The following is a 50,908-nucleotide window of genomic DNA, read 5'->3' on the forward strand; positions in this document are numbered from 1 at the left end:
CCCCACGGAGGCGTTGGCCACCCACCCCGCGGGGCCTCAGGACCCCAGGCAGGGATCCCGGCCTGCACCCGCCGGGCCCGCCCGCCTCCTGGCCCAGAAGCAGCAGCTGTCGGGGGCCCAGGCTGTCCGTGATGTCACCCCGGGCCCCACGGTCCCCCCTGCCAGCCTGGCCAGCCCCGCAGCGACGTGGGCAGTTTCAGGCCCCCCGGGCGTGGTGGTGCACGTGCAGCAAGCACCCCTGGTCCCAGGTCCAGGGGTTCCCCGAGGCTGCAGGAGCCAGCGGGGGGCGGTGGCGTGGGCCTGGGCTGGGCTGCACCCGAGCTCCCGCCCGCCAGCCTCTCCCAGTGACCAGTGAGAGGCTGTGGCGGGGCCGGGAAGCGGGTATGGGCGCCCAAAGGAAGCCCGGCGCCCGGGCCAGCGCGGCGGGCTCTGGGGAAGCCTCCCGAGAGCCAGGCAGGCGTGTGGGGGGCCTCTGCTTCTCCCTCAGGGTAACACTTTGGGGTCCAGGGTTCTGACGCCCCACCCCCCTCATTAGAGACATGGGCTGGCTCTGGGGGGCCAGGCAAGGCGGGTGCACAGCACTGAGCTTGGGCAGGAAGCTCGCGCCATGCCCTCCGTGGCACAAGGTCACGGCTGGGGGAGGGGCGCCAAGGCACAACGGGGACAGAGCGGAAGAGAGAAAATATGCCAAGCGGTCTCTTTTTAAATCAGGCATTTATAAACAAGAGCGCATACATTAATTACATAAAAATAGTTTTCGGATAGTAGAGTAAGTCATCATATCGTCATTAGCAGCAGCAGAGGAGGGATGGGGACGCGATGCGGACGCTCCTGGCGGATACAAAGGTAGAGCTGTGTTTTTTTTTTTTCCTTAATCGAAAAAAAAGGTCGTTCGTGACTCCTGACTTGAAGCAAGAACATGCTTCCTCGGGCGCCCGTGAACGGGGCTGGGCAGGCTGGGCGCCCGAGGGGCAGGGTCTCCCCAGCCCCTTCCGGTGGAGGAGCATGTTCCGTGAAAACCACCCAGAAAACAAGACAACTACCAGGTAAGAAAGGGTTTCCGGAACCCCCCTGTACACGTATGATACAGAGTGTAACGGGAGTATTTACAGGCGAGGTCTGTCGCCAGCCAGTTCTGAACGGAAGCGGAGTCTCGGGTGTGAGTTAGCTGCTCCATGATGTGTTATTGCTGTTGTATTTCCCTTCGTGAAGTCTCTTCCAGCACAAAAAAATGAGTAACTCAACTAAATACACAGTCGTCCGACAACAAGTGCCACACACGGGGAGTCAACAGCCCACAAGACAGATCCCTCCTCGGCCTTGGAAAGGCCGGGAGCCGCGGGTGCGCCCAGGGCAGAGGTGGCGGACACCCGACACCCGCGCCCGCCCGCCGGCCTCGCTCAGGGAGCTGCCAGGGAAGGTCAAGCTGCTGGTGACGGGAGCCCACCGTCCGCCTCGCGTCCTGTGGCTCCGCGGCCCCGGGCCTCGCACACCCCCCCAGCCCCAGGAGACGCGCCTCGGCCGCCTGTCCAGCTCCTCCCGCAGAGGTGCCGGAGGGGTGGAACGGGCCGCGCCCTGGAGCACCACCTAGAAAGTTCACCCCCCCCCGGAGCCTGGCAGCTCGGGGGCCACGGAGCGCCCAGGCTGGGCAGCGCGTCGCACAGAAGCACACCGACACACGTGAAGCTTTGCTCCAACTAAGCCATTTAGTTTCCCTTGAAAAATGACCGAAAATAACACAACTCTGGAAAAACAAGGCCGACATGGCGTTCTGACAGTCGCCTAGCAACCAAGCCTTTACACGATGCGGCGATAATGCCCACCGAGGGGTGTCCGTGTGGCAGAGGCTGCCATCCCATGCATACAGAGTTACTGACTGCGAAAGAACACAAAGCAAGAAGAAAAACAAAACCCAAACACACGCTGCGTATACACGGTGTCCCTTTTGCATTGCACTTCAGAAGGGGGCCCAGCGGCACCCGGGCCCCCCAGTAAACCAAGGGCGATACCCCACAGGGGACGTCAGCACCCATATCTCCGCCCTGGGCCGGCCTGCCCGCACAGAGGCTGCGGCGCGGGAACGGAGGCCGGCGGGAGTCCCGGGACGGTCTTCCTCGCGCATGTCGCCACCGCCGCCACCGCCGCGTCCGGGCAGGCAGCGCCTCTGGTCTACCGGGAAATCGTGGTCGAGCCTGGGTGTAGGAAACCTTCTACAACTTGCATAAACAGTCGAGAGTAAACGAGATTATTTGGAATAAATGCAAGGAACTTATTTTGATAGTGGCAGAGTCGATTGCTACTGAAGACACATCTGGGGGTAAGAGACGAGTCGGGCTGGCTGCACAAGATGCTGGAAGGCACAGAACTACCCCCCGAGTCCAGCTTTCGCGTCCCGCGATCCCTTGTCCGACAGCACCAGAGGGCTGCCGAGCGCCGGAGCGCCGCGGCGGCCGGCTCTAGCAACAGCGGCTTCAGCGTTCGGAAAGTGAGAACCTCAGTCAGCCAGGGGATAAAAACGGGAGGGAAGATGTGTGACAAAGTGCAGTTCTAAATATACGTTTAAATGAACAAACAAACAAAAAGAAAAAGAAAAAGTGAAATAATGCTGTTTTGTTCCAATGCTGCAGCCTCAGTCCCAGGAGGGAGCGACGTCTGCCCAGGGGAGGGGGGGCTGCCCGGCCGGGCGGTGCAGCCGGTCCGCTGTCCCCTCCCAGTGGGCGGCGCCCCGGCGGCGCCCGGGAACACCTGCCGAGGGGACTGGGACTGGGACGGGGACGGGGAGGGGGACGGGGACGGGGACGGGGCGGCGGGCGTAAGGCGGCAGTGTCAGCTCAGGGCGCCCTCTCCTCGCTCTTCCGGGCGGCAGCACGGGAGACCCGGGTCCTTGTCGCTGAAAAAATATAGACTCTGGAGAAAAGCCCTTCCTGTCCTCATGCAGCCGCCGGCGCAGGGGAGCTGTGATGGCTTCGCCGGGCGGGCAGCTGCCGCCCCGGCCCCTCAGTGGGTCCTCAAATGGCGTCACGTGTTGGTGGGGCTTTTAAAAGTTAGTCATTAAAAAACGTGTCGATTTCTTTTCTGAATATCAAGTCTTCTTACTGGTTTAAATAGCTTATAACAAAAGTGTAAATGTTAGAACGTTCCAGCAGGCAGAGGCCGGCTGCAGCCACCGAGCTGGCCTTGTTTCCGGCCACAGGTGGGGACCCAGCTTGCTCGCTTGAACTTGGCCAGTAGAAAATTTTGCAGTGGATTCCAAAAGTATGTGGTTCCAAACACTCGCTTGGTTGTAGGCACAGTAAGACGTTGTGCTATATGGGCTGGGAACGGGGCGCCCCGCCCCGCGCAGAGCCCCCAGCGGCCCGGCCCCGCCGCGAACCCAGGGACAGCAGGCGGCGGGTCGCTAGGGCTCCAGCTCCGTGGCACTCTCGCTGCCGCCGCCCCCGGCCTCGGGGCGGGGCCGCGGCCACAGCTGCTCCTGCAGCTCCTTGACCACCTTCTCCAGGTGTTCCCGCGCCTCGCGCTCCCGCAGCAGGTCGGCGCGCAGCTGCTCACGGTCGGCCTCCGCGTGTTGCAGCTTCACCTGCAGGTCCTCGATCTGAAAGACACCCTGAGCGTCAGCAGCCCCGTCGCCCGGGCTGGGGAGGGCCTCTCGGGCGGGGTGTCTGTCCAGACCAGCTCCTGCCACCAGCTGGGCACGAGGAGCCCGAGGGGCGAGGCGGGGCTCCCCCGGCCCAGGCCCAGCTCCTGGAGCCTCAGTGAGGCCGAGGGAGGGACCGCCGAGCCCACCGCCCCGGGGCCCCGCGTGCCGGCCAGTCGGATGGCCGCGCAGGCTGTTCCGGGACCCCCGGCCCCAGCTCAGCCCCTCTGCCCACCCGCGTACCTGGGCCGAGTACTTGGCGCGCAGGCGGCCGGCCTCGCAGCCCTTGTCGCACACCCGCACCTGCCGCGCCTGCTCCAGCTCCCGCTTCAGGCGCAGCCGGGCCTCGTTGGCCTCTTTCATCTTCTTCTCATTCTCCGCGCGCAGGCGCTCGATCTCCTTCCGCAGGTTGCGCTTCGCCTCCGTGGCCTCACGCAGCTTCTCCTTCTTGGCCACGCGCAGGAACTCCAGCTCCTGGGGCGAGGCTGGCGTCACGGCCCGTCCGACCCTGCGGGCCCCCAGCTCCGCCCGCCTGCCCGCCACGCCACACCCCTTCCAGGGTGCCCGCTGCAACTCAAGCCACACGCTCCGCCCGCCCTCCCGCCTCCTGGGATGCGTCAGGGCACCCGCGACGCCAGAGGCGCCCCATTGCTGGGACTCCCCCGGCTCCACAGCCTCCGGGCCCATCCCCACAGGGCCCCGCCTCCTCTCTGCGAGCCACGGCCCCATGCTCCCGCCAGCACCCGCTCTGGGCCCAGGGTCTGACGGGGAGGCCGCAGCCCTCGGAAAGGGCCAAGGGGCCTCCAATGCACCCCCTTCCCTGCGCCAAGCTCCCTGGGACTTCCTTTCAGCCAGGGGTTCTCTCGGCTCCGGCGGCAGGCGCGCCGAGCCCCATGGAAACAGCCCCCTGTGAGTGCCTTCTCCAGCTGGTTATCAGTGACTCACCCCTGCAAACGTGCTTATAAATATGCATGTGGGAAGTCACACCTCCAACCAGAACCAGGACGGAGGGAGGGGGCGCCTCCTGAGCCTGAAGCCTGGAGCACAGTGGGGGGGGCGGGGGGGGCGGCAGCGTCTGGAACCCCGGGGCTCTCGGGACCGCGGGGCTGTGTTGTGCTAGCAGCCCACGTGTGAAGCCTTCCCGAGCTGCCAGACGCCGCAGAGGTGTGAATTCAGCAAAGCTGGTGTGAAGGCCCCGCCCGCCCCCAGGCGCTGGGAGCTCTCGGCTGCCGCTCGCTCTGCTGCTCGCTCGTCAGAGAAGCAGCGAGCGAGCGAGGGAAGGCGGACGCCGAGCCGGGAGCCTGGCCGCGCTCAGGGCCCCCCGAGGACCTGGCTGCCCGCGCGGCGCGAGCGGGTGCAGGTGGGCGCAGGCCACATCAGGCCTCCAGCCCCTCTGCCAGGGGAGCGTGTGCGGGCCGGCGGGCGAGTGCCCAGCGCCCCTGCTTCCCGAGCCGGGCTCCGGGGCCGCACGTCACGCCCACACCCCCGCTGCTGGGGCCCGGCGCCAACCCCTGGAGCACAGAGCCGCTTCCTGTGGACAACAGGCCCGCTGGCCTGTGCGCGGCACAGTGGAGTGCGAACCGCCTCGGGCTCCTCGCAGACGCCTGCCCTCGTCCACAGCCCCAGAGGCACAGCCAGCCCGGCCCGCCGGGCGCTCACCTGGTGGAGGCTGCGCTTGGCCTGCAGGGCGGCGCTCAGCTTCTCCTCCTGCTTCACGCGCATCTTCACCACCTCGTGCAGGAACTTCTCTTTGGCCTCCTTGGTGTCCAGGCCGCCCTCCAGGGCTTGACGCAGGTGCTCCAGCTCCGCCTCCAGCCCCCCACTCGGGGCATCGGCGGGGGCCGCGGTGTCAGGGGCCGCAGACGGGGCCGGCGGGGCGTGCACACCTGGGGAGCTCAGGTCCTTGGCAGAGCTGGATGAGGTAAAGGACGGAGAGGAGAGCGAGGACAGGGAGGAGGTGACTGTGGAAACAGAAACAGGTGCAGGTCACAGGTGAGCACGCGCCACAGCCCCCGCCAGGAAGGGCCAGCCGGCGGCGGCTCACACGTACACTCCTCTCTGCTCTCCACCTCCACCTCGGCCTCCGAGTCCTTGTCGTCCTCCGGGGCAGCCGTAGGCGCTGGCGTCTCTGTGGCCCCAGGCGTGTCCGCGGTGAGCTTCCGCTTCCGCGGCTGGACGCAGGTGGCGAGGGGCTCGGGGGCCCGGGACACGATGGTGGCGCATGGAGGGCTGCTCACGACCTTCTGCTGGGCAGGCGGGGCCAGGGCCACGTTGGGGGCCACGCCGGTCTCGAAGCTCTTGTAGGAGTAAAAGCTGCGGGGGCAGATGGTCACTGGGACTGCAGGTGCGACCGACACCGACACCGACCCCCCCACCCCGGGGCCCAGACCACAAGTGCGCAGGACAAGAAGCGGGAAGCTGACGCACGGCCGCCCCGAGTGGGCCGCGGCCGGATCCTAACGCTCGGAAAGTTCTGGATGAGCTCACCCTGACGCCCCTTGAAACCAACACTCGCCGTGCCAGGCAGCTGGGGCCGGGCCTGAAGCCTGGAAACTGCCCTCACACCCTGCAGAGACACCCCACCGGCGACTCCAACAGGGGTGGTCCCTGCCCCGCAGCCCAGGGCAGCTCAGCGGGCAGTCGGGTGCCAGAGCGTGCGGGAGAGGCGGTTATGCACAGGCCACGCGAGCAGGCGGGGTGCACCTGGCGCCTCGCTGTGCAGCACCCGGAGGGGAGCCCCGAGGCCAGAGGCGCCGACACCCGAACTGCGTCCACCCTGGGCGGCAGGGCCACGTCCGCCCTGCCGTCCCTGGGCCCATGGGGACCACTGGCTGCTGAGCAGGGGGCCCTTACCTGTCTCGGATCAGGGCTGGGAGGTGTGGGGAGAGCTCTTTGTCACTCGTAGAAACCGCAGGGGACCAGGGTCGGAAGGCGGAGAGGCGCTGGCGCGGGTGAACACAGCCCAGGCTCTGAGGGGCAGGGGGAGCCGGGGTCAGAGGCCAGGGAAGGGTGCTGGCAGCCCCGCCCCTCGCCCCCACCAGGCCTCACCCTCGTCCGCCCCCACACCTTGCTGGAGGAGCTGGCCAGGGTCCGCAGCCAGCCTGACTGCTTGTCCTTCTCCGAAGACGTGGGGTGCTGGGAGGGAGGGTCGTCTGTTTTTCGTATGGAGACTGGGGGCTCGGAGGAGACCTGTGAGTGACACAAACGGTCCCACTGGCACCTCGGGCGACACCCACACCCTGGGCAGGGTCTGCCGGCCGCCGGAGCCCAGTGTGCAGGGGGCGCGTCCAGGGCTGCTCCGCCCCAGCCCGTGTGCGGGACTGGCCGGCGGCCACAGCCCCGCCCCGCAACACAGAGCTCCCAGGAGGGCACCGAGGACCCAGCGGGCCCTCGGCAGGACGGGCCCTCACCGCAGGCCCAAGAACGCACGGGGCCTGCGAGCCGGACAGTCGGCAGGAGCCAGGGCCCTTTCCGGGTCTCTGCAGAGCAGCCTGCCTGGGGCAGGTCCCTGGCCAGGTTGGGCCTCTGTCAGGCAGCCCAAAACCTTCCAGGGGTCTCGCACAGCGTCCCCAGAGGGCTGGGTTTCCCCCAAAAAACTAATTTCAAAATCTGCTTCTGGGCCTGGGGCCACTGCACCGTGGGGGGTGGCAATGAATGGCCCACGGCGACAACCCCTCCAAAGCAACATTCCCAACACACAGGACACCGTCTGCAACCAGTGAGCTGAGCGCGTCGGCAGGGGGTCCAAGAGGCCCTCAAGGGAGGGCCGCCTCCCAGCCAGGACTCCCGGGGGCGCGGGGTCTCTCCCCAGGTCTTCAGAGACGGAAGGTGCCCCCCAGCCGTGGCCTGAGGGGCCCAGCCCTGTCGAGCGGCTCCTGTGAGCACCCAGCGTGGCCGTGCGAGGGTCCACACCACAGGCCACTTAGGGTGAAAGGCTGCCGGGACAACGCCCGGTCATGCTGCCAGGCCTGGCCCCGGGGCAGACAGCGGAGGTGGGCACCCTCCCACCTCCAGGGACTCGGACTCCTCAGGGGAGACTGTGCCAGAGACCTGGCCTCCCTGGGGTGGGAGGCCAGGGGTCAGGCAAGGCACCCTGCTCACCTGTGGTCGTCACTATGAAACGAGTGACAGGCCAGGCCAGACCCCGACAAGAGGCCCCCAGGTCGAGGGAAGGCCCCATCCAGACCAGGGGGACAGCCAGCGCTCATGGGCATGCGTGTGCCCGCCTGCACGGGCCCACCGCCCACCGGGGCCGCCGTGAGCCCTGCTGCCCCTCGAGGGCAAGCGGGGGGTGGGGTGGGGGTGGGGACGCCAGAGGCCCCCACCCCCATTTCACCCCAGGATGCCTGCAGCCCTCAGCCCCGGGGGCACAGTGGTGCTGGCCACACGGGCCTCGCTCCTGGGGCAGGAGCAGCCGCCGGCGGTCACGCCTGCCCGCCCAGCACCGGGAGGCGTCTCGGGGGCGAACCCGCAGCCAGCCCTGGACGGCGGGCGCGGGCCCAGACAGCCGTTCCGGGAGGACGGGCCCGCCTGCTGCTGTTTGTCAGGGGAGGCCGGGCCCTCGGCCTGCAGCCCGCGCCGACTGCCACCTGAGCACAGCCGGGCGGGGTCAGTTCCGGGGCAAGGGTGGGGCTTCCTGTCGGAGCCGGCAGACGGGCAGGAAACGCAGGGTTCTCACCGAGAGCAAAGCCGCAGGCGCCGATTCCGAGAAACCTCAGGGAGGCCTCTGCGGGTGCCAGACGCTTGGGCTGCAGGGCGGGCCACACCCACCTGAGAGGCCCAGGCGCCCGCCCGCCCCAGTCCTCTGCCCTCGGCCGGGCGCGCGGGACCCAGTCTCGGGGCGAAGCCCACGTGCGGACGCCGAGCAGCCAGGCCCGCCCCAGAGACAGGGCCGCGGTCGCCGTCGCCTGGCCGCCCCGGTGCTGTGGCGGGAGGTGGGCCCAGGGGCCGGCCCTGGCGGCAGAAACCGAGCAGCCCTGCTGCAGCCACCACGGGACGAGCGTCGGGGTGGCCGGGGCGCCAGGCGCCCGCTGACCACGCCCCCACAGCCGAAACAACACTTGGGTCCCTGAGCTCCCTGACGAGGGGCCGACACAGAGCCTCCCTGGGGGGCGGCCGCGCCGTGCGCCCCGTCGGGAGGCAGCCATGCCAGCCTCGCAGGGCTCGGCCGGGCCGGAGAGCCCGCCCGCACCGGCCTGGCAGCAGCGCCACTGCGACCACCCCGCTTCCCCCGTGGCCGCAAGGCGGGTCCTGCCGGGACGCCCCGAGCCGCCTCTCCGAGACCCCCGCGACCTCGGGGCCCGCTGCCGCGGCGGGCGCAGGAGCTGTGACGCTGGCCAAACTGCTGAGGTGACACTGAAGCACGAGGAACAGAAGACCAGACAGGACCGGCGGGCGGGGGCAGCCCACCCAGGCGAAGCCCCGGCAAAGCACAGCGCCCGGCCGGCCGGTGGAGGGACCGCCCGTCCCACGGGCGGGAGGCCGTGCCTGCAGGCCAGGCTGTCGGGTGGGGCCCGCGCGCAGAAGGCAGTGAGGGCAGCCGCGCCGCACGCGCGTGCACACGCACAACTGAAAAAAGCCGAGAGACCTGAGCAGGCGCCCCTGCCGAGCGCCGCGTGGGCAGCGCACACCAGCTGGGGAGCGGGGGCCACACCACAGGGAGCCCCCTGCTGGGGGTGCCACGACCACAGGCACAGGAAGCAGCGGGCGCTGGGGGGACAGAGGGGCCCGCGCACGGCCGGCGGGGACGCGACGTGGTGCAGCCACTGCGGCGACCCAGCGGCCCGGATCCCGCTCCTGGTCAACACCCAAAAGAACAGAACAGAGAGGGACTAGAGCCCTTGGGGGGCTCTCGGTGCCGCCCTGGGGGACCTGTTACTTGTGACAACTGCACTGGGAGCCACCGTCACCCACAGAGAGAACTGCAGGGTGCGCAAGGGGCCTCGGCGCGCTCACTGGGATGGGTGGCACGGGTTTGGTGCCCGCGGGGAGGGCGAGGGCCTGCCTACACAGCGGGCGGGGGGGGGGTCCACTGCGCCGGGGCCGCCAAGGACAGTGTGCGAGGCACCCGAGGGAAACAGTCCTCACGTGACCCAGCAACGCCACGCCAGCGCCAGCGCAGGGACTCGATGCTGGAAACCACTCATCCACACCGGCGCCTGTGGGAGCATCCCCAGCAACCGAGGAGGGTGCCGTCCAATGCCCATGGGCGGCAGCTGTCCACGCATGCGGACACCCGGACACTTGCTGCTGCGGGAGAGACCTGGCAGCGCTGCTCCGTGGGAGCCAACACGAGGCCACGGCGTGAGGCCCTCGTCACAGGAAAGGCCCAGGACAGTGGGTCCAGGCGGCCAGAGTGACAGGGCAGCGGGCTCCTTCGGGCGGATGAGGACATCCTCTGGGGACGGCCAGGAAGGTGGCCGCACCGTGAGCACCCCCGGCCTGTGCGAGGTCACGGAAGGGCCGAGTTTCATGGCATGTAAATTATCTCAATAAAGATGTTGTGGAAAAAACCTACTTAGAAAAAGTGAAATGAATTGTTGGTTGGAAACCAAACCGCCGAGGTCAGTGGTTTCCCCGACTCCCCGTCGGCCCGGCGGAGGCCGGAGTTGCCGCCCGCGAGCGGCCATGCGGGCCCCTGACACCAGCACCCAGACGTCATGCGGCTGCCTGGGGCGTCAGGTCTCCCAGCAAAACCACCAGGGGAAGACGGCCGCCCGGTCGGAGGGCGGTCTGTGAGGCCAGGCCCGCAGGGCGCAAGGCCCGCCCCGGTCCAAGCTGCAGCACGGGCTCCGTGGAGGGCGCGCCCGCTGTCCCCGAGCCAGGAGGCCGGCCGGCAGGGGGGCCTGGGCACCGGGAGCGCAGCTGGTCCCGGGAGACCCGGGCACGTGCGCCCCAGGAGGTGCTCCCTGCCCTTTGGGGACAGGCCCCCGGCGTTGGCCGTGTTCCAGATGGCGGGGCTGCATCCCCTCGGACAGCAGCATGGCCCGGCCCAGCGTGTGGGGGGCGGGCGGCATGGGCGGGGCTCAGGGGAAGGCCCCGCCCACTGTCGGAGCCCCCCCTCCCCCCACCAGCTGAAAGGCCGCAGGGCCTCTCCAGCCTGGACGCAGAGGCTGCGCAGGAGTCAGGGCGCTTGGAAGGCGTGGCTCTGCTGCCGCCTGTGGACCCCCGGCGCCTCGCGAAGCGCCCAGCAGACAGCAGGCCACCCCAGCCCCGGAGCCGGCAGGCGAGGAGACGCCCGACACCCCGGCGTGAGCGCATCGGAGCGCGAGGGGCGCTGCTGACTCCACAGGCGTCGCGTTGGGGGAAGGGGAAGGGGCCCTCCCAGGACTCGCACCGCGACGAGTCTGCTTCCCAGCTCGGAGACAAAAGTCAAGGGCCGCTTGCTCTCTTCCCAGCGTCCGTCCAACGTGGAGTCGGGCTGAGGCAATGCCTCCAGGCGGGAAGTCACCACGGACTGGGAGGGAAGGTCCCATCAAGCGCTTGGGCCACCCAGACCCCTGGAGAGCAAGGCACAGTTGCGCCTTTCCACACCAACCTACTGAGACTTCCGGGAGCCATGTGAGTTTCAAGCCCGCGCGTAGGACAGGGCTGCGTGGGCGCAGCCGCGACCCTGCGGGGAGAGCCCTGGCCAGGGCCAGGGGCGCTGGGGGGAGGCCGGGCCTCGGTGCAGAGGGGCCTGTCACCGCCCTGTCCCTCAGTGGCCCGCAGAAAAGGAGCCAGCGCATGGCACAGAGGGCAGCGCGGGCTCTTCGGGGAAAGGGCCAGCCGGACGGCACCCAGGCCTCGCCGTTCCCTCGGCCCCGGGGCCCCGACCCGCTGGTCCCGTCACCGGGCCTGGAGGCTGGGAGCCCCGAAGAGCGGGTGAGGGGCACCTGCCGCACCTGCCCCCCAGGCCCCTGAGCAGGGAGACCGGACCCCTCACCGCACACTCCAGCCACAAGGTGGGGGGACGACAGGGCATCTCCAGGACGCGGAGCTGAGCTCTGGAGCGAACACCCCGGCCCCCGGGGGCCACCCACCCAGGGGAGCCCGTGCCCACAGTGCGCAGGGACCACCGAGGCTGGCGCGGCGGCGTGTGGGCAGACAGCCACAGGGGCACGCCGACCTGGACGCCACGCCAAGCGGGCGGGTGCCTGAGCAGGGGGAGAGCGCGCGCAGCGCCGGGCCGGTCCTGGCGGGATGGGGAACAGGAGCGGGCGCTGCAGACCAGAAGCAGCTCTTGGGAAGGTGCAGGCCAGGAGCGGAGGAGGGGGCTCCGGGAGGCAGCCTGGAAGCCCCGTTGAGCCCCGAGGTGCGCACGGTGCCAGGCTGTGAATCCCCAGCTTCAGCGCCCGACGTGTTAAAATCCTACAAACACAGCGCCCGCGAGGAAGCACCTTGGGGTCCAGAGAAGAAAGGAAGCTGCCGGGGCAGCAATGGCCCAGGACACGGCTCCACCAGGGCCACGCAGCCGCACCCCCCGCCCAGCCCCCAGGCCAGGCTTGCACACCTGGGACAGAGGCCACGGGCACGCGTGGCCCCCGCGAGGACAGGCAGGGCCGGCACGTCTGTGGCAGGGACACATCACTCGTCACCTCTGTCCCCTTGGCCGGGGTCTCCAGCTGAGGGACGCTGCCCAGGACCCGAGTGAGTCCCGTGAGGCGCTGTCCTCTCAGGGAGCATGGACGCCCTGTGACTGCGTCGCTGGAGGTGAGCGCCGCCCTCCCGCCGGGACCCCGCTCTGCGCCGGTCAGGGCCCCACCCCCACCCCGCGGGCCCGGGGAGCACACAGCCATTCCCACCAGGCCATCAGCGCCGCCCACGCGACGACTGGCGTCTCGTGTCCCGTCAGCTGACGTTAACCTGCTCCCTGGTTGGTGTGGGCCCAGAGGAAGTGGGCGCTGAATTTGGAAAACCACCCCAAGCTCCACGACAGAGCAGCAGCAGCAGCAAGCTGAAAGGGCCACTGGGTCTGCGTCTCGCTGCTCCTTCCCTCCACGGAGGGACAGCAGGGGCCGCGCCCCCATGGCGCCCGGGGGCCTCCGTGCCGCTCGCCACCCCGCCGGGCAGGGCCCCCGGGCGAGGCGGCCGCAGGAGCCAAGGCCGGAAGCGGGTTTCCGTGAAGGCGGCTGGCGTGGGTCCTGACCGCAGGGGCCCGCGCGCCCCTCTGCCACCGCCCGTCCTGACAGCGGCCCCCCAGCCCACAAACCTTCACTTTCAGAACCAGGGGGCCAGGTGGCTGAAGGGGAGGGGCTATCGTTCTTTCTCCTTCAGTCACTGGAAAGTCACTGCTAAAGGGACTTTAAAAACAACCCGCAGCCCCAAGCACAGTAAGGCCGGTCTGGAAACCCAGTGTTTGTTTCGGGGGCTGGTGAGCAGGAGGGTCTCCCCGCCAGCACCCACCCAGCCAGCGTGGGGCGGGCACTCACCCGAGACCAGCCGCGACCCCACCCAGACCGGATGGGAAGCTGCAGAAAGAGGAAACTGGGGACGCAGGCCGGACGCTGCGGCCGAGTCCCCGGGCGGCTGGAGACGAAGAACTGGCCTTAGCCAAGGAGAGGGCTTTGCAGCCGGGGGACCCGCACCCGGCACCGCCGCACCCTCCCCACCCACGGCCCCCGAAGGGCAACTCCTGCCACACGCAGAGCCCACCAGGCCCCAGGCACAGGCGCTGCCTCACATGAGGGCCCCACAACCACGGGGCACGCGTGCCGGCCAGACCTCAGTGAGTTTTCCTGTGGATGCTGACACCCGAGCGGGCCCCTGGCTGCTGGGCACAGCCGAAACACGCAGCACTCAGTCGGGTCCCACCCCGCTGCCCGGCCCGGCCCGGCCCTCCTCACGCCCCACACCTGCGGCCAGGAGGCAGGGCTCCCGTGACACCGCGCCTGCCAGCCCTACCCGCCTCCGCTGCCTCCCACGTGGACGGCGGCCCTCTGAGGGCTCCATGCCAGGGACCATGCAGACCTGTCTCCTCACTGGTGGTGTGCGCCTGGCCTGGCCTGGCCTGGCCTGGCCTGGCCCCGGGACCGGGGACCCCGCGGCCGCTCTCTCAAGCCCACGGGCACCTCGCCGCCACCCCCCTCACCTGGCCCTGTGCCCAGGACAGAGGCCGCGTCCGTGACTCACAACAACACCTGCCACGCTTGGGCACACAAAGATCTCCGGGCGTGTGTCCATGCAAGTACACGTGTGTGCGGCATGTGCACACATGTGAGGACACACACCATGTGCGCCGTCTACCAGAAGCGAGAGGCCCGGGGAAACGCCAGCGAGGGCTGCTCTGGCCACTGTGTCAGGCGCGGGCGCGGGCCGGGCAGGGCCTGAGAAGGACCCAGGGAGCCCGCGGGCTGCCCCCGCCCCGCAGGCCCAGCCAGGCCCTCAGAGCTACGGGTGTGGAAAAAAATTCTTTTGGCCCAAAGTCCAGCCAGGCGGGCAGGCTGGGCTCGCAGGTGGTCCTGGGACAGGTCCTCAGTGGAAGAGTCTTCCTGCTTCCCCGCCGTGCGGTCACATGGGCTCTGGGCACGGGGCAGGTGCTGCTGAACCGCGGCTGCGCCCCACGCAGGCTGAACTGGCCGCAGTCAAAGCCCCCGGAACCCCGCGGCTCCTGCCTCCTTCGTGTGCCTCCCAACTCCGAGCCAGGCGCCGCCTGGGGGTCCCAGAGCTGAGGGCCTCCCAGGCCTAGGCCAAGAGCAGGCACGGAGGCCTGGGGAGGGCTGGCTGCACAAGCTCGGTTCGCGCCCCGAGGACGCCTGGCCCAGCACAGGGCCGTACCCCTGGCCACACCCCCCCCCCCCGGCCCTGTCTCCCCACCGCTTGCTCCTGCTGGCGAGCCTGAGCCTGCCGAGGCGCCGCGCTGAGGAAGGCTCCCTCGTCCCCCACTTCCCGGCACAAAGGCTGTGTGCGCCCGCCATGAATTATGCATCGCAGCTCAGTTATGATAAGATGTGGGGGCGTGGGGAGCCCAGCAGGGGGAGGAGCCTGGTAGCCAGGTCCCAGGGTGACGGAGGGGCGCCCCCTCCCCCGCCGTGGGAGGGTGGCCGTGCCCACGGAGCCCAGGGTCTGGGTGCCGGCAGGAGACAGACCCCCACGCAGCGGGCCTGGGCGGCGGGTTTTTGAGGGGTCAAGGGACGGAGACCTCCAAGCCCGAAACAGAGTCACAAACCCCACCCCTAGATCCGCCCCTCAGCCAAGCTACCCCGGGCGCCGCCCGGCAAATGTACCCCTGACCCAACGACAGCCGGACCCCAGGCCGGACAGGCCGGGTCTCCAGCCTTCAGTTTGTCGACTCACAGACATGGCCCCGCCACAGAAATGCCATCGGGAAGAGCCACACCAAGGGCCCGGGGTCAGCAAAGGGACCATGGGCACCAGAGTCCCCGGCCCCGCCGCACGCACCCCGGGACACACGCACGGAGAACAGCGCACCGCGGCACCCCGCCGCCGATCCCCCGTGCCAATGCTGACCTCGCAGGCGGTCCACCTGGCAACGCCACACAAGGGGCTCCAGAGAAGGCAGTGGCGGGGGAGGGGAGCTGAGGCACCTGCTCTACAACCAGGCTGTGCAGCGTGGCCTGCAGCCTGCACCGCGGCCCCCTCGCGGGGACCCCTGCGGACAGAAGGCAGGCCCAGGCCGGGACGCCGCCGCCAGCTCTGGGCGCCACGCTCTAGACACACATACCCCCGAGGGGCACCCACCTGGCAGAGGGCCCGCAGCCCCCCGGACCCCGGCCCCTGCAGCCCCTCCAGGCACCGGGGGCGGGGCCTCCCTCCGTGCAGGGCCTTGGAGCCTGCGCGCCCGGGGCCGGGCTCTGGTGGGGCTGCCCCGGGATCCTTGGTCACTCCACCTCTGAGAAACGGTGCTTGACGAGGAAGTCCAGGGGGACAGTACGGGGCTCCCAGGGGGCCGGGGTGGCCCGAGGCCGAGGGGGCGCCCCCAGCCCTTCCCGCTCCTCGGCCAGTGTGTGTGGCTGGGGCAGCAATCACTACGTGAACGGAAAACAGCTGCGTGAGCAACGTACAGACGCGTGTTCTGGGCACCAACGCCCGTGCAGTTCCGGGGACCTGGGCCCAACTGGACGCGCTCCCCTCGCACGTAAGAAGGGCGCCTCACGGTGCGCACAGCGACGCTCGCAGCACCCGTTAAATTGTCAGGGTTTTTTACCCGGAACTACCTTAAGGAGCCGTAAAAAACCCTGCCAAGAGACAGCGGAGGGAGGGAAGGGCCACACTCAGCGGGGGCAGGGACAAGGGCCAGCGGCCGCAGACGCCGCTCCCCGCACAGCCCATGGTCCTGTGGGAGGCCCTGCCGCCACCGGCCGGGCTGGGCCCACCAAGGCCAAGGGCGCTGGCCACACGGAGCCCCCACAGTCCCTTCGAGCGTCACCAGGGGGCTGCCCGACCGGGCGCTTCGCTGCGGGCGTGGGAACGTGGGAAGCGCTTTCTCACGTGTGTAAGAACAAAGGTTTCCAAAGGAAGTTCGAAGCCCGCTTGCGAACAGCACCCCAAGGCGGCCCAGGTGGGGGCCGCCCAGGGGACAGCGTGCACCCCAGCCAGCCCGGGGTGCAGGCCGGCCTGGCGCCAGCGCCACACGGCACAGCCAGGCCTTCATGAGCACGCCTGCGCATGGCCCCAGGCCAGGGCGCCGCCACCCCACCTGCCCCCAAACTCAAGAACATCCTCATAGGCCCAAACACGAGGAAAATAAAACTGCACGTTAGTGGAAGCCAAAATGTTTTCTGTGTGCTCAATTCAAACGGCAAAATAAGGTGTTTCTTCTTCTTGTCACCAGGAAGGTGCCGTCTGGGGTCGCGTTGGTACGGAAGAGCAGGTGTCCTGGCCCTCAGCTCCCCTTGGCACCAGCCCGGACGAGGACGGCCCCCGCGGAACCCCGGGTGGGCACAGCCTGAGGGGGGAGGCACGGGAGGGGAGGGGAGGGGAGGGGAGGGGGAAGCGTGACCCGGGGCGAGTCCCCAGCCGCAGCGACCCCAGGGCGCAGGAGCCCTGCTCAGCACTGTGGCCTGGGCGCCGCCCGAGGGCATGCCCTCGGCCGGGGAGCTGCCACACTGAGGCGTGGTTCCCCCTGCGGAGGCCCCCTGGAGGCAAAGCCCCCGGAACTGGTGGCCGAAAGGTGGCGACCGTGCTCAGCAGGGAGCCCCGGCCACCGCCCCTCACCTCTGCAGAGGCCACCACACCCACGCCTGCCCGTGACGGAGAGAAAGCAGGGCGCGCAGGGAGCCCAGGGCCCGGCAGGGAGGCCGGGCGGGGCGGGCACGGGGGCGGGATCACGGGCGGCGTGTGTGGAATGGACGCCAGGCCCAGACCTGCCGAGGCCTCTGCCCTGCTGAGTGCGACAACCCCCCACCTCCTGCGCAGGGGCCACAGAGGCCCCAGGGGACGGCCCTGCTCGCGGTGGCTGCCCAGAGGTGCCCCCGGGCTGGTCGACGGGGGCGCGTCCCGCTCTGGCGGAGGCCCGGCCGGCCGTCCAGGCCGCTCCAGCGCAAGACAGGCACTTTCACCCGCTTCCCAGCCAGGAAGTGGGAACCAGCGGCCAGCCCCTCCCACACGCGGGCTGCTTGGCTTCCTGGCGCCTCCGCCTCCCCCCGCCCCCAGAAGGGCAGACGCCCTGGTTGTTTGCTCTCCATAGAAACCGACACAACACTGAGGGAGCGCGCGCCAGCGGCAGGCGGCTCCGAGCTCCAGGAGGACGGGACCGGCCAGGCCTCCCCGCTCTGTCCCGGGGGCTGGGCTGGAAGGCAGCTCCCAGGGCCCGGAGGACGGGACTGTGTTCCGCTCGTGGGATCCAGAGGCAGAGCCTGGAGCCACCGGCGGGTCGCCAGCTCCCACCAGGGGAGGCCGGGCTGCCACAGTGGTTCCGGAACATTCCCCAGTAGAACTGAGGGGACACGCTCCACAAAATGTCTGTCGCTTTCGAGCACTGACGAAGCGACAAACGGGACTGATAAACACCTGTCCCGTGGGAGGGCGTCACTGCCGGTGGGGCAGGGCGGGACAAAGGGCCTGCCGGCCGACCTGCGCCTGGAGAGGTGCCAGCTGGCCCTCAGGGGCCACGAGGAGAGCCAGGGCTGAGCGTGCGATGGGGCCGTGTGGGGCGGGGGCACGAGCCCCGCCGCTTCGGACCACACCTGACCTCCAGTGGGAGGCGGGGCCGCAGCCCTGCCACCCGGAGCAGCTGGCGCAGGGCTCTCAGAGTCGCGGACCCCGCAGCCCCGCCTCCCCCGGAACCCCGTCGTCGGAACACGCGCTGACCCGGGCTCCTCGCGATGGCTCAGAGCCCCGGCCCCAGCCCTGGCCCCAGCCCCTGCCAACAGCCGCATGGCCGACCCCTGGCCCGGGGTCTGGGCCCGCTCTGCTCCCCGGGACGAGGTCACGGCAGGGACCGGCCCCTGCCGCCCCTCCCCACCACGGCTTCTCCCCCAGCCCCAACCCTGACCCTTGCTCTGAGACCGAGGTTCAAACGGCCTAATTGGGACGGGTCTCCTGTTTTGTTTTTTCAAGGCCTAAAGGGCAACCCATCTCCTCCGTGGCTCTTCAACCTGGGCTTACGTTTGTTAGAGGAGCACATGTGGGGCGCCAGGAACAGCACGGCCTCCCCAGGACACTGGGTGAAGCCACCAAGCAAAGAAGCCACCAGCAGGGCGAGGCTGAAGACGGAATGCTGCGCGGCGGCCTCCCCGGGACGGGGCCGAGGCGCGCCCTTGTGGGGTGCTTCCGGAACGGCTGGGGGGAGCCCACCGAGTTGGCCTGACAGGCCCCTGCCGCCGGCGGCTCTGAGGGCAGAAGGGCGCTGGTGAACTGGCCGGCGACCCGCCCTCCAAGGACACTCACGATGGGCCAGAATGGGGGAGCAAAGCCCTTCTGCCCGCAGCCCGGGCCGCACGGGCTGGCCTTGGCGGGGGACAGCTTTTCGCAGGCCTGCCCCTCCCCCAGCCCCCTCCCCTTGCAGCTGGAGCTGTCCTTAGAGGGAAGGAGGCATTTCCTGTGTCCCCTCCCCCTAATTTCCCGGCATTCTTGGCAGGCCTGGAGAAGAGGCAGCAAGAACAGGGAGGGGGCGGCCCCAACCCCCTCCCCGAGCCCCGCCCCCCGCGGCAGGCACACAGGCCTGGACGTGGGGGAAGGGCGTGCGCGGTGCCCAGAGCAGGTCCACGGGGGACGGGCTCCCCCGGGTGCCCCTCCCGGCCCACGGGGCCCACAGAGGCGCAGCAGGAAGGGGCCGCGGCCCGGCAGGCGGGGGGCGGGGGGCACGCTCCCGCTGCGCGCACCCCAGGACCGGCTTCAGGGCCGGGGCTGAGAGGCACGGCAGCCCACCCGGGGGGGCCCCTCCAGGACGCAGAGGTGCCAGGTAGGCAGGAGTGTGTCTGTCCAGTCACTGGCCACCGGCCCTGCGCAGGCATGACAGACACGGGTCCTCCCAGACCCCAGGCTGCGGCCGCCGCTCAGGAACAGAGCGTGAGGTGGAGGCTGACCCCTCCCGCACCTCCCAGGGGCTGGGAACGCCCAGGCCCTCACCTGGTTCTGAACAGCCTGCCAGGACACCGGCCGCGTGGCAACGTCCCAGGGGGCCAGGCCACAAGCGCCTGGGCTGCGTCACCTGCGGGGCACACACCCACGCAGCTCTGGGGCGCAGCGAAACCTGAGGGGTCCCATGGGGGCGTCCATCTGGGGCTGGAGGGGCTCCGGGTATCTCAGGGACCTGCCCTCAGCCCCGGGGCACGCGCCGGTCAGCACTGTGGGGCTGGAGGCGGGGACAGCAGCAGTGGCCGCTGTCTCCCAGCCCCGGAGCCTAGGCTCCGTGGGGCACAAGCACGGTGGCCCCCAGCAGCTCCCGCGAGGCAGGGGCCGCCTCGGACCCCAGGGCTGGGGGACGTCCAGCCACAGCCACAGGCAGGCCCACTCGGATGGCCCTGGGCACAGCGGGGCCCCGCTCCGAGGCCGGGGCTGAGTCCACAGACACCCTGGGCTCTGCGGGGCCCGCTCCCCACTGAGACCCAGGCCCCATCTGAGGCACAGGCGACGGACAGGACAGACAGGGCCCTCCCGTGCAACTCGGGCGCTGTGCACCCACCAAAACCCGCCAGCCCAGCCGAGACCCCAGGGCCTCGCTGGACCAGGAGGGACGTGCGGGCAGGGGCCGGGCAGGGGCCGGGCAGGCGAGGAGGCCCCAGGCCCCAGGGCCCACTGCGAGGCGGCCTGCACCCCTCCCGGCAAGGACAGCGGCGGCCCCGTGGGCCGGGCGAGCACGGGGTGGCCAGGCCTGCATCAGACACACCGCCGCCCGCCCCGGCACGCAGATGCACCGTGTGACGCCCCCACCCCGTGAGCCGCAACGGCACGTGGGCGTGAACACTTGGCTCGAGCAGCCACTGTGGCCCATCAGGCAGGGGAGCACGAGCCCCCCGGGAGCAGCAAGGACAGCGCCGATGTCTGCCTGCTGGGGGCCACCGCCCAAGGCTGAGGCCGCGGGGTGGGTGGCCGTGTGCGTGTGCGCACGTTATTGTCACGCGTCACCAAGTCACATCCTTGCTGGAAGCCAGCATGAGGCGAGCACGCAGCTGAGGACAGGGACGCACCGGCACGCGAGGACTGAGACACAGCGAAAAGTCACACGTGCCCAGAAGTTTCGCCTTTTACAGGCCTCGCGTCCCCTCCCTTTTAAACAAAACGCGCTTCACCAGGCAGACCGAGACCTCCCTCCAAGCCCCCGACTGGGCGCGACGGCGGCGCCGGGCCCTGGGGTGGGGGTCCTCGCCGGCCCCTGCGGGGCCCCAGCAGCGGTCCCGGTGGGGAGCAGCAGAGCGTGACGGGCTCGGACACCCCCGGGCGCTGTCATGGGCGCGGCGGCGGACACGGGGCCCGGGGCTCCCCCACGCGGCAGAGCGAGAGAGGAGACCCCGAGGCCGGGGTCCGGGCGAGTCAGGGCCGACGCCACAGGCCCAGGCCCTTCACCGCGTCTCCCTAAGACCAGCAGCACTGACGAGAGTTGCAGAAAGCGCCAGGAACGCAGGAGCCGCGGGGCGGCCTTCAGAGGGGCCTGCGGCTCCTCGCTCTGCCTTCCGCGTGTCCCCTCCAGGAGGAGCCAGGGAGGGGCAGCCAGGGGTGGCCCCCCTGCAGGGGCTGCGACTCCGCCGGGAGGCAGGGAGGCAGGGGCGCAGGGGCCGGGAGGCAGCAGGCACAGCCTGCCTGGTGCTCGGCTGCCCCCGGGGGCTCCTCCGGAGGCCGACACCCGGCACCCAGAAAGGGACCTCTGCTGGCAGCAGAGAAGGGGTCCTGCTGTCCTGGGTGCGTCCTGCCTGCAGCAAGGGGGTGGCGGGCGGGGCGCGACCCCCTCCCTCCAGGAAGCCTGGGTGGGGCAGCACGTGGGACCCTGGGCCTGGGTGCAGCAGCCGAGGTGGCCTCAGGGACCAGGGCTTGGCGGGGCAGATGCAGCGGGGAGGGCCGAGGACTCCTGCACACAGGGCAGCCCCACCCTCGCCGCACTCAGGACAAAAGGGACACTGGGGTGCGCAAGACGCGGCCCCAGCGCCCCGATGTCCTCACTGTCAAGCTTGGCCGCAGGAACCCCTGCCCGGGCAGGAAAGGGGGTGGCTGGGCAGGGTGCGTGCAGGGCTCACCCCAGGAGCCAGGGAGGAGGAGGGGCCTGGGGCTGGTCCGGCCCCACCCCCACCGAGCCCCCTCGGGAACTTCTTTCCGGCAAACATTTAAAGACACAGTAGAGTGTTTTCTAGAAATACCACCCTCACCCTCCTGCCACTGTGGGAACACCGAGACAAAGGGCAGAGCTGCCCGTGGTCCAGGCCAGGGCCCCCCAAGACTGAAACCTCAGACGGTCCAGCCTGCACGCAGCCCTGAAGGCCGCCGCTGCCGCCCTGGCCCTGCCAGCATCTCAGTACCGCTCTCCCCTCAGCCGCGCCCGCTCAGGGAGCCGCAGGGCAGGACCCCAGCCCTGCCCTCACCCGGGGGAGGGGCTCAGAAGCCCTGCCCTGGGGCGGAGGGCACCAGGCCCAGGAGGGATGCGGACAGGCCAGGACCACGGCCCACAGCGCGGAAGGGCAGGCACAGGCATGGGGTCCGCGTGGCCGTGTGGAGGACGGGGTGGCTGCAGGCCAGAGCGCGCACGGCCCCGGCACGGACATGGAACCCAGGTGTCCCGTGCGCAGACAGAAGGGTGTGGGCGCTGGGGCAGGCGGGGCAGGCCGCGCGGAGGAGGCGCCCTCATTCGGGGAAGGAGCCGGGCCGGGCCCGGGGCCGCTCCCGCAGACACACAGCGCCAGAGGGGCAGGCGGAGCTGCGGGAGGGAAGGAGGTGTGGGGGGCCGCAGCTCCCCGTCCCCGCTTCTAGGGCCCTCTTGCGGCCCCACAAACCAGAGGGCCACCCGCCGCCTCACCCAGGCCACGCCCAGGGAGCGATGGCATGACGGTCCGAAGAGGGGGCCCCCCAGGCCACACAGCGCCCGTCCCTGCAGCTCTGGGCACCCCGCTCCGGGGGGTCGAGCACCCGCGCTGCCCCGGCCCCGTCTCCAGAGCCCGGCCCACCCTGCACATGCGCAGCCGCCAGTGTGGTGTCCGCATGGGGGCGCGTTCCTTGGTCACAGAGTCCCCCCAAGCCCCCCAACCAGACCTCCCTGGCCAGGGCGGGGGCGCCGAAACACTCCCGGCCCCACACTCGACCCCCAGCGGGGGGCCCTGCACGGACTCGATGGGAATGGCCGCCACTCCCGCAGGGCCCGCGCCCCCCGCCACGCTCTCCCGGCCGCCGGAGGGGGTCAGCACTGACCGCAGCGGGACGACAGGGGGTGGCCGGCGGGGACCCTCGTCCCGCCCTGGGCGCAGAGCGAGGGGGGCCGCGCGGGCTCCTCCGGCCGCCGTCCGGCGGCTCCACACAAGGGGGCCCGCGGAGCAGCCTCGCCTTCCCCCGCAGACGGGCGCCAGGACGCGTCCAGGATAATGGGCCAGGGAAGAGCAAGCCCAGGGCGGACATCGGGCCACAATACAAGTGTTTTCCCGGAGGAACAGGCAGAGTGGTGTCCCCGGGCAGCGGGCAGTGCCAGGCCTCCCCTGCCACTCCCGGCCTAAGGCCGGGTGCTGCCGCCACCAGACCCACCGTGGACGAGGCCCACGGCAGGCGGCTGAGCGCCAGGGTGCCATTAGCAAAGGTGCCCGCCAGCATCCCCGCCCTGCGCAGGGCCCAGGGACGCCGGCCCTGGGGGTGCGGGGAGGAGGGGAGGCCCGGCCGCTGCGGACCCCGTGCGCAGCGGACCCCGCGGGGAGGCCGCTCCGGCAAAGCCTGTGGTCACTGAGGCCACACGATGAGGGCGGTGTTTACGACGTGGCAGCGTTTCATTTCGGGGACTTGGGGCCACCGGCGATGCAAAAACACGAACTCACCCCCCACCACTTCAGAGGGAGGCGCCAAGGGCTGCCCAGATGCAGGGCTCCGGGCAGGCCTGCCTCCCCGCGTCCGCCCCGGGGGGCGGCGCCCACGCTCCAGCTTCCGTCCGCCCCGGGCCTAGATGCACGCGTGCGTCTTCTCTTCGTTTTAACACCGTTGCTAAGCCGCTGAAGCGCTTCACCTCGGTGACTCTCAATTCAGACCTTTCAGGGCGTTTTTCATCCCCTGAAAAGCCCTTGTCAACGCGCCCGTCCTGCCCCGTCACCGTGGAGGGCGAGGGGTCGTGAGAACTCAAGAGACGGCCATAAAAATCAAGATGGTGACCTCTCGACCCCAGCGTCTTTGCAGGGCCCAGGCCGGGAGCACAGCGAGGGGGCTGGGAGGCGGCCCCCCGACAGCCAGGCGAGCCCCTTCCCCAGGCCCCTCCGCCCAGCACCTGCCCACACGGCCGGCGCCCGGAGGAGAGGAAACGAGGGTCCAGGGCGCGCACCGCCCCCTCGCGCTGCGGCCTCCGCCGGGGGAGGCTGCCTGGTGGCTTGGGGGCTGGGTCCTCCCTACAGAAGGGGCTTCCCAGAAACTGGGCCAGGCCGCCCCGTCCCGGCATCGACCTCTCACGCCACAGCTCAGGCGCGAACACGCCCTTGCCCTGCAGCCAGGGGGAGGGCCCCCCCAGGGTCCCCAAGTCCCCACAGGCCAGACGAACACGCAGGAGCCCCTCAGGGACAAGGGTCGGATCCCTGCCCAGGGGCCTGGTGCGGGGCGAGGGCCGGGCGCTGGCGGGACCGAGGTTTCTGCGGGGCCGCTGAGCCCAGCACAGGGTGGGCAGCGGCGCCGAGCCCGCGGCCACAGCTGGGAGGTCCAGGCCAGCTCTGGTGGGGGCCTCAGGGGCCCTGGGAGCTGCGCGCAGCCCGGTCCCACCCACGAGGAGGAGGCCGCGCCCTCCAGCTCCTCACAGCCACGGCCTGGGGGGCGGGGGCGGCCAGGGGCCGTGCCGGGGCAGCAGCGGGACGCCCACTGACCCCCAGGAGGGGCCGTCCCCGCGACCCTCCCGCGCCCGTCACCCACGGCGTCCACTGCCATGAACAGTGACCCCACGTTGCCCAGGCTGGGGGGCAGGCGGAGGCCCCTGCGCCCTCGCATGTCCGTCCGGGCCGGCCCGGCCAAGCGCCCTGCAGCGTGCACACGGGCCTGCGCTGAGCGCTCGGGGCGTCGGAGCGCGGACCAGCCCGCCGGGCCCTCCCGTACCCTGGGGCCCAGGGGGACCGAGCCGCCTTGCCCCACCCTCGGCTCCCTCTGGAGATGGGACGGCCTGAACTTTTCACCCTCAGAGCAGACGCCAGCAGCGAGGGCCACAGGGTGTCTGCCCGGGGCGGGCGGGAGGGCGGCCCCCTCCGTCTGCGCCCCCCCCAGGTGGATTGCCTGCTTTACAATCGACATATGGCAGCCGGGCCTGCAGGCCTCCTCACCCGCTGTGACCGCCTGACCTCTCGTAAATGGGGACAGAGCCCTGGACCTGTGGCCACGCCCCTGAGCCGGGGAGGGGCCGGGGCAGGCCACCAGGCAGCGTCCAGCATCTCCCGGACCCGCTCACGTGAGAACCAAAAAGAGCCAAAACCCGCTGACTGGGCACAGGGCCAAACAGACAACGGCCCTGCGGGCACCCCCCGGCCCCCGACCCCGGCGGGCGCTGGTGCAGCGAGGCCACCCCTGCTCCACGCCCGGCAGTGGCCGCAGCCCAGGGCACGGCCACCATGGCAGGGGCAGTGCAGAGACGAAGGCACCAACTCACGGGCCCCCAGACACGGCTGCCCCCCCAGGCCAGCCGGCGAGAACGGGCCACCAGGCTGCGCCGCCCCCGTGCAGGCGTCCTGTGCTGGGGACCGCAGGGCCGTGCCGCGGCGCAGGGCCCAGCTCCCTGGCAGCTCCCTCGTGGGGGCTCAGGCGGGCCCGCTGCGCAGAATGGACTCCAGCGGGTCCTTGGCGCGGCTGCGGCCTCCGCCGTCGACAGAACCGGGCACAGGCCGCCACGCCACAGGCCTGGGACAAGCAGCTGCTGAGCAGCACAGAGACCGAGGCCCCGCCTGGCCCCAGGCCCTCGGGCCCCGCGCATCGTGACACCCTCGGGCCGCCCAAGTGCGCCCTCCTCGGAACAAGCCTGTCCTGGTGCTCCGGCCACCGCCCGGCACCCCCTGCTCGCGCCCGGCACCTCACAGGGAAGAGCAGAACACGATGCCGGCCTGCTTGGTCCCCAAGGCCCCCACGCCACAGCATCTCAGGAGAACACGGCACTGTCCTCGGGCCCTGCTGCAGCCCGAAGCCACTGACCAGCCTGCCGCCCACAGGAGGCCCCAGACAGAGGCGGTGCTGGGTGCGCCAGCAGTACCCGGGAAGGACACCGCCATGCCCGCTGCTCTGTGCGCCCCAAACAGAGCCCCCAGCAAGTCGCCTCCTTGCTCGGGAGGGGCCGAGTATCCGGGGATTCCGGCAAAACTGAAACGCGCAGCCCCTCCTCTGCCCTGGGTGCCCGCGGACACCCGGCGGCCCAGCTGTTGGCACTGCCCACACGGGCGGCACCAGCGGCAGCGCGGGGAGCCCGCGCGGGCGGCTCCACCAGCTCCGTGCCGGCGCGACGCAGCTGTGGGTCTGAATAGTCGAAATCACGGCACTTTGTTCATCATCAGCTCCCACTGAAACTGAAAAGGCGGTGATGAACGTGCTCACAATCGGGTCTAATGCAGCCCAAGTCACTGCGAGAGGAGAGCGTGTCCGCTCACGCGGACGTGCCAGGCAGCCCGGCCCGGCGGCTCCGCGGACCCCTGGTGCGGGGCTGCACGTGCCCACCTCTCCTCCTGAAGCCACGGTCACCCCCAAGGACCTGCCGCTCTACGCCTGGGGTTATTTTTGCGCCGCATGTGGGCATCCGGTCCCAGCGCGTGGAGCCTCCTTGTGCGCAGGGGTCTCCCGGCAGCCGCCTCTGCCCAGAGCGAGCAGCCGACAGCCGCCCCCAGTGCCCCGCTGGTCCACCGGCGCCGTTTGTGAAGAGGGTGCTGGTTAGAGAAGCGCAGAGTCCACGCCGTGGGGGCAAGAGCCACACCGGGAGGGTGGGGCTGCTCGCGGCTGAGACAATGCCGCGAGCCACACCCCCGCCGGGACAGCCAGACCCAGACAGGGCGCAGGGGCGAGCGTCCTCAAGGCCCTGGTACCAGGCGACCGAGGACACTGATCCCCGAGACAGAGGCCACTGCAGAGAGCCCTCCAACCGACCACCCCTCGCTGCGGCCCAGGGAAGGCACCCAGGCGGGCCACGCAGAGGGTGGGGGCCCGCGTCCAGGGGGACCGTGCGGTGGGGGTCACAGGCCGCGCGGCAGGTGGCCAGGTGCGAGGGGAACCTGCTGGAGGCCAGGAAGACCCACAAGAGGGGCAGAGAGAAGGGCTGGGGCTCACGCCCAGCGCGACCCGGGGCAGCGACTAGTGCGCGACAAGGACAGCCGTGCGGGAACGGCAGGGCCCCCCGCGGCGTCCCTACGGCGGCTGGAGCAGGTGGCAGGGAGGTGTTCACCCAAAACCCAGAGACACCGTTAAAGCAGTGGGCACGGGCACAACAAAGCAGCCAACACGGAGACGTGAAGATACCGTTAGAACTATTTGGTTTTATTAAAATTAATTGGTCAAGGACTAATCATTAGAAGCCACCCACAAAACCCATAAACACTGACGTCCCTAACAACAAAGCCGCAAAATGCACGAAGCGCAAGTGGACATGTCCGCACAGAGCCAAACCTACGGTCACGGCGGGGAATTCCAGTGCGCTCCCGCCAGCAGCGCGCGGAAAGTCGGCCACGGTGTGCGTCTACCGCCGCTACCGACCCCTCGGCCTGCCCGAGGGTGCCAGAACACAGCCCCGACACCGGGAGGCCGCCCCCACCGCGGGCAGAGACAGGCTCCCTGCCTCCCTGCCTCCCAAAGTCGCGGGTCCCGGCTGGCCCTGCAGCAACGTGAGCCCGTGCAGAGCTGAGAGCCCGCGTGTAACTTCTGAGGCCCCCACACGGAGCCCCTAGCAGCCTCCTGGGGCCGGAAGCCGTGCAACGTCGCAGTCGGCTGGCGTGCACTGTGCGTGTTGGCGGCGCCACGTGCTGTGCTCCCACGGCCACGTCAGCTGGAGAAGAGGGCTTTGCTAATAAGAAAACCATCAGTAAGAGAAAAAGGCGTTTACTGAAAAGAACTGCGCACAAGGGGCCCCACACACTTGAATTCAAACCTGAGTTGTTCAGCAGTCAACGGTGTTTCGAACGGAATGAAAATAAGAATGCACGTATCAGAATTTGTGGGGTGCCCCTAAAACAGCACTTAGGAGAAAACCCAATGTTTGCATGAGGAGAGAAGAAGAGTCTCAAATAACTGACGTGGCTTCCAACTTAGGGCACAGGGGAAAGGACAGAGGCGCCCCGCAGGGAGCCGAGTGAAGGGAAATGCAAAGACCGGCACACAGCCTGGGGAGGAGAACGCAGGGGACCACACAAGAGAGTCAGGGAACCGGAAGCCGGCGCTTTGAGAGGATCAGTACAACTGATGACCCTCCGTCCGGACGGACGGGGACAAGGGACAGGCGGGCGCGGCGTCGGGGGGCGCACAGGCTCGGCGGGTGCCTGTCCTCACAGGGAGAGCGGATCCGCAGGCCGGTGAGTTAGGCAATTACTTGTAAAAACAAACAACGCTCAGTGGAGGACACATAACCTGAATAGCGCTTGTAGTTCAAAACAATCCCTACAACAGAACCTCCAGCCCCAGAGGGGCTTCCACAGCACCGGCCACCACGCACGTTTAAAAGAAACAGTCGTTCTTTCAGGAAACGTAAGAGGAGAGAACACTCCCCAAATGGTCCATAAATCGAACCTTACTGTGACACCAAAATCAAAGACATTACAAAAACAAAAAGCAATAAAAAAAAAAAAGAAAGAAAATCACAGGCCGAGATCCCTCACAATTATCAATGCAAAAATTAACAACACAACTTTAGCACATCCAATGCAAAAGTATTTGCAAATGTTAAAACACCACACGCCACAACCAGGGCAGCAGGCGCACCCCAGGAACAGAAGGGGAGCTGGCGCTCAGACGCGCTCACGGTGCCGCGCCGCGCGAACTGTGAAAGGAACCCTTCGGTGAGCGCAGAGGCAGCGCCTGGAACAGCCCCGCTCCGCCCCGTCCCCGGCCAGAGCCCCAGGGCCACGGCGGGGGCATCCTCGGCCGCACGGCCGTGTGCCCAGGCCGGGGGACGGCGCCACCTCAGTCCCATCCAGCATAGGGCCCGCGCCCCGCGCTCTGGCGACAGGGAACACCCAGACGGACACAGGGGAGAAGCTGTCCTTGCTGCCAGATGACATCACCTGTGTAGAAAATCTCATCCAACCTACAAAAAAGCCACCAGAGCTAGGAAGTCGCAAGATGGCAGAATACAAGGTCAACATGTAAATATCAAGAGTGCCACCAACTTTTGATCAGGGACTTAAAACTTTTAAAACTGTACTACATGTGATAACAGCACAAAAAAAAAAAAAAAAGGAATAAAATAAAAAAAAGAAAAAGAAAACCTCTTTTTCAAAACTGTGCTGACCCATGTGGCTCAGTGGGTTGGGCGCCGTCCTGCAAACCGACACGTCGCGGGTTTGATTCCCGGTCAGGGCACACGTCTGGGCCACAGGCAGGTCCCTGGCTGGGGGTGTGAACCGATCGATGTCCCTCTGTCACGTCGATGGTTCTCTCCCTCTTTCTCCCTCCCTTCCCGACTCTGTCTAAAAATAAATAAATAAAGTCTTTTAAATCAGGAAATCGGACAAAAGGCATCAAAGGCCAGCGCTGGAAATGCCGCGACGCTGCTGAAATTAAACCGGCCGAGCACGTGGCCGCTGTCCGGGCAGCCCAGGGCTCGGCAGGTCGGCTCAAGGCCGCAGCAAGTCATACGTGGTCTTTCTGCTGCTGGGGGAGGGCCTTGCCTTCGACGGGTAAAAAAACTCAGCGTCTGTGAAGCGCGGCCACGCCAGGGACACCTGGCCTTAATCGGGTGCTGAAAACTCAATAATGTTAAGATCGGCTCTTCCCAAATGACTCTATAAACCCAATTCGACCCCAATCAAAATTTCTGCACGACCTTCTTCCCCTAAAAATTGACAAACTGATTCTAAAACTCATATGGAAACGCAGAGCCCCTACAATAGCCAGAACAACAGAAAAGAACAGTATTGGTGAGTTGGTAACGCCTGATTTTAATTATAAAGTCCTTGTAAAAATAGCACAGTACTGACATGCAAAGACAGACAAACAGACCGACCAGACACAGCCGAGTCCAGAAACAGGCCCACACGCGCACGGACAACGGGCTGTCGACGAAGGCGCGCTGAGCCCGCAGGCAGGGACAGCCCTGGCACGGAGCACGCGAGCGGGGTCCACCCCTGCCTCGGGCTCAGCGGCAGCTCCGACCGGGCCGCCGGCCTGGACGCCGGCCGTGCCGGCAGGGGTCGGCCCGAGGGCTGCGCGTCTGGACACCAAAAGCCGAACCCAAAAGCACAAACTGCTAAACTGAAGCAGATCAAAACCTTAAAGCTCTACGTGTCAAAAGCTGCTATTAAAGGAAGAGGAGGGGGAAAAAAGCCACAGACAGGGAAGGCATTTCTGCAAAATATAAATGTAAAAAGGAACCTGCATCCAGAATACGTAAAGAACCCTTAAAACTCGACAGCAAGACAACAATTCAATTTAAAATGACGGGCAAAATCTGGACAGACGCTGCCCCACAGAAAGTGATGGGCGACGAAGCAGCGCACAACAGGGCGCCCCCATGAGGCGTCGCCAGGGAGATGCCGGGGAGCCCGCAGGGGGGCACCGCCGCACAGCCACGGGCTGGGCCGAAGCTGAGAAGCGGCCCACGCCACACGGCACGCGCGCCGGGGCCGGACCCCTCACGCACCGCCGGCGCGGGCGCAAGCACTGCGGAAGCTGCCTTGGCGTTCCTAGGGAGTCTGACCGACGCGCACAGGCGTGGCCCCGCCGCTCCACGGCCAGGCACCCACCCGAGGGCCAGGCCCGCACGCCCCTGTGGAGCCTCGTGGACGGACGCCCCGGCAGCGGGCCCGGCGGTGGCTCCACTAGCTCCGCAGGCAGAAAGACGAAGTCGTCGCAAATCCGTAACAATGGACGCCATCCAGCAGCGAAGAAACAAAAAAGCGGGGGGCAACACCCCCACTGGAAAGCATTTCACAGTAACTGTGCTGCGCAGGAGACACCAGACCGAAGCCAGACCCGTCTGCGTGAGGCCCCGAGGCCAACCGGCCCGCAGGGGCGACAGGCCCATCAGCGGCCGGGGGGGCGGGCGGGGGCCGCCGGGGACGCAGCGGCACCTGTGGGGGCCGGACAGGTTCCTAGTCTTGACGACAGTGACAGTTTTACCCACGTCGACACTTGTCAAAGCCGCCAACCGGCTCACTCGATGTGCAGCGCAGCTTCTTACGTCCATTAGGCTTCTAAAGAGTGGTTTCTAAAAATAACTACACAGCAATGATCCAAAATGGACCCTTTATGCGCCAGGATTCATTTGTTCTACAGCTTTAAATAATGTCCACAGCTCAACGACAAACGTCAAGTCGCAGCATGAGGCCACCGTTTCGTCTACGGTTGATCCGAGACACATTCTTTTACCTCCCAAAAAGATTCTCGAAAACACAGCAGTGCGTGCTGAAAACGCGCCTTCTCTGCAGCGGGGGCCGCACGCTCACCCCGCAAAGGGCCGCAGCTTGGGCGCCACTGGCTCCAAGGACCCAGCGTGAAAGCCACGGGCGCTACGCACACAAGTGCAGGGCTGTGAGCCCGCGCAGCGTGGCTGACACGGGCAGGCGGGGGCGGGCCTTGGCCCAGCGCCAGAGGCTGGGGAGGGCTCTGGTGCTGCTTCCACACCTGCGGAATCATTAGAAATGCAAATTCTCGGGACTCACTTCAGGCCTAGGAACCCACGCCTGGGGGCGGGGGGGGACGGGGCCCAGAGCCCCCCACCCTAAGAATTAATTCTGAAGCTCAAGTTTAAGAACCGGCCCATCAAGAGCAACGGGCCGACCAGAGCCAAGAATGCGGAGGAGCACACAACCGAAGGCCGAGGCCCACGCTTGCAGGGGCAGCCCCGGCGCCTGCTGGCTGAGGGCCCTCATGGGAAACGGTCCCGGGAGGAGAAAGGGGCGTGAGGCCCCGCCCCCGCCCGCGGGGAAGGGCCGCTGGGCCGGCAGCTTCCACTGCTGCAGGAAACACTCCCAGAGCGTGGCCGTGGTCCTCCCGCCGCCGCTCCGCGTTCCACGCCCCAGACTGTGCCGCTTACTCATTCTTGGGGGCGATTAAGCCTTGGAACCAGGGGCCTGAGTCACTCCTCCCAACATCAACCAAGATCACGTTCTGGGGTGGACACCGCACAGGAAGACCCCTGAGGACGGCGAACCCCATGCACACACGCATTCACATGAAGTAAGACATTCCAAGAAGACAAAGCCTGTCTATCTGAGGAATACTTCCGGTGCAAATCACAAATAACTGGCGTGACCATGGTTTCTTCTTTGCAGCAGCTCCTTACGCCCTTCCTTCTTGAATGTTAAAGTGCCCAGGCCCTTTGCAAGTCCACAGCAACGTATCAGGAAGGTTTTATAACAAAATGCATCATGAAGAGACAGCAGAAACATTCCACATCCTTCTCTCAAAAATCGCCCAAACCCCTGTCCTGCAGCGGACAAGGAGCCACGGGCCCTGAGCACAGGAGCAAGGGCCAGGGGGCTGGAGCCGAGCAGCCGCAGGAAAGACGCCCAGGGACCCGCGGGGACACTCGGGGCGGAGGGGCGGTCTCACAGGAGCCAGTCAGCACGCGGAGCAGAGCTGGGCTCTCGGGGGCCCCGCTGGCACTTCAGCCTTGAGGGACCAGACAATCAAGACCCACCAACACAGGGACAGCTGTTCCCAAAGCCAAAGCCCACGCAGACCCAAGAGCTTTGGGGAAGACGAAGAGGCAAAGCTGCTGGGAGAGCCATCGCCAGTGGCCCTGGGGACGGGATTGGCGGTGGGGGGGTGGGGGGGCCCAGGCCGGCTCTCGCTCAGGACCAAGCAGCCTCCACACAAACGTGCATCCAAACCCCCAACTCCACACAGGGGCAGCGGAGGGGGCAGCGCGCAGGGCGCCCACCCCATGCCCCAAGCTGCGACCGCGGGTCTCCCTGGGCGGCGCCGGGCTCAGGGCCACGTCCTGCCCCACAGGGAGCGGGCGCCTGGAGAAAGAGGAGCCGCCACAGCCGTGCAGACCCAGGACGTCCCGGTCCCACCCTGCACCCCGAGGGCCGAGTCACAGCCGGGGCCGCGCGGCTGTCAGGAACCAAGAGCTCCCCGCACCCCCAGCCCAGCCCAGCCCAGCCCCCGCGGGAGCAGCGAAGGCCCACAGTGCACAGGCGGCTCCCGGAGGGGGTTCCACCACATGCAGGCTGAGCACCAGGAAGGGAGCAAGCAAAGCCGCCAAGCACACGCACGGACGGGACCCGGAGCCCCGCGTGGCAGTTCCGGGGCTGCCGCGTGGCTCAGAGGACAGGGAGGCAAGGAGAGGCCCGCGGCCGGGGAGGGCCCCTGGAGCACCTGTGACCCAGGAGGAGACGCCCAGGGAGGGGCGTGGTGTGCAGGCGAGGTGGCAGGGCCCGGACGGTCTGCTGCAGGGCCGACCCACGGGCCGTGCGCTGCTGCGGGCGAACGTGGGCCGTGCTCCACGCGGCCACACGGGAGGCCACGGCCTATCTCCGCGACGAACCTCCTAGAAGCTTCGGAATTCACAAGCAACTTCCACGTGTATCAAAATCGCTCAGCTACAGACAGCCGCCCCCCTGGACCCACCTGGAAGCCACTAAGGAAGGAGCCGGGGGCCCCTGAAACGGCACTCACACTGCACAGCTCAGGGCAGCTTCCAGCCGTGGGCGTGCGGACCCTCTGGAGCCGCGCGGAGACCGCCCCGCCCCCGCCACACCGGGGGTCTCCCGGCGGCCCACGGGCCGCTGCTCTGCTCCTGGCACCTCTGTGAGGGGCCCTGCTTCGGCTGGCAGCTGGGGAGTGAGTGGGTGCGGATGGCTGCGCCCGCCCCCAGAGCGGGAGGCGGGGGGCGCGCCTGCACTGGGGCCAGGGAGGCCGCGGTCCGTGAGCACGAGGTGGCTGGGACGGGAGGGCCGCCTCCTCCAGCGGCAGGCGCTCTGTGCACGGCGCCCAGCCGACCCTCGCGCACAGGGACCGCCAGCGCGACGGGGACCCCACCTGGGACAGCCCAGGTCGGCTGTGGAGGTGCACGAGCCCCGGGGGGGGGCCCTGGCAGGGACAGATTTCAGGAGCCAGGAGGCCACCAGGGTCCAGTCGGGGACGCAGGAGCTGCAGTGAGTGCGCCCACGCCTCCCGAAGGGGACGTCAAATAGCAGATTCTGCCCCGGCCAGTGGTGCGGCTCAGGGGGTTGGGCACGGCCCTGCAAACCGAAGGTCACCGTTCCGTTCCCGGTCAGGGCACAGGCAGGAGTCGTGGGTTCGGTCGCTGGCGGGCACGTGTGAGAGGCGACCCGCTCGGTGTTTCTCTCCCTTTCCCTCTAACAGCGAATGCCTAAAACGCACACGTGGTGGGGACCCAGCTCGCGTGCGCAGGGGCGCCGGGGGCCTCGGGAGGCGGGCGTGTCCTCGGCGTGCCCGCCCTGAGGACGGACCAGGCTCACGGCGCCCGGCTCCGCTCAGGGGAGACCAGCGGGGATGGGGGGCGGGGAGGGCATGAACAAAGGGCCCACAGGCCAAGCCCGAGGGGCCGCTGCAGGGGCCGAGGCCCCGGGTCACCTGTCATGGGCGGGGCACAAGCTGAGCGGCTTGCCTTTTACTTAGTGCTCTGGTCTTACTGCACGGTCAGCCGTGGACAAGAGCCGCCTGCAGGGGCGAAGCATGGAGACCCCCCGACGCCCGCCCAGCACCAGTCAAGGCCCCAAGCACAGGCTGCTCCCTGGGCGGCTGCCACAGGGTGCCTGCTGGGAGCCTGCCCACCCCCGCAGGGCCAGAAGGGCCCCCGAGAGGGTGGCCCCGCCGAGGGGACACCCTCCCCCGAAGGCGGCAGCGCCTGCCCTCCCCACACCGCCATCTCCCCGGCGCAGACAGGGGCTCGGCCAAGGCTGCCCGCCCGCGTGGTCGGGGACAGCGCAGCGCCGGGGCACACACCGGGGAGGCCGCAGGGCAGGGCCGGAGGGACCCACAGGCGGGAGGGAGCGGCTCGGAGTCTGGGAATGACCTCCGACGACCAGACATGGAGCCAACATTCACGTGCCGAGAACACGAACACGCTGCCACCGGCGGCTGCCGCTGCGGTGACCCAGTCCCGAGACGGGCGTGTCCACGTCTGGGGTGGGCAAGTGACCCATCTGACCCGCCCTGCGGCCTGGCCCTGATGGCGACCGGTTCAGCAAGGGCGGGCTGCGCACGCTGCCCTGAGGCGGGGCACAGGGCCTCCGGGGAAGACTATCGGGGGGACCGAGTGCCCGTAGGTGGCCAAACACGGACGATTTAGGCGACGGTAAGAACGGACCGCAGCCGTGAGGGACTGGGTCGGAAAACAGCAGCCCAAACACAGGACAGAGGGTGGGGGAGGACCCCCCACCACCACCGCCGCCAAGCACAGAACTGGGTCAGGCAGGACCGCGAAGGAGGCCGAGCCCACGAGGAGGAAGTTCACTGGGACAGGGTGCTGACAAAGTCTGAAGTCTCCCCCGGGCTACTCATTAGCCAGGGAGGGAAAAGGCAGGCCCCACCCGGAGCGAGATCAAAGTCGCCAGCACCGGGGCCGGGGGGGCGGGGCACTGGGGAGCACGTGGGGCGCGCTGGGCTCCCTCCCACATGCCACCCCTGCGTCCCCACTCAGCTGGAGGCATCCACAGGACAGTCCCACCACCAAACGCGCCAGCGTCCTGAAGGACCAAAGGCAGGGAGAGACCCAGGAGGAAAGGGGCTCAGAGACAAAGGCAATGCTTCTGAGGGGCATGTCCTGGGCAGAGACACACCGTTGAGCGAGGAGCCGGCGGGACAGCGGCAGGGGTCGCGCTGCGCAGGTCCCAGGGGGTCACGCACGGTGGCCCCGGAGAGGGCACTGTGCTCTGGTGAGAGCTGCTGCGGGTCCCAGCGGCAGGCTCCCCGACAGCGGAGTCCGCCCTCTGCCAGCTGGGGCGACAGGCCACCCCACGCCGTGGACGCCGGGGAACACGCAGCTCAGGTGTGCGGGGATGGCCCGGCTGGAGCCGCGTCTGAGCGGCCGACGGCTCACGTGGGAAAGCGAGCCCCTCCGCCCCTGAGCCACGCGCGGCCCTTTCTGAAAAGCGGGCAGCCGGCGGCCCCCAGAATGAAACGGCGTGACACCTCGCTCTGAACTCCTAGTCTCCTACCTGTTAACAAGCCCTGGGTATCAAAGCAGAGCTTTCGACTCTCCTGGGACAAGGGCCCGGGATCTGGGGCGCCTGTGGGCCTGGCCCTCCGCTCCCCACGCCGCCGGCCACACCTACCACCGCAGGGGAGGAGCCCACGCCCCTCAGCCAGGGTGCCCACGCGCAGCCTGTCTCTGAAAAGCCTCACTTCCCCAGGTGAGAAGGGCTCGGGGCTCCGTCCCGCCCCATGCAGCTCAGGCTACAGCGAGGGGCCCCGCACCGTGGGCTCACCCGCCGGACTCACTGCTGGAGGACCTACCCAGAGCCACCCTGCCAGCGCACGCCCCGCCCGCCTGGCTCGGAAACAGAACGGGGGCCTTCTGTCCGGCTGCGGCAGCGTCCGAAAGCCGCGGCGTGGCCGAGGAGTGCCTCCCGAAGCCTGTCACGGCCACGACTCAACGGACACAGCTGTCTGCACCGCCGCCCATCCGCGCACGTCCCGCCGGAACTCGGTCCGGGAGCCTGTGCCATTGTCAGGGCTCCCGGCACCCCCACGAGCCCCCCACGCCAGGACCTCTCCCACAGGCACCGCCACCACCCAAGGCGGACCTGCCGAGAAGCCACCCGAGACCCCGGAGGGGGCCCGTCCCCACAACGCGCCCGCTGCTGGAGCGCCCCGGGCGTCCCACGGCCGGCACCTGTCCATCCAACCGGCCTGGCGGGCTGTGGGGAGGGCCGCCGCGCCCACCCCGTGCGCCCACCGGTGGCCCCGTCCAGGCTCCTGCTGGACGACCCGGCTCCTGTGTGAGGGCACAGGCTGGGCGGCTGGAAGCCGGGGCCGGCACAGCTGGGACCCAAGACCCGGAGCGAGGACGTGGCAGAGCCAGGTCCGGCCCCGGGAGTCACGCCCCACCCGTCGGCTGCGCTGTCTCCCTCGAACTTTCAAACTTCTCCGGGGCCAAAAGTGCCAAGCGTTACACCACCCACTGTTTGCACAGAGGAGACGGGGAAGGAAAGAGGTCAAAATCAGAGCTGCCCACAGTGATTTCTGCTTCCCCAGAGGCTGCGAGAGCCGCGGCCCCTCCTTCCCCCAGACCCCAGAGCCCTGCGCCCAGGCCCCCCTCCCGCGTGCTCCAGGCAGCGGGTCGCCCCCGCCCAGCAGGTGGGGCCCAGCAGTTTCACAAACCAAAAAGTGAGGCTCCTCCTTTCAGGAATCGGGGGTGCTGCCCTCATACCCCAGCCCCTCATTAATATTCAACAGCTAAGACAAAGCCGGACGAAAGCTCGGGCTCCCCCAGCCCGAGTCTGCCCTCCCAGGCCGGGGCCTGCACAGACGCGGGAGGCCAAGATGGGGCGTTTGGAGACGAAGGAGCGGAAATGGCGGCCTGGCTGAGTCATCAGCTTAACGGTGCAGCCGGGGAGGGGGCCTGGGCCCCACCGTCCTGGCCGAGGCGGCCGGCCCCGGGCTCCGGCCCCCGGGAGGCCGGGCCATGCTCTCCGGGCCGGGGGAGGGGCCCGGCTTCCCCGGAGCCCGAGGGCCAGGCCACCCCTGCCCGCTGGCCCCCCGCGAGGTGCCGGCCCCGCAGCACGCAGCCTCCTGGAGGACCTGCCTCGGCTCGGCCACCTGCCACCCGGCCTCCTGTGACCGGCTGGGCCAACGTGTGCACAGCGCGGCCGACGGCAGGCCTGGGCTGGGCAGCCCATGCGGGGAGGGCGGGACCTGCGCCTCCAGAAGCCCAAGGGGAAGACAAGCCGCCGCCGGCCGGCACGCGCCCCCCCCCTCAGCTGACCTTGCCCTGCCGGCCCCCCGCTGCCCTCTGCGGTCACCCTCGGGGGAGGGGCAGGGTCAGGACACCCCAGGACAGCGGTGAGTGTCCCCAGCGGTGGGTCCAACATGTTTGGTGCCAAGACTGAAAAGGAGGGGACACAGCCGTGGAGTGAGAGAGGCACCCCTTTCGGGGAGCCCCCCTTCTGTCGCTGTTTTTTAAAGAACTTTCTCCAGCACCTGGCAGGACAGACACTTGAGGAAAGAAAGTGCGGGCGGGCCCACAGGACCCCCCCTCAGAGCCTGAGGCCCGCCGGCTGCCTGCCCCACGCTCGCGCGCGCGCCGCCCCGGAGGCAAAGGCAGCCACTGGCCCAGCAGCCAACCCCGTGGGGCCGTCGGTCCTATCGGGCGGCCACAGGCCAGGCACGCAGTGGGGGCTCCAGGGCAGGCGGCACCCACACTCGGGGCGGCCTGCTGCCACACTCCGCAGTGAGACCCCAGGCCGCCAGCGGCCCCTCGCCCCAGCGGGCCACCGCCTCCTCTAAGGGTGGGGGCCGGGGCACGGGGGTCTCCTCCTGGAAAGACGAGCCTCCAGCCCCGAGGCGCTCCTGCCTCCGACGCCCCGCATCCAGGTTCCGAGCCGGAGATGGACGGCTGGGCCCCGACACGCGCAGACAAGGCATCCGACAGGGCCTTGCAGAGCACAGGGCTGACACCCACAACACGCAGTGAACTCGTACCGCTCGAAGCGAGCGGCCCCCTCAGAACAACAAAGGGCCGCCTGGCGTCTCTCCAGAGGAGACACGCCCGCGGCCAGCGCGCGACGAGACACTCGACGTCACCGGTCACCAGGGAAACGCGGCTCGGGCCACAGCAAGGCCCCACCTCACACCCACCGGGGCAGCCACTGCGGGGGGAGGCGCCCTCAGCTCAGCTGGAGTCCCAACCTGCTCCGCCCAGGGCTGCGGGTTCGATCCCTGGTCAGGGCGCCCGCACGAATCAACCAGTGATGTATCAATGAGCAAAACAGCAAACGGGTGCTTCTCTCTCTCCCCATTCCTCTGTTTAAAATCAATAAAGAAATTTTTTTAAGCGTGCAACACATTTTTTTAATTGTTGTTCATTTACAGTGGTCCCCATTTTTCCCGCATCACTGTCCACCTCCCTACCCATCCCCCACCCCCATTGCACCCTCCCCGCCCCTGACCTTGTCCCACGGGTCCTTCGTGCCTGTTTCTCTACCTGCCCCTCCCCTCCTTCCCCGGTCCCGCCTCTCCCCCCGCCCCCCATCGCCGGCAGTCTGTCCTTTATTTCTGTGTCTCACTTGGTTCTATTTTGCTCGCTCGTTTGTGTTGCTGATGAGGGTCCCCTCGTAGGTGAGATCACCTGGGACTGGTCTTTCGCCACGTGACATTTCACAGAGCACAATGCTCTCCCGCGCCACCCGCGCTGCCGCGAAGGGCGGGGGCGCCTCCTCTCTCTCCGCCAAGTGCTCCGCGGCGTGAACGCTCCGCGGCTCTGACCCGCGCGTCTGCGGGTGGGCACATGGGCCGCTTCCACACTTGGCTGCCGTAAAGGACGCTGCAATGGACACAGGGGTGCACAGGTTCTTTTGAGCTGGTGTCTCAGCAATAAAAAGGAAATTTTCCTTTTTTTTAAACACTGGTATCAGCCAGACGTGGGGAAATCAGAACCGCGTGCGCCGGCGGTGGGGCTGTTCACTGGCGCAGAAGTGACAAGAAACAGCGAGGCGGCTGCTTGGAGCACTAAAGCGAGAACATCCACGTAACCCCGCAACGGCACTTCTGGGCGCATCCCCGTGCCCACGGCAGCTCTGCTGACAGCAGGCCGGTGCGGGAGCAAGCCATGTGTCCACGGACAGGTGTGACAGTCACACAGAACGACACGCGCACGGACGACTCCTCAGCTGTCAAAAGGGACGAGGCTCCGACGCGCGGCAGCGCCGACAGACCCTGCGGGCGTCCGGCTGGGCAACAGGAGCCGGGCCCGGCACAAAGGACACGCACCCTGCGGTCCCTCTCCCGCGAGGTCCCGGGCGGAGTCGGACCCGCATCAGCGAAGAGCAGGGGCGCGCAGGGGCTGGGGGGCGGGCGGGGCGTGTCTGGGGGACAGAGGCGCCGGGGGAAGATGGGAAGCTGGAGATGGTGGCGTCGGCTGCACGGCGGTGGGAACGCATTTTCTGAACGACGAGGTCCCAGGGCCGGGCGGGGGCAGGGACGCGGGCAGGTTCTCACCAGCCCTGGGCCCGCGTGGAGGCCGGGTCGGCGTGGAGCGGAAACAGGGGCAACGTGTCAAACCAGGCCAGTGCGAAAGGGCCGGCGCCTCGGGGGCTGGAGTCACGGAGCCGAGGCCACAGGGGACGCCCCACGCCGACCACACACCGTCATCCAGCGCCACCCCCACGCCCCCGAGCTCTAAGAACGCCCGAGCTTCCGGCACAGACCCTGCGTTCACGTGACCGGAGGCACCGACGAAACACACCTGCTCGCTGCGCGTGGGAACACAGGAGGCGGGGAGGGGGCCCACAGGCTGACCGCCCGACCGTCCACGGGGCACCCCCGCCACCGACCGCCACGGGCGAGGGGGGACGCGCGTGCGAGCCGCCCCGCCCTGCAGGGGCACGGCCAGTCGGCACCACCGCCTCCGGACCCGTCCAGCGCACCGCCCGCCCCCAGCACTGGCGGTCCAGACACAGGCGCACGTGCGCATCGGGCTGGGCCGGGCCGGGGCCAGCACCCTGGAGCCCCCAGAAGAGCCGGCAGACACGGCCCACGGGACTCGGGGGGCCTGGCCCCGACACGCGTGCCAGGAGACAGGTCCAGACCCAAGGGGCACCCTAGGGGGGGGGTCCCCTGAGGGAAGCAACGAGAGGGGACCAGGCGCCGTGTGCCGACCGCCCGCCCTGCCACGTGTGGCTGTGCTGCGAGTCTGTGAGGCATCACTTGTAATAAGAAAGAAAGCCAGTGCCCTAGATGGTAAATAAATTCCAGACCCTCAACACCACAGAAGGCTCAAAAACACTGTGTGTTGGACACGTGCGCACGCAGGCGCACACACGCAAACACACATGTGCACAGGCAGGCGGGCCTCCTGCACGGAAGGCCCCAGGCCCCACAGAGCGGCCGCAGGACAATCGCTTCTGAGGCGGCGGGACCCACGCCGGGCCCGGGCACCGAGGACCTGCTGGCTGTGTGGGGCACACGGCCCGCACCGCGGCCGCGGCACCTCGCGGTTCTGTGTGCGCCACACGGGCACTGAACTCTTCAGCGAGAAGACGCCGCCTGCGGTTTGCTTTAGAAAATGGCAGCCCCTCACGAAACCAGAGGGAAGGGGCGGCTGAGGGGCGGGGATGGGCATGGGCTCGCCGGCGAGGCCCTGCCGCGCTGTGAGCTTGGCGGTCCCCTCACCCCGCGATGACCCGGCCCCGGCGGGACAGGTGCCGGGGACTCGGGCTGCCCGCGCCACTGCGGCGGGAGGGCGCCGTCGGCGAGGCTCCGCCTGCGGTCCCCACGGCACCCCGCTCCGGTGGCACTATGCCGGGCGCAGGCCCACAAGGCCCCGCAACCCGAGGCCGCTCCGACGGCAGCGGCAGGCGCCCCTCAGAGCCCGACGGGAAGAGCGGTGAGTGCCCGCCCAGCTCCGGAGCCTGCACACGCGCGCCGGTCGCGGGGCACGGGGGGGGAGCGCCCTCCACGTGGCCAAGGGACACCGAGGTGCGCGCGTGCCCGGCCTTGGGCCCCCAGGACAAGCGCCCCTCAGCACACAGCCCCCCAGCACGGGGCTCCGGGCCACGGACCCCTGTGCCCCCCGGGGTCGCCTCCCCGGCCCCCGCTCCAGGCCCCTCCTGGCACCTCTGCCAGCCCAGCTGCTGCCACGGGCATCCGCCCCCCGCTGGGAGAGCCCCCGCCGGGCGGGGAAGCTCTCCCACGCCCCCCCAGGGCCCCCCACAAGCCCAGGGCCACGCCAGCCCCGCTCTGGGAGACAGAAGAGCTTCACCCGCTGGGCCGCCGGAGGCAGCCTGCGGCTTACCTTGTTTTCACAGTTTAAAGACCTTCGTAAATTGAGACAAAATTGACTAGGGTCACGCAAGCTGGGCGACACTCACTGCGTACAAGGATGTTAAAAAAAAATCACAGTTTTGATAGTTCTGCAAAAAAAAAACTTAGCAAATTTACAACAAAACTGTCAAGTAATTAAGGCAAGGCACTTCACACATGAACTTAAACTGCTAATTAAAATCCCCTCGCTTAATTGACTACATTTGCATATCATTCAACTTGGGAGTATAATTTTTTTAATGGTTTGGGCAAATCCGCTGTAACCCCAGGAAGCGTGCGGCAGCGGGGAGAGCCGGGCAGGCCGGGGGGCAGAAGCCTGACCCCAGGCCGGGGGTCCACCACCCCCAAAGACATGGCCGCCCACCCCAGCCCGGAGACCCTGCCGTGGCCGTGGCAGTGTGAGGACGGCCGCTCCCTGCCGCCCGGCACACCGGCCACAATCCCCCGCGGGTCCCGGAGCGGCACGCAGGGCCAGCGCGCTGCCCTCCTCCCAGGCCGACCACCTGCGTGCGCCCCGCGCTTCGGTTTGCCTCCTGCGAACGCGCGCAGGCCCCGGCCCAGCGCCCATGCGAGGCCCCCGCAGCCCCGTCCACGGAGCTCGCGTCCTCCCCGAGGCTGGACCCAGCGCACGGGGCGCTGCAAGGGCCACGGCGCGTCTCGCTCCGGCAGTGAGCAGACACGCAGTCGGAGGGCTGGGCCGACGGAAGCACAGCCTCAAAGACGGCCAACGGCTCGGCATCGCACCCGGGCGGCGGCAGCGCCGCGGGGCCCCGAGGGCACAGGGGGAGCCTCGGACAGGACCACGCGCCGCCACGCGCCACCGGGCCGCACGCACTCCTGCTCCCTCAGCACACGCGGCCCCAGAACAGAGCCGGGCGGGGAGGGCAGGGAGCGAGTGTGCGCCTGGCCGAGGCCGCTTCCCTGTGGCTGCCCCGCCCACCCGCCAGGCCTGAGCCACAGGACGGCGCCACGGGGCTGGGGCCATGGGCAGAGCGTCCAGGGGACGGCGGACGGACTGGACCGTGCAGGAGAGGCCGGCACCCAGGGCACGGGCGCTGGCCTGCTGCCAGTGTCCGACAGGTCACCCAGGTGCCGCTGGCCTCGCCGGGTGCCGCTGCACGCTGCCTGTCGGGGCCAGGAGCGCCCGCGGGGACGGCAGGGGGCTCCAGCGCCCAGGGATCCCTGATGGCCCGCGGCCCCGCGGGAATGTGCCTCCTCCCCCAGCACGCTGCTCCCTCCAAGTGCACGGGGCTGCCTGGCCCGGGGTGGCCTGGGGGGCGCCCCACCTGGCTGGGAAGAGCAGGGTACAGAGGAGACCACGGCTCCTGGCCCCGCCCCAGACACCAAGTCGCACCCAGCAGGTCCTGTGACAGACTGGACGACGGCCGCTCCCCCACCCCCACATGCTCCCAGCGGGGCCAGCCTGGCTCCTTCGGGCCACCTACGCGTGGACATTTGGACCCAGGCGTTGGGGTGCACAGCTCGGCGGCCGTCGGGGACCGCTACCCCCTGGCATGTCAGCTCGGGGACTGAGTCAGGGGGACCCTCCGACAACCGGGCTCCCGCGGCCGGGGCTCCGCCACCCCGAGGCAGACAGAAGCCCTGCCCAGCGTGCCGGCCGCGCTGCCCTCTCTCCCTGCCGCCCCGTGGCCGCCCACCGCCCCAGTCTCTGCAACAAGCAGGACAGCTATTCCCCTCAGGAAACGCTCCCATCAAAGGAGCCGGCGACATCCCAGGGGAAGCCAGGCCCGGGCGGGCACCACAGCCCACCCGCCACGTGGGGCCCCTGCAGGGAGGGACGCTGCCGCTCGGCAGGCAGAGCTCGATGTCGGCGCGGCCCCCGCTCGAGGCGCCCCCAGGCTCAGCGAGCCACCTCCTTCAAAACGCAGAGCAGGGCGAGGACAAAGGGTGCCCACCGAGGGCTGCAGCCACCGTCCCCAGGAAGCTCTCGCCCCGTCCCCTCCCCGCAGGCAGAGCAGAGCTGCCAGCGGAGGCCGCCACCGGCCGGCGCCTGCAGAGTCACTCGGCGGTACTTGCTCGGGCCGGAACTCGGGCCGGCCGAGAGCAGGCCCCCCCACGCCCCGGGGAGGCCCACATCCCAACCACAGACACACCGTCGCGGGGAGCCCAGACCGCGGCGGGCTGCGCGCCCAGTCACGCCGGCACTTCCTGAATTCTTATCAATGGCTACAAAATCGAGAAGTCACAGCTTTCTTTGAATCTTTATGCGTCACACAAGTAAAATCAGAGAAAGAGCCAGTGCCAAATGCCGAGACGGAGCCCAAGTTCTCTCCCGGGATCAGCCCAAGGCCACCCCGCAGAACCCACAGACGGACACGTGGCGCCCCCGCGGCCCTGGGCCTCGGGGTGCCCCCCGCACCCAGCTGGCACCTCGTCCTTCCTGGCCCTCCTTCCCCCGGTCACTCGGGTCCCCGTCATCTCATTTAAAATTCACACCCAAGTCTGGGTCCTTCCTTGTGGTCAATGAGGGGACGTAAGTGGCGGCAACTCCTGAGCTGGGGGGCCCCTGGGTCCCCAGGAAGCCCCACCTCACTGGCGCTGCCTGGAAAAACAGCTAGCCCGGCCCAGCCCGCAGCCGTAGGCAGGCCTGGCCGCCCTGCAAGCAGGGCTCTCGGGGAGTCCCGGCCTCTGTCCCGAGGGGAGCAGCCTCAGAGCTGCTGCTTCCTCCACCGCTGCCCCCACCCAGGGCTGCGCTCGGTGCTTCCTGAGCAGACGAGTCGCCTAAACAAACCCCCCCGCCACTGCCGCCTCTCCGTCCGCCTCGGGCCCAGCCTCCCTGGGGCCCAGCCTCCCGCCGCCCTTGGAGCTCCAACCCGAGGGAAGCTGACAACCGAAACCGCCTCAGACCCGGGCGGCGCGCCCCCGCAGTCCCCGCACGCTCGGAGGGCCGACTTCCTGTTCCTCCGTGGCTCCGGCCCGCCCCCCGCGTCCCAGCCGGTCTGTAAACACAGGCGCGCCCAGCCCCACCACCTCCCTGCCCGGCCGGCCCTCGGAAGGGCAGAGCACTCCCTCCCCCCAGCTCGCACAGACCGTACGGAAATAATTCCGCCGCTGTATTTTGACTCAAAACAAAGAAACTTTTAAAAAACATTTCAGTTGAAACTTGCATAATTCTTTCATGGAGAAACCCTAACTTTCGCAATCCTTAGAAAGAGACACATTATTGCCACTTGTGTAACAGTGTCCGGGCCACAGAGAGTCCGGCCGCAGCCGCCACGGATGCCTCCTGCCAGACAGCCAGGGTGCAGGCCCGGAAGTGCCTGGTGGCCGGGGTGTGGCCGGGGCGGGGGTCACACTCTCCAGACTTCCTCACCTCCCGGTGTCCGCCTGCCCGACACCCAGCGCAGCGTGCGCAGTCTGCTGCCATAGGGGGGGCCGGGAAACCTGGGCGCCGCGAGGCAACGGCCGTGCCCTGGACGCCCTGCCTGACCGGAGGACCCTGCGGGAAGCAGGGCAGACGGGAAGGCCACCAAATGGCCCTGCTGCCCCACGGGAGAGGCCCATGCCAGGGAAACCCCAGAAGGCCTGCGGTCCAAAGACGGTTCTGGGACAGGCAGGCGGGGTGTTCCCACAGAACCACTGAGGCGTGGCCCTGCTCGCTGCCGACAGACCGAGGGCCCCGTGGCCCCTCGCCCGCCCTGCGCACATGGCCCACCCACTCCAGGGCGCAGGGCGCAAGCCAGAAGTCTCCCTCCATCTCCCGCCGCCCCCGCTTGAGAAGCCACCCCCGCCTCTGCTCTGCATCTCTACCCTCATGGCCGGGTTGCCGGGCAGACACCAGCCCTACCCATGGGGCGGGGGGCACCCACCTTCTCCACCAAGTGTCTGCGGCCATCACCGCCAGAGCCCCACAAAAACAGAGCCAGGCGGACACAGGGACAGCTGACACCCTACATCCCTGCCCAGTCCTGACGACTAAGATACGCGCAGCCCCCCCCCCAAAAGAGGGGGTCCTGGGGGAGGCGTGCTGGCCGGAGTCCACCCCAGCCCAGAGGGACACTCATGGTGACGCCTCTTCCCACGGGGATCCCAGCTTCAGGAGCATCGTGCGCCCACCCAGAGAGGGTCCCAAGGCCTGGCTCCCCCAGCCCGGCCTCTGCACCCGAAAGCCACAGTCCTCCCCGCAGGCATCTTGAGACCGGACGCCCCCGATGCGGACACTGCCCCAGGGCACTACAGGGGGACAACGCTGCGCTCCAGCAGGGACGGCGCCCAGCGACGCGGGGAAGGCCGTTCCCACGGTGAGAACTGAGACGCCCCGGCGGCGGCTGCTCACGCCGCACACCATGGGGCTGCCAGTGACCAGGGCGTGGCTGCAGGAGAGCCCCGCAGAGCGGGGGCGGCAGAGGGTAGAGGCGCGGCCTCTCCAGCCCGAGGACCAGACGCAGGACCTCGGGCAGCACCTCTGAGGAGTCTGTTTCCTCGACGCACAGCCCTGGCCGGTCCCAGGGAGCACAGCACCCCCGGGGGCTCCCCAGAGGGACGCCCTGGTTGCCCGGCAAGGAGTGGCCGGCAGCCTCACCTAGGCCAGCAGCACCGCCACCTCCTCTACAACCGACAGCGACCTGTGCTGCTAAGAAATCAGCCTGACCGAGTACAAACGCCACCAGACGCGCCCAAGCTGGGGGCCGGTGCTGACCGCGCAGAACGGACGCGGAGAGCAGGGACCAAGGTCCCCTCCCCCGGCCACACATTCCCAGCAGCCAAGCAACCCACCTGCCCGCCCCCTAGACACCAACACCCAGACACCCCAAAGAAAGGAGATGTCATAGGCCACCTGAAGAAACTGAGGCACAGCACGGCCAACGCAGCGCACTCCAGGCCACACGGCCCGTGAGGAACGGAACAAGGGCATGGGAGCAGCCGTGGTTCCGCACCTGGCCCGCCGCTGTGGCCACACAGGGGCAGCGGCCAGCGGCACCAGCAGCAGCCCCCGACAGCTGAGTGCACTCACTCTGGGACCCCGTCACAGCCGCGCCGTCACCGAGGAAGGCCGCCGGCCGGCACGCACACACCGCCGTCACAGGGCTCCAAGGCTTGGAGCTGGCGCTGGCCCCACACTCGGCCCCACGCGGGGGCAGCCACAGCGACCACCAGCCCACGGCTGGGCCGCAGGGCAGGCAGGGTGAGCAAAGGCCGCAGGGCGTCAGGTACCGCGACAGGCACCAAACCCTCCCACCAGCGGTGGCCCAGAAGCGCCGAGTGTCCCTCCGGCAGGAGGCCTGGCGGCACCGCAGCCACCCACACCGGGGAGGCGCTCCTGCTCCCCTCCACCCAGCAGAACCCACGGGAGCCGCGCCCCCACCAGGAGCAGCGCCAGCACGCTCTTTGTCGCCTTCTGTCCTCGCTCTAGGTGCACCGAAAATATTCAAACGAGCTACAAGGGAAGTGAAGACATCAAAACACGCCCCGTGAACACGCCATCAAGAGGCCAACGGGAGGAGCACGCAGAGGCGGGCGGGGCCTCCCCAGGCGGCTCCTCCCCGGACGAGCGGGGTCCCGGCAGCAGCGCATCCCCTGCCCGGAGGCGAAGGCCCTGACCCTCCCCTGGCGCCTCTGGCGTGCAGACGCACAGCGCACGGCTGTGCCAGGGGCTTAAAGCCGACCACGCAGCCCAGAGCGTGCCGGCCATGCCACCTCAGCCAACGCAGCAGGACCAGGGGGCAAGGCCGGCAGGAGAGCCTCTGAGGCGGCAGGGCCTGCGGATAACGAGTGGCCAGCCGGACGGCGCCGAGGCCTGGGGACCCCAGCCGCGTTGGAAGTCTCTTCTAAGTCAGCGCACGAGATTTCTGAGCAGCTCCGGGAGACCACTGAGGGAGAAGAGGCAGCGCGGGCCATCGGCGGAGACGGCCCGAGCGAGTGAAACGGCTTGGGCTCCGGCCCCTCCTCGGCAGCGGCGGCTGGGGGACTGTCCTGCCCGGCGCCCCGGCAGCACCTGGGCCTGTCAGCTCCAGCCGGGCCTCCCCAGAGCCGAGGACACCCAGGCCGGGGCCGAAGGGCCTGCCGCCAGGGAGCCTGGGTTTGCGCCTCCAGCGGTGACAAATGCCAGCCCCAGGAGAGCAGGAGACCACGAACGCGCACAGAACCCAGATGGGGCCGTCGCAGACACGCCCTGCCTGAGGAGACCCTCTGCTGACCACTCCAAGGTCAGCAACCCGCCGCAGCCTCGCCCGCCAGCGCTGTCCCGCCACGAGCCGCCAACCCTGCACACGGGCTCCCTCGGGCCACGCCGGCTGTCCGGGGTGCAGCCACCCCAAAGAGAAGGCCGCCCTGCTCACACAGGGGTGCCCATCCTGCCCCCAGGGCCTATGCCCCGCCAGAAACGCAGGGCCTGGCCGTGAGCCATCCACCAGCATGCCCTGCCGCACGCTGCCCACTCAGGCCCGCCGGCCACAGAAACGCCGCCGAACACACGCACAGGCGTGCACACGCGCACAGGCGTGGCCCCCTCCAAGCACAGGCGACAGGCCCTCGTTTCCCCAGCCCCTCCTCCACCCCCGAGACTGACACTCTGCTGGAGGGGCGCCCGGAGAAAATCGGGCGGGAGCCTCTATTCACAGATTCAGAAAAAGAAGTTTGATGCAATAGCTGAATTAATTAGGCCTCCCCAGAATAGCTGAGCCAGGGCAGAGCTCCGTGTGCGATGTAACCAGCCCGGGCATTGAAATGGAAAGTTGCAAATGCTTGGGGAGGGGCAGATGCCATAAGAAGTTGGTGAGGACCTCAGCGGTTGGTTTCCGCATCTGGTGGCCTGGGAGCTGCCTGGGTCACAGACGTCCCAGTCAGACGAACAACAGGCCCTCCCCGCCCCCGGTGCCCTCCGCGTTTCTGGGAGAGGGAGGAGGAAACGGCGCGTCCACAACTCACAAGCCATGGGCCACGCCCGATCGGGCCCTAGGCACCCACTGATCTGCCCCGAGCCTGGTGCCCAGCGGCCCTTGCCCCACACGGGGGGGCTCTGGATTCGGCCCTGAAGGGCCAGGGAGACATACAGAGCTGCCGTCCCCAAGCCTCGGCCCCCTGCCACACGCGCCTGGACACCTTGCTTCGTTTTTTAGCACGTCTCCCAGGTCTTCAAGACACAAAAGGCTGCGCCTGGCCAAATCCTCTCTGCTGGGGGCCGTGGGCAGGCACCCGCGTCCGTGGGCCTGGGAGCTTCGGGGCGATGGCAGCGCCCTTAGCCCCCCGCCCCCGGTCTGGACATTTCCGCAGGGACCCGGAGGAAGCCCTGGGCCCGGCCCAGGTCCAACTTCCCGGGGCTCGGGCAGGAGCGTCCGAGGCCTGAGGCCTGCCCTTCCCGGCCCATGGGAGCGACTGCCGGGGCCTCAGGAAGGCTTCCCCACCCTCTGGGCGAGCTGACCTGTCCCAGGGGCTGGGCAGGAGGCCCTTCCTCCCCAGCTGCTGCGCCGTCGGCCAGGGCTCCGAAGCTACCCCCGTTTTCTTTGAAACAAAGCGAAACCCTGAGACGTGGAAGCGGGCGGACACGCAGGCCTCAGCCTGCAGAGACGGAGCGCCTGGCGCAAGAGGGTCCCCACCCTCTGCCCAGCCCGCCCCTCCCCCTCCCAGCTCGGAGGCTGGTGCGGACACTCACCCGGGGCACCCGCCGCTTGTACTTGTTGCCGTAGTCGAACTTCTCCTTCACGTCGTCCAGGCAGCGGCCCAGGCGCGCCTGCTCCTCCTTGCCCGTGTAGTCCTGGCTCAGCAGGATGTAGGCCCGCCAGTTGGCCGAGTCGAAGCCCCAGTGGCAGGTCCGGTTCTCGAGGGCCTTGTGCGAGTGCACCACGAACTTGTGTGGCGGGTACAGGAGGCGGCAATCGAGGCACTGGATGCAGGCGGCACTCGGGCTGCTGTAGAGCTCCGGCACCAGCAGCCCCTTGCACTTGCCGAAGCACTCGTGGTACACGCGCACGCTGCGCTCGCTGAGCTCCAGGCCCAGCGCCAGGCTGGCGGCCAGCTCCTTCTTGCAGGGTGGCGGGTAGGCGCCCCCGTACAGCAGCGCATTGCACAGGCGCTCCGCGTCCGTCTTGGTGATGAGCCCGCACGAGGGCGCCGAGAAGGGCAGGATGCCCATGACTTTGAGGATCTCCAGCTGGTCAGCCGTGCAGCGCGAGCAGTAGATGTGGAGCTCGTCGCACACCGAGTTGATCTGCTGCAGCGAGAAGTCGCGCAGCACCGAGTTGAGGATCTGCGGGAGGCACAGGCGCTTCTCACCGCCCACCACGAAGCACGAAATGGTCTCGCCCTCCAGGACGGTCTCGCAGCGCTCGGTGGAGCGGTCGGATGGCATGAAGAAGGGCCCGGGCAGCACGGGCGGCGGCGGCTGGATGGCGGGCAGGTGCAGCACGGGCGGCGGCTCGGCGGCCGCAGGCACCGGCGCGGGCACCGCGGCCGCGCCCGCCTCCTTGGCGCTCTCCTTCTTGTAGGCCTCCTGCGCCCAGCGCGCCGAGAAGGCTGCCGGGCCGCCCAGCGAACTCATGGAGCTCAGGTGGAACTGCTCCAACGTCTTCTGCAGCCCCGGGTGCGGCTGGAAGCCGCCGCGACCGCCGGCCGCCGCCTCCATGGTGCGCTCCGACTCCCCGGGCCGCTCCCGCTCCCGCGCGCCGGGACCCCCGCGGCCCCCGCCGCCGCCCCGCGCGCCCCGGCGGCGGCCCCGGCCCCGGCCCCGGCCGCCCCCCGCCGCCGGCTCCCGGCCGATTACGGCCGCGGCCGCGGCCTCGGCCTCGCCCGGGGGCGCGAAGGGGAAGGCGGGCGGGGCGAAGGGGTCCCGCCGCTGGAGCCCGCCGCCGCCCGGGCCCGGAGCCACATCCACGCGCCCCGCGCCGCGCCCGCCGCCACCCGGGCCCCCCGCGCGCCCCCCCGCGCGCCCCCCGGGCCCTAGGCGCGGGGCATGCCCCGGCGCGCGCCGCCAACGCCAACGCCAACGCTCGCGGGCCCGGGGCTCGCGGGGGGCGCGCGGGCAGGTGCCGGCGCCGCGAGGCGCGAATCGCCGCGGTGGCCGAGGCCAAAGGGCCCGGGAGGAGCGGGGGCGCGGGCGCGGGGCCCGCCGGGCCGTCCTCGCGCGGCGCGCCGCCGCCGCCCCGCTCCTCCCACCGCGCGGCGCCCGCCCGGCTCGTCCCGGCGGCGCTGGCCGGCCGCGTCGCGCCCGCCGCCGGCCGCCCCGGCCCGGCCCGGCCCGCGCCCACCCCGCCGCCCGCGCCGGCTCCTCGGCCCGCCCGCCCGCCCCCCGCACGCGCGGCTTCCGGGGCGGCGGAGCGCCTGTGAGGCGGCCCTCAGAGCGCGGCGGCGGCGGCGGCGGCGCGGGGCTCGGCGTACATCCTCCCGGCGGCTCGCTCCGGCTCGGACTGACTGCCCGGCGCTGAGCTCACGCCGCCGCCCCGCCCCGCGCCCCGCCCCACGCCGCCGCCCCGCCCCGCGCGCCGTCTGGGCCGAGCGTCCGCCGCAGCCGAGCGCTGGCCAGGAATGCGACCGCCCCACGGCCCTCTCTTCCAGGAACGCGCTCTCTCCCCTCCCCTGCTCGGGCCGCTCGGTCGCGCTCGGCTGCTCTCGGGCCTGTCCGCCGGGGGCTCGGCCCCGTCCGCCTGGGCT

At 69.1% G+C, this 50,908-nt stretch overlaps 1 protein-coding gene across 1 annotated transcript; it reads right to left on the reverse strand.

Annotated features, from left to right (window-relative positions):
* Positions 1-701: 701 nt before the first annotated feature.
* SKI (SKI proto-oncogene) lies at positions 702-49,945 on the reverse strand. The gene is made up of 7 exons (XM_054584058.1): positions 48,915-49,945; positions 6,701-6,823; positions 6,488-6,603; positions 5,685-5,947; positions 5,294-5,595; positions 3,878-4,108; positions 702-3,592 (listed from the first exon to the last, which is right to left on the reverse strand). Exons 1-7 carry the CDS (start codon positions 49,881-49,883, stop codon positions 3,398-3,400), a joined length of 2,199 nt encoding a protein of 732 aa, XP_054440033.1. The 5' UTR covers positions 49,884-49,945; the 3' UTR covers positions 702-3,397.
* Positions 49,946-50,908: the final 963 nt, after the last annotated feature.

Source organism: Pteronotus mesoamericanus, unplaced genomic scaffold (genome assembly GCF_021234165.1).
Source record: "Pteronotus mesoamericanus isolate MK-2021 breed Mesoamerican mustached bat unplaced genomic scaffold, CSHL_Meso_final contig_1193, whole genome shotgun sequence".
In the NCBI taxonomy this organism is placed as follows: domain Eukaryota; kingdom Metazoa; phylum Chordata; class Mammalia; order Chiroptera; family Mormoopidae; genus Pteronotus; species Pteronotus mesoamericanus.

Coding starts and splice junctions, on each gene's coding strand:
- SKI (XM_054584058.1), bottom strand. CDS start 49,883: ATGGAGGCGGCGGCCGGCGGTCGCGGCGGCTTCCAGCCGCACCCGGGG. Junction 6,604..6,700: donor TGGCCAGCTCCTCCAGCAAG/GTGTGGGGGCGG, acceptor CCTGCCCCTCAG/AGCCTGGGCTGTGTTCACCC. Junction 4,109..5,293: donor CCAAGCGCAGCCTCCACCAG/GTGAGCGCCCGG, acceptor GCCTCGCCCCAG/GAGCTGGAGTTCCTGCGCGT.